Here is a 72089-nt window from a genome sequence, read left to right as displayed (position 1 = left end):
GATACATGCTAAGTGCTAAATGCTATAACATGTATCTGTCTGTATATTTGTATGACTGTGGAATATGATAATTGTCTGCTTGTTCTTGGACCGTAAGGCGGTAAGAGGTTTAGTTATTACTACCTGACTGGCCGTATTGATCATTATTTCAGTAAGGTGTCAGATAAGAATGAATATAGGGTAGACAGATACTTCAGCTGGCCATAGTGATCAGGGCCAGAATAATAACAGTCAAGGTCAGAAAAATGACCAGTCACAGATTCCACAGCCAGCTCCTGTAAACTGGCAGCAGATAATCAGTGATTTGTAGGCTACTGTGTTGAGACAGGGGGAAGAGCTTCGTCTCCTGAGATAATAGCAAGCGCCTGCAGTGGCCAGTGTATCAGAGGCACCTCCTGTGTTGGTGCCAGCAGCAGAGCAGCTACCTGAGGTTTGAAATAAATGGGAACCTCTTTATGAAAGGTTCAGGAAGCAACAACCTTTAGTATTTGAGGGCAGTGCAGTTCCTGCCAAGGCAGAGCAGTGGATGAGTATGATTACCACTATCCTTGATTTCATGAGGGTATCTGGTAATGAGAGGGTGGCCTGTGCCACTTCTATGTTTCGGGAGGATGCTCGAATTTGGTGGGAGGTTATTACCCAGACCAAGAATGTAAATGCCCTGAGTTGGGAGGAGTTTCAAACTCTGTTTAATGAAAAATATTATAATGATGCCATCAGGGCGGTGAAGGCCGAGGAGTTCATTAGGCTACTTCAGGGGAATTTATCAGTCACTGAGTATGCCTTGAAATTTGATCGTTTGGCGAAATTTGCCATGGAGCTGGTGCCCACTGATTGGACCAGGAGAGAGAGATTTTTGCAGGGTCTACAACCCAGGTTAGCCCGTGATGTACGTATCACCACTGTGGCTGGGGTTACTACCTATGCACAGGTGGTTAAGAAGGCACTCACAGCTGAGAGTGCAGAGAACAAGATCTGGAGTGACAGTGCAGCCAGGAAGGAATTCAGGAGGACAGGTCCTCCATTTGTGGGTTCTGGTTGAGGTATAGGCCCCAGTGAGTAGAAGAGGAAGGTTCTTGACACCTTCCCAGTTTCAGGTCCTGATAGGCGACCTCGTGGTATTTCAATGGGTCATCTAGGTGGTAGTGAAGCCTGGAAGTCTTATCCTAAATGCCCTAGATGGAAGAGGCATCACTTGGGAGAATGTAGGGCAAGGGCTTGCTTCTCATGTGGAGTAGTGGGTCATCTAAAAAAGGATTGCCCTAAGGCAAGAAAAGAAGAACCTAGGAACGCGGACAGCTCGGCCCTTACATTGACACAAGCAGAAGCTGAGGCTTCTCCCTCAGTTGTTACAGGTCAGCTTCTTAGAGCTGGAACCCCTTATAATGTGTTGATTGATTCTGGTGCTACACATTCTTTTGTTGCTAGTAGTATTATTGATAGACTGTGTAGACCCTGTGATTTTTATGCTGTGGGGTTTGGAACTTTATTACCCACTGGAGAGTTAGTGGCATCCAGGAGATGGGTCAGATCTTTGCCAGTGACAGTGGAGGGCAGAGAGTTATCAGTGGATTTGATAGAGTTGGTTATGACTGACTTCGATATGATATTAGGTATGGATTGGTTGGCAAAGTATGGGGCAACCATTGATTGCAGAAGGAAGATGGTCACCTTTGAGCCTGAAGGTGAGGATCCATTTGTGTTTGTTGGTACTGTGCATGGACCTCGCATTCCTATGATTTCTGTATTGAGGGCTAGGGATCTAGTGCAAGGAGGTTGTATTGGATTCTTAGCCAGTGTGGTTGATACCATTCAGGTTGTGCCAGTGAGACCATACTTGTTTGTGAATTTTTGGATGTGTTTTCAGAAGATTTACCAGGGTTGCCACCGCACAGAGAAATTGAGTTCGTTATAGAACTGGCACCAGGGACAGAGCCAGTGTCTAGAGCACCTTACAGAATGGCCCCAGCTGAGTTAAAAGAATTAAAGGTATAGTTGCAAGAACTGTTGGATTTGGGTTTTATCAGACCTAGTTTCTCACCTTGGGGTGCGTCAGTTCTGTTTGTAAAGAAGAAGGATGATTCTATGAGAATGTGTATTGATTATAGAGAACTGAATAAGCTGACAATTAAGAATAAGTACCTTTTGCCAAGGATAGATGATCTGTTTGATCAGTTGCAAGGTAAGAAGGTATTCTCAAAGATTGACCTTCGTTCTGGTTATCATCAGTTGATGGTCAAGGAAGGAGATATACCAAAGACTGCTTTTCGTACCAGGTATGGGCATTATGAGTTCTTAGTCATGTCATTTGGATTGACTAATGCCCCTGCTGCTTTTATGGATCTGATGAACAGAGTGTTCAAGGATTATCTGGACCAGTTTGTGATCGTCTTCATCGATGATATTCTGGTATACTCTTACACTGAGTCAGAGCATGAGCAACATCTGAGGTTGGTTCTATAGAGACTGAGGGAACACAGACTATTTGCTAAGTTCAAGAAATGTGAGTTCTGGTTGTCTCAAGTATCATTTCTTAGGCACATTGTCAGTAAGGAGGGGATTAAAGTAGATCCAATGAAGATTGAAGCGGTCAGAGATTGGCCAAGGCCAAAGAATGCTTCTGAGGTTAGAAGTTTCCTTGGATTGGCAGGTTATTATAGGCGGTTCGTGGAAGGGTTCTCAAAGATTGCTACTGCATTGACTGAGCTGACACGCAAAAGTCAGAAATTTGTGTGGCTAGATAAGTGTGAGAACAACTTCCAGGAACTGAAGCAAAGATTGATTACAGCTCCGATTCTGAGTCTTCCGACAGATCAGGAGAAGTTTGTGATTTACTGTGATGCTTCTCATCAGGTTTGGGCTGTGTTCTGATGCAGTCAGAGAAGGTAATTGCTTATGCTTCTCGTCAGTTGAAGGAGTATGAAAAGAGATATCCCACTCATGATTTAGAGTTGGCAGCTGTGGTCTTTGCTTTAAAGAAATGGAGGCATTATCTCTATGGAGAGAAGTGTGAGATCTATACAGACCATAAGAGCCTGAAGTACTTCTTCACTCAGAAAGATTTAAATATGAGACAAAGGCGTTGGATGGAGTTAGTAAAAGATTATGATTGCGAGATTCTGTATCATCCAGGAAAGGCCAACGTGGTAGCTGATGCTTTAAGCAGGAAGGGTCTGGGACAGATTCATGGTATGAGGCTGATAGCCAAAGAGTTAGCAGATGATATGACCAGAGCCGATATAGAGTTGTTGGTGGGCCAATTGGCAAATATTACGCTACAGTCTACGCTGTTGGAGAGAATCAAGGAGGGTCAGTTGAGTGATCCACAGCTGATCAAGATCAGAGAGGATGTTTTGGCTAGAACATCCAGAGATTATACAGTGTCTGAGTTAGGCTTGTTGAGATACAAGGGGCGGATATGTGTTCTGCTAGACACTGCTTTGAGGCGAGAGATTATGGATGAATCTCATACTACACCTTACTCTTTGCATCCAGGCACCACGAAGATGTATCAGGATGTGAGATCATTGTATTATTGGCCGGGGTTGAAGAGGGATGTAGTTGAGTATGTGGTTAAGTGCTTGACATGTCAGCAGGTCAAGGCAGAGCATCAGAGGCCGACAGGGTTATTGCAGCCTCTGGATATCCTAGAGTGGAAGTGGGAAGACATCACGACGGATTTCGTGGGGGGTTTACCCAAGACTGTTGGTCAGCATGATTCTATTTGGGTGATAGTGGATCGCTACACCAAGTCAGCTCACTTTCTGCCAGTGAGGACTACTTATACAGTTGACCAGTATGCAGATCTCTATGTGAGAGAGATCGTGCACCTCCATGGAGCACCGAGGTCGATCGTGTCAGATTGGGACCCTACTTTTACTTCCAAGTTTTGGGCAAGTTTGCAGAAGGCCATGGGGACACAATTGAAGTTCAGTACTGCTTATCATCCTCAGACAGATAGGCAATCTAAGAGGACGATCCAGATATTAGAAGACATGCTGTGGGCATGTGTGCTGGACTTTGGTGGATCTTGGAGTAAGTATCCACCTTTGATAGAGTTCTCCTACAACAACAGTTATCAGTCTACCATTGGAGTTGCACCTTATGAGATGCTGTATGGTAGGAAGTGCAAATTTCCCATTCATTGGGATGAGACAGGTGAAAGGAGATACTTGGGTCCTGAGGCAGTTCAGAGGACCAGTGAGGCCATTGAGAAGATTAGAGCTTGGATGCTCGCTTCTCAGAGTAGACAGAAAAGCTATGCAGATCCCAAGCGTAGGAATGTGGAGTTCCAAGTGGGAGACTATGTCTTCCTTAGAGTCTTGCCATGGAAAGGGGTGAGAAGGATTGGGAAGAAGGGAAAGCTGAGCCCTAGATTTGTAGGTCCATTTGAGATCCTGGAGAGGATTGGTCAGGTGGCTTACAGGTTGGCCTTGCCACCGGCGTTGTTAGCCGTGCATAATGTATTTCATGTATCAGCTCTTCGAAGTTATGTAAATGATGTATGTCATATTTTGAGTTATGAAGATCTGGAGCTTGAGCCAGATCTCTCCTTTGAGGAGCAGCCAGTTCAGATACTTGACAGAAAGGATAAAGTCCTCAGGAATAAGACGATACCTTTGGTTAAGGTATTGTGGAGGAACAGCAAGGTCGAGGAAGCGACCTTCGAGCTGGAGTCAGATATGCAGAGTCAGTATCTCGAGCTGTTCAGGTAAATTTCGAGGATGAAATTTCTGTAAGGAGGGGATAGTTGTAATGCCTCGAAATCCCTAATGCGGTTTAATGGCTGGATTAGTAGGCCGGGAGGGCCATAACTGTTTAATTATGCCATTAAATGAATATATGCATGTTTATGTGAATTATATTATAATATGATGTTATATGCATGCATGTGGGTCCACATTTGAATATTATGATATTCTGGTAATTTGGTCCGTTGAGGGTATATTTGTATATTTGGGTGCATATTGTGATTTGTGAATGAGATTCCATTATTATGGACATATATTCGAGCTATTCGGCATGAGACGGTCTTATATTATGAGTTAGCAGTTTTTTCATAACGGGGGTCTTTTATTGGAATATTGGATAATGAGAAGGTTATTTGATGATAAATTGGGAGTTATTGAGATCAGGAGGAAATTCTAGAAGTTTTGACTATAATGTCCCCGGGGGTGTTTTTGGGACCCCAAGTACTAGGTTTTATTTGAGGTTACTTAAGCTTAAAGTAGCTTGTCAGATAGAACGTACGTTAGAAAACCTCTCGTTCTTTTTCATTAGTTCATTTTTACCGTTTGAAGCGTATTCGAAGAAATCTCGAGTTCTAGGAGTCGGAATCAAGCGAGGATCGCGGCATAGCGATCCTAGGAAAGATTAGAAGCTTCTTGTCGAAGGATTTGATGAGAAACAACCCAATCAAAGGTAATCTAAGTTTAAAGTTTTGAGTTTTTAGAGTTTCTAAGCTTAGAATTGGCTTTTGTGAATCGTTGAGTTTTTGGTTCGTTTGAGCTTTGGGATTTGATGGTTTTGGACCATTGGGAATCTTGGGAACTTTGATTTGATGATTTGGAAGTGTTTAGGTATGTTTTTGGAGGGTTTGGGATGATGAAAATCGTGTTTGGGGATGACTCTGGGTTGGGGGCCGCGGCCCTGTTCTTGGGCGTCGCAACCCTAGCTTGAAGAAGCAGGTGGAGCAACTTTGCCCTTGCTGGGTGCCGCGGCCCTTGCTCCTGGAGTGGCTGGGGGCCGCGGCCCAAGGTGTTAGGCCCGCAGCCCTTGAGCAGGGTTGAGCTCGTTTGAGTGTTTTGACCCCGGGAACATGGTTTTAGGCCTCGGGATCGTTCCTACTACCCGGTTTAGTGGGGATTGACGTCCCAGAGGCTAGATTTTGGTTTGGGAACCCTTGATTATCATTTTATTGATGGTGTCCCATATTTGGTTATGACTAGGTGACTTCTAAAGGACTAAAGGTCAGATCGTTCTCAATGGTCGTTCTTTTATTCATTCTCGCTCGAATCAGAGGTAAGAAAACTGCACCCTATGTATGTGACATGCATGATTGTTATTGAGGCATGTTGATTGATAAATGTGGACATGGATTGCATATTAAGTGCTAGTGAATGTTGTTTACTTGTATATGGCACTTACTAGTCAGGGACACTGACCTAAGAGTCTGAAACGACATAAGTGTCCTGAGTGCAGGGCCGAATGAAGATTAGATCTAATTGATATCAGCATTGAATGGCTCTAAGGCATTAATTCTGGGCCGACCCTAAGGTCGATGAAACTTATAAGTGCTTGGCTAGTCTAAGACTAGTTACTGAGAGCCAGGGCCAAAGGCCTAGGTGACCGCTTGTCACATGGCTAGGGAACGATGTTCCAGGGTTATGAATCTATGGTCATGAGGAAGGTTATGTTGGTGACCAGTCACCATGCAACTATCTTGTTTTAAGCTAGTGAAAGGTTCACTAATCTGTTAAGCCCCGGTGACCCTATCGTCACAAGGCTAAAGGGAGCTATACCCAATTTAGTGACTTTTGTGACTGTCACTTATCTGCTTTGGACTGATAGTCCTGAGTGATTATTATGATCATTGTTGATATTATATCATGCTATATTGTGTTTTCTTGCTGGGCTTTGGCTCATGGGTGCTATGTGGTGCAGTTAAAGGGAAAGAAAAGCTCACCCAACCTTGAGTGGAGAGCTTAGGTGGTGATGTGTACATATGTGGCCGCTTGACGACCACGGCCAAGGAGTTCTCAGAGGAACTAGGGGGTTTACCCTATTTTTGCTGCTTAGGTTGGGAGGGTTGTAAATTTGATACAGTAGTGACCATTTTGTGTTATAAATAACTTGAAAATGTTTTGATGAGCTCATGAACAATTTATATACTTAATAAAATATACCCTTTCCTTTTTATTGGGTTTCCACCTTAGCCTGTTAATAACACTTAGAAGCACGTTTTTAACCAAAGGACTCGGGTAGCGAGTCAAATTTTTGGTTCACCGTGGCTGTTCTGGGGTTGCCAGGGCGTTACAATATCGCAGATTAACAAGTGAGTGTAAATCTTGTGCACTGACTAATCATAGGACTAACTTATGTTCGAACATATAATCATATTTATATTCCACTGTGATTATGTCACTATAAATATAATTAGCTATATGCTCGTGATTTAATAGAAGTTTATATTAAACAAATAATCATGAAAATAAAACATGTGAGCAAAGTGATTGACCAAGTCAAGAATGATTGTTATTCTTTTATTGATAATAAAATGAGATTACAAGAAAATTGAGTTTTAATTAGGGCATAAGACTCCAACAAACTCCTACTTGCACTAATTGAAATTAATGCCTTAATTCTTCTAATCTCATTTTCTTGATATGCTTATCAAATGTAGCTTCTGGTAGTATCTTTGTAAATGGATTTGCAAGATTGTATTCAAATGCAATCTTCATAACCTTCACATCTCCCTCGGCCATATATTCTCGAATTATGTGATACTTCCTTTCTATATGCTTACTCCTCTTGTTACCTCGAGGTTCTTTCGAGTTGGCTATCGCTCTTGTGTTGTCACAAAACAACACAAGTGGTTTATCAATATCTGGAACAACACCAAGATCTAAATATAACTTCTTTAGCCAGACTATTTCCTCAGTTGCTTCAGACGCAGCTATGTACTCAGTCTCCATGGTAGAATCTGAGATCGCAGACTGCTTTACGCTTCTCCATATCACAGCTCCACCTCTAAGAGTAAACACCATTCTAGAAGTAGATTTCATGTCATCGACATCAGTCTGAAAATGAATTGGTGTAGCCTACAAGGTTCAAAACACCTCCCTTGTAGACTAACATATAATTCCTAGTCCGCCTTAAATACTTCAGAATATGCTTAACTGCTATCCAATGTTCTGGTCCTGGGTTTGACTGATACCTACTCACTACTATTATGATTGGTTAAATACAAATGATAAGTGTTGAAATACAAGAAAGGTATAAACACTGAGTAGAATTCACATAATGAAGATGAAATTTTGAGTTTCAATTGTAGGCACTTATAAAATGCAAAATTTGGTCCAAAGTGATACATGAGAGTATGTAAGGGTTCTCAAAGATTTTGGTGGCATTTGGAGTATTTTTAGGACCTTTGGAAGTGTCCAAAGTCAGAGAGGGTGGCAATACATCACCACCCAAGAGATAAGACATCGCTTGCATGCAGGCGACGCATTTCCTGCTATATTACGTGAAATATCGTAAATGCTCTAAATGACGTGTTTCTCAAGTCTAATTCTATTGGTTGGACATAATGACAGTGCCTACTATATATAAGGGTCAAAAATAATGATTTGGAAGACTTGATCACTCCCTCCAATCTCTCTCTACCCTCTCTCTCTCTCTAGCTCCAAGAATCTCTAGTTTTCTCCAAGAACTCTCCAAGAAAGTGCTCGACTTAGAGAGTTGAAGGCTTGTTCAATCTCAATCCTCATTTCCTCAAAGAGAAGGCCTTAAGCATCAATGGTGGCTGGGAAATATAGAATCAGGACAGCATTCTACAATGTGTATAAGCCTTGGTTTGTGTTTGGTTTGCTCAAAGGATTTGTTCAAAGTTGTGAACTTGCCTAGGGTTTGAAGCATCATCAAAGTTGAAGAACACCATTGTTCTACTTAGGTTTGCATGTTCTTTCTCAATCTTTTTTAAGTCTTTGTCAAACCAAATTTTGTGTATAATCTATTTCTTGTGGTGGTGTTATCTCACTCTCCCCCAACATTCTAATACTCTATAATCTGAGATAGCATATCATGGAAGAATCTAACACTCTTTCGACATTGAGATTCATAACTCAAGACTTTGTTAGATTAGATAGATTTGATGGGGCTAACTTTGTGCATTGGCAAGAAAAGATTAGGTTCTTTCTCACTACTTTGAACATTTTCTATGTCTTGGATAAAGACCTAAAGGCCTTGGAAGAGCCCAAGGAAGATGATACACAAGAAGTTTTCAAAGAAAGGAAGAAGCGTGAGGAAGATGAGTTGATTTGTAGGGGTCACATCCTCAATGCCCTCTCGGATAGACTCTATGATCTCTACACCAACACCAAGATCTCCAAGGATATTTGGGAGGCCTTGGAAAAGAAGTACAAAGCAGAAGTACAAAGTGAAATTCTTTATTACTCAATATATGGAATTTTAATTTTATGATGATAAACCCCTTCTCCCTCAAATTCATGAGCTACAAATTATTGTGAATAAATTGTCCACTCTTAAAATTGTATTGCCAGAACAATTTCTTGTGGGTGCCATTATAGCCAAATTGCTCCATAGAAATGAAAAGATTTCTTTGGGAAAAATTCTCAAACACTTGAGAATTGAGGAGGAATCTCGTTCTAGAGATATAAATGAAGAGATGTCCAATGGAGAGACTTTTAAGGCCAATGTTGTGGCAAATCTTCCTAACAAGGGGAAATGAAATGGCAAGAACAAGGGCAAGGGTCAAAAACCGTTGGGCCCAAGAAGAATGAGGGACAATTTAAAAGTTCCAAGGGACCTTCCATTGTGTGTGGCAAGAATGGCCACTTTGCTAGAGATTGTAGGTTCAAGAGGAGCCATAACAATGATGCAAAAGTCAACTCAGCCTAAGAGGTGCTAGTGGTAACTGTTGACCCTTGATTTGGCCAACAACGCAGAGTCAGAATTACGACAAGAAATGAGATGATAGTCAAGAATGGAATCAAATGGTAAAGAAATGACACAAATGATTTATAGTGGTTCGGCCCCAACAATGTGGTAACAACCTACGTCCACTGAGTGTTATTATTGATGTTGAATCCCAATGCCGCGATCAAAGAACTAGGGTTCTTGAGTTTCACAAACCTTAGGAGAATTACAAAAAAATGGTGGATAATCACACTTACACTCTTTCTATGAGTATTTAGAAAAAAGGTTCAAAAAGTCGCTTCCTTGAGCCCTCTCATGCATATTTATAGGCTCAAGGGGGGTTACATGGGCCAATGGGCCTTAATTATCCTTAATATCAGCGTATCAAGGCATTAAAGAGGAAATAATCAATGTAGTTATTACAAGATTACATATCATTAAAGGAAATAAACTGAAGTATGCGACCATGCTGGTCGCATCTAATCGCGAGATCTGATAAAGCAACAAGGAGTTGGCCGATAGTCGAATAGCACCTCTTCACTTTGACGCTACCACATGCCAACCACGTGTGAGAAATTCATGCCACATCATCAGAAGCCATTTTTGGGTAAACATTTGCCCCCCAAGTTTATTTTACTGCGACCAGCATAAAGTAAACTTAGGAAACTGACCCTTCGCGTACCCCACCAAATCTGTAAGAGCCGCCCATGCTTTTTCGAAAAAGGCAACCAATCATGTCCAATCAAGTCTTTTCAGTTTCCCAAAAAATTGTCTGACGGCTATTGCGTTTCCCATGCTTCGAAAAAAGTAATTCCAGGATTACCTCTTTTACAGTGCCACGATCAATACAAATAATCCCCCAAGATCATTTTTTACCTTTTACTTTTTACTTTCTCCTCAAGAACACTGAAGAACAGAGCCAAACAAACCCAGACACTTTCATCGTTGATCCAAGGTACTTCTGCTCAGTCGTTCAAGACGCACGTGTTCGTACTCTAATTTTTATTCAAGTAAGTTTTCCGAACCTTACAGTTATTTGAGATGTCATGCAACACCTGTTTCATCTTCGTTTTGTATTCTAAGTTTTTTGAGCATTCTCGGCTGTTCTTGAAAAATTGCTTCGGGGTAGACGACTACACTATTCTGTGTTTGATAGGGTAGTGAAATAATACTTTATAAGGGTTAAGAATCAGTTTAGTAGTTAGGATATTTAACTTAGGGCGTGAAATCGAAGTAAAAATTCAATTTCTGAGCATGTAGAAAAAACTGGGTTTTTCCCGCCCTTTCAGAGTCGAAAAGTTTTTCCTGAAAAACTTTTCACTTCTGCTTTTTAATCGATTTCCCAAACTTATCGCTTGACATGTAGTGTTTTTTATCAGAATGCTGCTGGTCGTATAAAAGCTTAACTTTTATACACGAGCAATGTTATTCCAACTTTTAAACACAAGTTTAGAGGCAGTAGATTCTCATCTCCCCTTTTCAATTCGCAGATTTTCACAAGATCCATGGGGAGGTGAAAGGCCTATCGACGACGATTTGCTGGCCCAATTGCTTGAGGACAAGGAGCAACCGTTGCTGCTGATCCCAGAGATCCCTTTTTCTCGTTACATCCCAAACAATCCATCGACCCCACCTCAAAACATGGGTCGAGTAAAGTCCAAAGCCTAGAAAAAGAAACCATCCCCTCCTCCTTCAAATCAGCCTGCTCCTCGGGTTGAAATTCCTTCGACCAGTGGTTGAGAAGAAAATACCCCCGACCCAGAATTCCAAAATCAAGCCCAACTTCGAAACGTCATTCGACCAGATGTCGAATGGAACGTCGCTCCCCTAGCCAAATTTTGGTTAGGATGATAGCCAACTATCTTAGGAAGTACAAACTTCTTGGGGTAGCCTTAGTTCGACCGACCAGAGACCAACAGGCAAACCTACCTGGAGGTGCCTTCAGCGCCTGGTCAAGATATCATATTGAGGCAGGAGCGATCCTGCCTCTCCATCCTTTCTTCCAAGGAGTGGCCAACTATTTTGGGGTCGCTCCTTTCCAAATAACCCCAAATGGGTATAGAATGCTCTCCGCACTCTATATCCTTTACAGTCATAAGAAGTGGCCTGTTCCTATGCCACATGAGGTCAATTACCTATTCGACCTTAAATCCAACCCCAACCAAGAAAATACGGGGTTTTTTCATCTTTGTCACCAAGAAATGACCTACACTTTCTTGAGTGAGACCACCTTCAAATCCAATGTGGGGAAGTACCATGTAGAGTACTTTTTGACTACCGACATGGTTGCCAACAACCTGACCTTCACTCAAGGAGGTAATATCTTTGCTCTCTTGGTCATTTATTTTCCTTGTATTTTATCTACATTACCCTTAGAGATTTAGCATATTTCAGGTCCATGGCTGCGATCTGCTCCCACTCCAGAAATGGAAGTCCGAGCATCACTCTTGGCCAGCATGACTGATGTCGAGAAGAGCGTCAAACAGCCAGTCACTGAAGCTAACCTGAGACTGGTCGGGCTTCTGGCACCTCACCAGGATGTGAGGGAGTCAACGGCGGGGAGTGCCATTGGCGAGGATATTCCTGTGCAGCACACAGATGTGTCACAACCTAAAAGGAGGAGGAAAACTGGAGTGACAATCAGGGAACCCTTCAGCACCTCGCGAGAAGCTGCTCCCCCTGCCCCTACGGGAAAGGGAAAAAAGAAAGCTTCCGAACCCCCTACACCCATCGATGAGTCTTCAGATGAGAATGATAATGTCTTCTCATTCTTAGATAGTTTGCCAATTCCCTGTCACTTATTTGACGGGGACGACAACTTTAAGTATACTCCAAACTTAGATTCAGATTTCTTCCAGGCAGTAAGTGAGGGTAGCAGTAATTCAGTAAGTAATGTAGCGACCAGTAGTTATAGCACGGGTACTTTACTTATAATTTCCTTGCTTTCCTTTTTAGCTCCATCTATATATATTGTCTCACTGCTCGCAATGTGTCCTTACATGCAGATATGTCATCTGGAGACGTGTTCGATCACTACACTGCTGTTGCTACTCCCTCGAGTAGGAAGAAAGACAACAAGAGGGTTCGCGGAGAAAGCAGCAAAACTGCTTCAAAGAAGGCCCGGATTGAGGGTCCTTTAGCAGCTGCTCCTTCAAAGGAAACCACGCCACCTCCCACAAAGGAAAAAATGCCACCTCCTTCTCCACTCGACCAGCCGTCTTAAACTGCACTGGTCGACCGTCACTCTACTCCTCCAGTGCCTACCGACCACCCACACCACACTCAACCCGAAGACACTTTGGACAGCACCGTGGTCAGTTTGGCCAGGGAGAGAATATACAAACTCTCCAAGCATAAATCCAGTCAAAAGGCCATCATCGGCACCAGCTCCATGGAGGCTGACCAAATAATAAACTGAGGGCTGAACGAGATAGCCAGTGTAAGTTGGTTTCCGCTGTTGAGTCATTTTACTCTGTTAATTTCTGCCATCATCTTATTTCTTATATATGATCCTAGGGATTGCTGGCTATCACTGCTGGTTGGCACTGCACGGGTACTTTGGTCACCTAGATCAAAGATTTTGACATCAGGCACACTGAGGCAGTGAAGGTGCTCGAGGGGAAGAATGCTGACCTGCTCGAGAAAAATGTAGAACTGACCAACCAGAATGATGAACTGCGTGAGCAGAAAGCCCAGCTAACCGAAGAGCTATTGGAGTGCCGGGCTGCTCTGAACAAATCTAATGAAGACAAAGAAAGATTCGGGGAGAGTGCCAAACTCAACTACCAAGAAGCCAAACAACTTGAGCTCGATCTGATTGCGAGCAGAAAGGAGATGGAGGAGCTGGAGGGGCGTGTCAAGGAGCTCAAAGAGACTAATGCCAACAACTTGGAGAAGTATAGGGAAGCCACCCACCTTTGCTTGTATGAGTTTTGGAAGCATAATGAAAAGGCTAACTTCAGCTATCTGTCTGAGCGCTTGAGACGAACTCAAATAACCCGATGCACCATTCGCCTGGAGGAAGAAGAAAGAGCCAAAATTCTTGCTTCCCCAGAAATTTCCTTAGCAACGGGGATTGACGGCGCAGACAATGAAGCTTTTTTGTTTTAACAAACAATTACATCTAAGCAGTTACTGCTCGCAGTGTAAAGGGATTCCTTTTGATATTATAATATTTGCGTTTTATTATAACATCTGTTCGTATGACCGAACTTAGCATAGTACTTTGGTTTGATTTGACAAAATACAAAATTTTGAAAAATACTCTAAGTACCCTAGCATGCTTTCACTTATTTTGCTCATGTGTTTACATACCTTTCGATATGCTTTGCTTTATTAGATACCTTATCTGCCCCCAAGTGATTGAGGAGCTTTAGGTCCTCGGTCACTTGCCTTGACTAGGACTTGTTCGAACATTACTGCTCGTAGCAAAGAATTTAAAATGATAATACAGAAAAACAACACACGTAATTAGCAAATACTTGTAATAAATACAATAATTGGCAAGAATGACTAGCTGCACACAGTCCCTTATATTTCTCGTAATAAATGGACAAATTGTGTCTGTAAGAGTGATCATGGAAATGATTTTACACTTATAAGCGATTATTCACATAAAATGACCAACCCTTTTTCATAACTTGTAAAAAGTAAAATTAATACAAGCCAATTCTTTATGAAGAATTGTTTATTGATAGTACTTGCACATGTGTTCTCCATTCCAATAGCAAGGAATGAGATCTCCATTTAAGCAAGCAAGTTTGTAAGTGCCTGGATGGAGGACTTCTTCAATCTGGTACGGTCCTTCCTAATTAGGTCCGAGTACTCCAGCAGCCTGGTCGCGGGTGTTAAGGAAAACCATTCGAAGTACTAGATCTTTGACATTGAATTTCCTTTCGCGTACTTTAGAATTGAAATACCAGGCGACCTTTTGCTGGTAAGATGCTACTCAAAGTTGGGCTTGCTCTCGCTTTTCATTGACCAAATCAAGAGATTCCATAAAGAGCTGGCTATTGGAGCCTTGATCGTACGTTATTCTTCGATGCGACGGCAGATCTAACTCAACAGGCAGCATAGCCTCATATCCATAGGCCAAGGAAAATGGAGTATGGCCTTTTGCTGTTCGATGGGAAGTTCTGTACAACCAAAGGACTTCAGGCAATTGCTCTGGCCATGCCCCCTTCGCTTCCTCAAGTCTTGTCTTCAGAGTATCCTTTAGCGTTTTATTGACCACTTCGACTTGTCCATTTGCTTGAGGATGAGCGACTGAAGAAAAGCTCTTGATAATTCCATGTTGCTCGCAAAAATCTATGAAAAGATAACTATCAAATTGGGTGCTGTTGTCTGAGACAAATTTTTTTCGGTAATCCATAGCGACACACGATGTTTTTGACCACGAAATCCAGCACTTTCTTGGTCGTTATGCTTGCGAGTGGCTCAGCTTTGGCTCATTTAGTGAAGTAATCGACGACCACTACGACGTACTTGACGCCGCCCTTTCCTGTGGGTAGAGATCCGATTAAATCTATACCCTAGACTGCAAATGGCCACAGACTTTGCATCTGTTTTAGCTCATTAGGGTTTGCTCGTGGAATTTTGGAGAACCTTTGGCATTTATCACACCTTCGCACAAATTCCATCGAGTCTTCATTCATTGTTGGCCAGAAGTATCCTTGCCTTAAGACCTTTTTTTATAAACTCTGCCCCCAGCATGGTCCCCACAAAAGCCTTCGTGGACCTCTCTCATCAATTCTTTGACCTTTTCTTTCAAAATACACCTGAGGAGTGGCATTGAGTATCCCATTCCGTACAATATTCCATTGACCAGGATATACCTAGCAGCCAACCGCTGAAGGGTCCTAGCTTTGTTTCTGTCCGTCGGTAACACACCTTGCATCAGGTACTCTATGTAAGGTGCCATCCATGTATCTACCGCCTGGATCACCAAAGAGGTCTCCTCTATTTGGATGCTTGGTGCAGATAGTCGTTCAACTGGCACTATGTTCAGAGTGTCAGTGTTCTTGGCACTTGCCAGTTTGGCCAGAGCATCAGCGTTTGAATTCTGGTCACGATGTACTTGTTGGAGAGTGTACTTATCAAACTGTGTCAATAGATCCTTTGCTTTATTCAAGTAAGCGACCATTTTTAAGCCTCGGGCATGGTACTCTCCAATGATTTGATTGACTACTAACTTAGAGTCACTGTAGATATCAAGCGATTTTATGTGCATGTCTCTGGCTAGCCGTAATCCTACGAGTAGTGCTTCATATTCGACTTCGTTGTTAGAGGCAGTGAAGTCAAATCTGATTGCGTAGTGAAATCGATGCCCCTTGGACGTTATCAAAATCACTCCTGCTCCTACGTGATGTTCATTAGAAGAGCCGTCCGTGTACAACTTCCATGAGGGAGTTTGGTTTTGAGGCTCAGGCTCTTCAGGCGCTTCTGGCTGCTCGATATCTGGAAGCTTGGTGAGTTCTGCGATGAAGTCTGCCAGGGCTTGCCCTTTTATCGCTGCTCATGGTAAGTAAGAGATATCAAACTACCCAAGTTCAACCTCCCATTTCAATAATCTGTCTACGGCTTCTGGCTTCTGTACAACTTGCCATAGAGGTTGGTCGGTCAAAACTGTGATTGGGTGAGCTTGGAAGTAGGGTCACAGCTTCCTGGAGGCTAAGATTAAGCAATAGGCTAATTTTTCAGTAGGTGGATACTATAGCTCCGCTCCAATTAGCCTATTGCTTACATAATAAACAACCTTCTGCACACCTTCTTCTTCTCTTACTAGGACAACACTAGCAACGTATTCTGTGATCACTGAGTAGATGAATAAAGTTTCTTTATCAACTGGCTATGATAGAATCAGTGGTTGCGACATGTACGTCTTCAAAGCTTGAAAAGCCTGTTCGCATTTCTCCATCCATTCGAATCTCTTGCTGCCTCTGAGTAGATTAAAAATTGGGACGCATTTGTCCGTAGACTTGGAAATAAATCTACTGAGAGCAACAATTATTCTGGTCAAGCTTTGAACATCCTTGATCTTTGTTGGCAATTTCATATCGACCAGGGCTTTGATCTTCTCAGGATTAGCCTCTGTACGCCCTGGTTTTCCCACGGGCTGTTAGCGAGCTGAGATACGGCCTGATCATGTCTACCACATAGACATCCCCAAGACCGAAGCTGCCATAGAAAGATACTACCTCCTCAGCTTGAGATAACCTAGGGTTCACCAAGATTAGACTGAGTTTGAACTTTGAAGGCCACAGGTCGAGGTAGGCATCCAGCTCGTGGTACGGGCTAGAGGGGGAGGCTGTGACCCCTTATAAAGTCAACCACGCAAGGTAAACGTGCATATATCAGACATCACGTGTCTGATATATCCCTGACTTCTTGGACACGCAGCATGAACGTGCGTATTCAGACACCCACGACTGGGTTGGGCCGTGCGGCCCATTATCCCCTTACCTATTGATTAGACCACACTTATGTGTCAGGTTTTAGGAATTAACCATGAATTTCACAGAGTTGACATGATAGGTAAGAAGGTCACGGGATGACCTTCTTACCAACTCCCAGGTGCCTTCTCCTATAAATATGGAGACCCTGGGAGTTACAAAGGGTTGGATTCTATTATGTAAAAAATACCTTGTAAAAGAATACCCAGCATATAGCAATAATATTGACTGGTGGAGTAGAAGGATTTTAACCTTTGAACCACCTAAAAACGTATTTGTGTCACCATTCCATAAAATAGATCATTCATCTATTTCGGTTCAACATAAGCACTAATCTCTTCCTCTTATCTTCTTAATTACCTGTTGGCGAAGAACCACGTCAACAGCCTCAATTCCTCCCGAGTTTACTATAAATCCCAAGAACTTCCCTGATCCTACTCCAAAGGAGCACTTGAGGGGATTTAGCTTCATCTGATATTTGTTCAAGACGTTGAAGCATTCTTGCAAGTCCCCTATATGCCCTTCTGCCTTCTTCGACTTAACCAGCATGTCATTGACATATACTTCCATGTTTGTGCTGATAGCTCCTTAAACATGTGGTTGACCAGTCGTTGGTAAGTCGCACCAGCGTTTATCAAACCAAAGGGCATTACTTTGTAACAGTAAAGCCCTGTATTAGTTCGAAAGCTAGTGTGATCTTCATCAAGACTATGCATACTAATCTTATTATGTCCAGAGTATGCATCCATGAATGAAAGAATCTCGTGCCTTGCAGTGGCATCGACCAGTTGGTCTATTCTAGGGAGTGGGAAACAATCTTTAGGGCAGGCTTTATTAAGGTCTGTGAAATCCACGCATGTTCGCCACTTGCCATTCGGCTTGGGAACAAGCACGGAATTAGAGACCCATGATGGATAAAACGCTACCCTGATGAATCCATTCTCCTTCAGCTTCTCGACTTCTTCCTTTAGAGCCTTTGATCTATTTTTGTCGAGCAGCCTCCCTTTCTGCTATACTGGTGGAAAACTCTTGTCTATGTTCAAGACATGGCTAATGACTGCGGGGTCTATTCCAACCATGTCTTTGTGTGACCAGGCAAAGACTACCTGGTTTTTCCTCAAAAAATCCACCAATGCTTGCTTCGTTGTTGTCTCTAAGTTTTTACTGACTTTCACAACCTTGGTCAGATTTTCTTCATCAAGTTGGACCTCCTCAAGGTCCTCGATGGATCCTATCTCTTTATAAAAATCCCCAAAGCGAGGATCTAAATCTTTGTCCTCACTTTGGGCAACGCCCTATTTGGTGACATCATCACCTGATTGGGCTTGTACATCAGCTGCCATTTACAACTCTTTTCCGGCAACTTCCCTCGATACACCATTCTTCGCCTTAGATATCGAGGTGTTGTAGCACTCCCTCACTTCCCACTAATTTCCCAACACGCATCCTATCCCTGCATCGGTTGGGAATTTCATGGCCAGGTGCCATATTGAGGTAATGGCTCGTAGGTCGACCAAAATTGGCCTCCCAATTACAACATTATATGCCGAAGGACAATCAACTACTATGAAATTAGTAAGTAATTTCCTATTTGCAGGTGCAGTTCCTGCCATAACTGGGAGCCTAATCGACCTAGTTGGGGCGACCCCTTCGCCAGAAAATCCATAAATGGTTTGGTTGCATGGCTCCAGGTCTTTGATGGACAATTTCATTCTTTCCAGTGAAGACTTGTATAAGATGTTGACTGAGCTTCCTGTGTCAACCAACAACCTCTTAACCATCATGTTTGCGATTTGAACGTCAACGACCAGCGTATCAGAGTGTGGGAATCGTACGTGCTGGGCATCGTCCTCAGAGAAGGTTATTAATTCCTCCTCTGTTCAAGCCTTTTTTGAAGCTCAACCCTCCACACTCATCATCTCGATGTCCTGGTCGTGGTGTAAGGTCCGAGTGTATCACTCCCTCGCTTTCCCACTATCCCTTGCAAGGTGTGGGCCGTCACAGATGGTGAGTAATGTACCTACCACAGGAGCTGGCTGTAAAGGTGGCGAGCGTTGGTGTGTAGGTGCCTGCTCATTGCCACCTTGAGCCTTTCACTGAGACCCTCCTGTGGCTCACACATATCTCCTTAGATGTCCCTGCCTAATCAGGAACTCAATCTCATCCTTCAACTGGTTGCACTCATTGGTGTCATGTCTGTAGTCGTTGTGAAAACAACAAAATTTTGTTGTATCTCTCTTGGAGATATCCTTCCTTATAGGTGCGGGTCACTTATAAGGAACATTAGAGTTGTTCGCCTAGTAGACCTCTGCTCGACTTTTGATAAGGGTCGTATAGTTGGTGAATCTCAGCCCATATCTATTGCCTTTGGGGCGTTTATTCTCAGATGTTGACGGCTCATTGCTCGCTCTTTTTCCACCATTTCAGCCATTTCCGTTCCCGTTGCCCTTGCCGCTGCCATTGGGTTTATCCGACCCGTTGGAGGCCTTGGCAGGTTCTTCCTTCGGTCCCTTATCTTTTGTAGGCGATTTCCCCTCATTGGCAATCGCGTCCTCGAGCTTGATATATCGATAAACTCGATCCAAAAACTCTTGGGTATTCTTTACCCCATTTTTCCTCAGGCTGTTCCAGATGGGAGAATGGCGTCTGACCCCGGCAGTTAGGGCCATCATCTTTCCCTCATCGCCCACTGCTTTGGCTCCAGCTACTACTCGCATAAAGCGCTGGACATACTCCTTCAAGGGTTCTCCCTCCTTTTGGCGTATCTCGACCAGCAGGTTGGCCTCAGTGGGGGTGTACGCAACCCGCATAAAATTGTCCGTAAAATTCCTTCACGAACATCTCCCAGGATACTATCATAGCAGGAGGGAATTTAAAGAACCACTCCTGGGCAGTGTCAGATAGTGTGGTAGGGAAGATCCTGCAGCGGGCATCGTCCGATACCTTCTGAATATCCATTTGTATCTCAAATTTGTTGACATGAGATACTGGGTCTCCGTACCCATCAAAGTTTGGCAGTACTGGAATTTTGAATTTACTTGGGGTTTCTGCCACATCAATCCTTTGCACAAACGGAGTGCCTCTTCTCCGATCGTACTCTATGTGGGATGTTCGTTTCCCAACTAGCTGCTGTGCTGCCTGGTTCAAAGCATCAATTTGTGCCTGAACCACGTCTGGGATAGCTGGGGCGACTGGTGCCGGAGGAGCGTATTCATCGTGCCTCTCACGACGGTCGTTGAGCATGTCCCTCAAATCATCATCCCTGCGCCTCTGCTCGCTAACTCATAGCTAATCAATGATGTTATTTTGTTGAGGTTGCCCCCCAGCGTTATGGCTCGTCGGCCTATTTTCTCTAGGTGGGGGGTTTCTGTCTCCACCTCTTTCTTCATTCCTCTGATCTACATTCCCCCTGCCAGAATTGGCCTCATTATAGTCATGGCCATCTCTAAACTGTGGCTGACTATGGCACGAACGGCTGTTCATGCCATTTCCTCGGACTGGCATCTCTCGAGTATTAGGGGGAGGCTTGCACTGGTCATTGGGTCCCCGTGCATTATTATGCCATGGGGGGCCCCTGACCGCAGAGCCTAACTTGTTGTTTCTTCTGTTGGCAGAAGGACGTTGCCCCCTGCTTGGTGGATTTGGTTCTTCGTCCCCTGGGCGTCTAGGTTTGCGGGGCGGTTGCCCGGCCCTATTCTGCCTCTGGCGATGGGGATTGCCACGACTAGCTTGAGAGGGTGGCTGCAGTTCAGGATCTCGAATTGGGACATCATCCTGAGTCACAGGTGGCTGCTTCGGCCTTTGAGGGCTTGCTGGGTTGAGAGGCCGGCATAGCCTGTCCTTAAGCCAATTGAATGGCTGTTTCAAGAGCGGCCATGGCATCCCTCTGCCGACGGTCCATGTCCGCCTGTCGCTTATTCAGCTCCTGGCGCTGATGCTCAATCTCCCTCTGCTACATCGCCATGGTCTCCACTGCGTTCTCCTAATTGGCCCTCAGATTGGCCAACTCATCCTGCAACACCCCCAGTGTTGCCCTCAGCGTTTCTGAATCTAACTCCTCCTCTTCAAACTCTAAATGTGGTTCATTCTCCGCTACATTTGGAGGAGGAGGTTGAGATGATGCAGTGCTAGCGACCTATCCAGCTCTTCTGATGTCTTTGCCATTTGATTTTCTTAAAGCTTCTTGATAAAACTCTCAATGAAAGCACCAGAATGTTGACCCTTGATTTGGCCAACGACACAGAGTCAGAATTACGACAAGAATTGAGATGATAGTCAAGAATGGAATCAAATGGTAAAGAAATGACACAAATGATTTATAGTGGTTCGGATCCAACAATGTGGTAACAACCTATGTCCACTGAGTGTTATTATTGATGTTGAATCCCAATGCCGTGATCAAAGAACTAGGGTTCTTGAATTTCACAAACCTTAGGAGAATTACAACAAAATGGTGGATAATCACACTTACACTCTTTTGATGAGTATTCAGAAAAAAGGTTCAAAAAGTCCCTTCCTTGAGCCCTCTCATGCATATTTATAGGCTCAAGGGGGGTTACATGGTCCAATGGGCCTTAATTATCCTTAATACCAGCGTATCAAGGCAGGAGCTGGTCGATAGTCGAACAACATCTCTTCACTTTGACGCTGCCACGTGCCAACCACGTGTGAGAAATTCATGCCACATCATCAGAAGCCATTTTTGGGTAAACAGTAACACTAAGTGAAGTTAATGCCATTCATGGAAAGGTAAGTGGATGGTGGTAAGATACTTATGCCACCATTCATGTAGCCTATGATAGATCTATATTCAACACCTTTGAATATTCAAAGGAAGGGCATGAAATCCAAATGGGCAATGAGAAAAGGTCCAAGGTTGAAGGAAAGGGAACTATAGACTTGTTCTTCATACCCGGCAGGAAGGTTCTACTCACCAATGTTTTGTATGTACCGAAAATGAGTAGAAACCTTGTGAGTGACAATTTACTTGGCAAACCGAGAATCAAGGTTGTGATAGATTTTGACAAGCTTATTTTATCTAAAGACAATGTTTTTGTGGGAAAGAGATATGCTTGTGATGGCATGTTCAAACTTTGTACTTCTATTGACAATGTGAACAATAGAGTTTCTTATTCTTGTTGTTATATGCTTGACTCAAATTCTATTACTTTGTGACATGTTAGACTTGCACATATAGGATTTAGCACAATTAAAAGGGCTGTGAAATGTGGATTAATTGATTGTGATAATGTTGAGCATGAAAAATGTGAATTATGTGTTAAATCTAAAATGGCAAAGAAACATTTTCCTAGTGTTGAAAGAAACGCTAAGTTGTTAGATTTGATACATAGTGATTTGTGTGAACTTAATGGAATATTGACTAGAGGAGGAAGTATATATTTTATTACTTTCATTGATGATTGCTCTAGGTTCACATATGTATATTTTCTGAAAAATAAAGATGAAGCATTTGATGTATTTGAAGTGTATAAAGCAGAAGTTGAAAATCAACTTGAAAGGAAAATTAAAATACTTAGAAGTGATAGGGGTGGTGAATATTTTTCAAATGAATTTAACTTGTTTTGTGAAGAACATGGAATAATTCATGAATGTACAACCCCTTATACTCCACAACAAAATGGTATAGTGGAAAGAAAGAATAAAACATTTATTGAGATGATTAATGCTATGCTATTACACTCTAAATTGAATTTTAGTTTGTGGGGTGAAGCCTTGCTATCCGCTTGTCATATTTTGAATTGTATTCCCATGAAGAAAAATAATATATCTCCATATGAGTTATGGAAAGGAAATAAACCAAACATTGGTTATCTTAAAGTGTGGGGGTGTCTTGCTTATTGGAAGAGCACCGATCCAAAAAGGACCAAGTTGGGTCCAAGAGCTATAAGATGTGCATTTGTGGGTTATGTCCAAAATAGCAAAGCTTATAGATTATTAGACTTGGAGTCTAATGTAATAATTGAATCTAAAGAGGTTGAGTTCTTTGAGAACATGTCATGCGATGACAACAAGTTAGAACCAACTAAAACTAGAGAGCCTCAAGAGGAGACTCCTAGAATAGTTTGTGAGCAACCTCAATTTCCTAGAAGGAGCCAAAGGCTCAAATATTTGGGATCAAGTTAGAAGTGTTCTCAAATATAGACACTATACCTTGTTGAAGGTGATAATGAGGAAGTTACTTGGAAACATCCAATAGTACTTCAAATAGAAGATGACCCCAAAACATTCAAAGAAGCAATGTCCTCAAGAGACTCCGTTTTTTGGAAGGAGGCAATTAATGATGAATTGATTCAATTATGTCAAACCACACTTGGAAATTCGTTGACCTTACAAAGGGGTCCAAACCAATTGGGCACAAATGGTTATTTAGAAAGAAATACCATACCAATGGCACCATACAAACCTTCAAGGCTAGGTTAGTAGCCAAAGGATTCAAACAAAGAAATGGAATAGATTACTTTGACACATATGCACCGGTAGCAAGAACTACTTCTATAAGGTTGTTGTTTGCATTATCATCCATATACAACCTTTATGTTCACCAAATGGATGTCAAAATGACATTCCTAAATGGGTCCTCAAGGAGGAGGTCTATATGGAACAACCAGAAGGTTTAATTCTTCAAGGAAATGAACATAAAGTGTGTAGACTTGTCCAAGAATTATATGGTTTGAAACAAGCTCAAAAACAATGGCATGAGAAGTTTGATAAAATCATTGTTTCTAATGGATTTAGACACAACAATGAAGACAAGTGCTCATACTCTAAGACTTGTGGTGACTATGTCATACTTGTGTGTTTATATGTAGATGATTTGTTGATTTTTAGTAATGACATGAAAGCAATAATGGAAATTAAGAGGTTTCTATCTTCTAACTTTAAAATGAAAGACACTGGAGAGGTGGATACCATTCTAAGTATCAAAGTTTGAATGAATAGTGGGGGTTTTATGTTGATTCAAACTCACTATGTTGAGAAAGTGCTTGACAAATTCAGTCATCTCAAAATCAAAGAGGCACATACACCATTTGATTCAAACATGAAGTTTGAAAAGAATGAAGAGCGGTAGCTCAATTGGAATAACAAGTGCAATAGGTAGCCTAATGACGCCGTTCATTGCATAAGAACGGATATTGCATATGCAGTTAGTAAACTTAGTAGGTTTACTAATAGTCCGAGTATCAAGCATCGGAAAGCTATTGAGAGAATACTTGGTTATCTTAAGGGTACCAAAGAGTATAGTCTTCACTATACAAGCTTTCCGAAGATACTTGAAGGATATTCCGATGCTAATTGGAGATAATCTCTCCACCACCGATTGGGTGTTTACTCTTGGAGGAGGTGCAATCTCATGGGGCTCCAAGAAGCAAACATGTATATCACACACAACCATAGAAGCAGAGTTTATAGCTTTAGCAGCAATCGACAAAGAGGCCGAGTGGCTTAGGAGTCTCATGATGGATATTCCTTTAACCACATATATGATATCAACAATTTCAATATATTGTGATAGCCAATCCACACTTGCTAGAGAATATAATAGTGTGTATAATGGAAAGTATAGACACATTATTCTAAGACATGAATATGTGAGACAATTGATTCAAGGTGGAATCATATCGATCTCATATGTTAGGACAAGTGAGAACTTAGCGGATCCATTTACAAAAGGGATGGGATTGAAACTCCTTGAACAATAGATTTACCAATGATGGAAACCCACCTCTCAACTTGTAAAAATCAAGGGAAATAGTTTAATGGGTAAGAACTTGTCATTGATAAGTGAATAGTTTCAACACTAAAATTTATGATGAGTTCCATCTGAGATGCCTAGTGTTGGTTGCTACCGAGTTAGGGTTAAGCCTAATGCTTTTAATGAAGTTCGGTTGAGTGTAACGAGCATCTATAAAGGTAGCAAAGATGTTGTAATAACTTCACCTATGTGAACATAGAGGTGGTGCCGCCTCTTATGGGAGTTGGAGTTTCTCCCCAGAAAGTCCATGAAGAGATGAAAAAATGGCCATGAAAATGCTAAGCAGGAAAGTGGGAAAATAAAAGATGTAGTGGAGGTGTGTGAGGTATCACCAGTGTTATCATATGGAATACTTGGTTCAAGCTTTAAGCTACTAATGATTTTGATAAGATTTTGTGGTATTTTCACTGAGATAAAGTTCAAACCGAAATGCACTTTATTTTATACACCAAAACTATTTAAGCTAGAGAATGTGGCTTGTATTTAACCAAGTGGGGGATTGTTATGATTTGTTAAATACAAATGATAAGTGTTGAAATACAAGAAATGTATAAACACTGAATAGAAGTCACATAATGAAGATGTGAATTTGAGTTTCAATTGTAGGCACTTATAAAAATGCAAATTTTGGTCCAAAGTGATACATGAGAGTATCTAAGGGTTCCCAAAACTTTTGGTGGCATTTGGAGTATTTTTGGGACCTTTAGTATTGTCCAAAGTCAGAGAGGGTGGCGATACGTCACCACCCAAGAGGCGAGACATTGCCTGCATGCAGGCAACACATCACCTGCTGTATTACGTGAAATATCGTAAATGCTCTAAATGACATATTTTTTAAGTCTACATCTATTGGTTGGACATAATGATGGTTCCTAATGTATATAAGGGTAAAAAAAATAGTGATTTGGGAGACTTGATCACTCCCTCCAATCTCTCTCTACCCCCTCTCTCTCTCTAGCTCCAAGAATCTCTAGTTTTCTCCAAGAACTCTCCAAGAAAGTGCTTGACTTAGATAGTTGAAGGCTTGTTCAATCTCAATCCTCATTTCCTCAAAGAGAAGGACTCAAGCATCAATGGTGGCTGGAGAATAGAGTATTAGGACATCGTTGTACAACATGATAAGCCTTGGTTTGCGTTTAGCTTGCTCAAAGGATTTGTTCAAAGTGGTGAACTTGCCTAGGGTTTGAAGCATCATCAAAGTTGAAGAACACCATTGTTCTACTTGGTTTTGCATGTTTTTTTTCAATCTTTTTTAAGTCTCTAATCCAAAATTTGTGTAGATTCTATTTCTTGTGGTGGTGTTATCTCACTCTCCCTTAACAACTACTCCTACTGCATAGAAGATATCTGGTCTAGTACACAACATAATATACATTAGGCTTCCAACTGTAGATGTGTAAGGAACTTTTCTCATTGAATCTTCCTCTTCACGAGTCTGGGGAGACTGCTTCTTTGAAAGATGAATTACATGGCGGGACGGTAGACGTCCATTCTTTGTATTTTTCATTGACAAATGTTCAAACACTTTATCAATGTAAGCTGCTTGAGATAGAGCTAAGAGTTTGTTCTTTCTATCCCTAATGATCTGGATACCTAGAACATAACTCACTTCGCCCAAATCCTTCATCTGGAATTGAGTGCTCAGCCAATTCTTCACATCTGACAATTTCTTAACATTGTTTCCAATGAGTAAGATATCATCTACATAAAGAACCAGGAACACAACTATTTGATTTGCCTTCAGTTGGTAAACACAAGGCTCATCGATATTTTGTTCAAAGCCATAGGTTTTGATTATTTCATCAAACCTAAGGTTCCAGTTATGAGAAGCTTTCTTAAGTCCATAAATGGACCTATTCAACTTGCAAACTTTTCCTTCTTGTCCAACAACTTTAAATCCTTCTGGCTAATCCATATAAATGACTTCGTCAAGCATCCCATTAAGCAAAGTTGTCTTGACTTCTGTTTTCCAAATCTCATAGTCGAGAGCAGTTGCTATGGATAGAAGGATGCGAATTGACTTGAGCATGGCTACCAGACTAAAAGTTTCCTCATAGTCCATGCCTTTTCTTTGGGTATAACCCTTTGCCACTAATCGAGCTTTATAAGATTTGATCTTTCCATCAACACCTCGTTTCTTCGTGTAGATCCACTTGCACCCAATGGCCCTAAAGTCACTAGGTGCTTACATCCCAGACACAATTTGAGTACATGGACTCCATTTCCTGTTTCATGGCTTCAAGCCATAGTTCCTTTTTAGGGCTAGCCATTGCCTGTTTGAAAGAAAATGGATCGTCATCACTAGTGTCACCAACAACCATATTGGTTTCACCTTCCAAACCATAGCAAACTGGGTTCCTAGAAACCCTTCCACTACGACGAGGCTCCGTGACTATTTGCTCAGGAACAGTGGTGCTTTCTTCATTTAAATCGACTTGCGTCGGTTGGACATGAAGAGTGGGAATTTCATCATCAAATTTTGTTGATGATGATGGAACATTGGTTTGAGTCAATTCTTCAACCATCTCCTCTAAAACTACTTTGCTGCGCGGTTTAAAGTTTTGGACATAGTCATTTTTCAGAAAAGTGGCATTCATAGAAGTAAACACTTTCTTTTATGAATGACTATAGAAAAGTCCACCCCAAGTGCCTTTAGGATAGCCAACAAACATGCAAACTTCGGTTCGCGGTTCTAGCTTTCCTTTCTTTTTCCTCAGGACGTGGGTGGGTGTAACGCCCTACTTTCCTAGAGTCGTTACCATGTGATTTTGAAATGTGCCATTAGATCACTAATCGAGGTTTTAGACTGAAAAGTGTGTTTAAACCAAAATAAAGACTCATTTAATGAAGATTAAGCATAAAAGGTTTGGAAATTCATTAAACTTATAAAAACATTACATCGAGATCGCAAAACATTGTTTCAAAATGTATTTACAACTCAAAATTTAAGGCACAGTCGACCTAAGCGACACAATCAAACATTTGTACAATGTTCCCCAAAACTATCCTAGTCGTGGTGGCCGGGTAGGCCAAACATGTACGCGCCACTCCATGCCCTCCAACTCATGCTTGGTCGACCTTTCCCTTGCCCTTACCTACACCATAGAGCACTTGTGAGCCAAGGCCCAGCAAGAAAGCTCCACATACAAAGCATAGCACAAATGATTCCAGTAAATGGATAACTTTATACAGATAACACCAACTATTCACATAGCAGCCTATGCTGACCCAGGTGCATTACCAGGCACTGGGTCCACGGTCTTCACCAAATGGGTGAGTACAACAACCTAGATGCCATGCCATGGTGGCCTGCATTCAACATGCGTGTTGCCATTCAGCCTGCATTTAGCATGCTTATTGCCGTTCCCGGCCTGCGCCAATCCCAGCTTTTACCGAACCCGACCTTTCACTTTTTCGGCCTTCGCCAATCATTCATAATCACACAAACATGGCATAACAATTACAAATACTCATACATAGCATTAAACACAGATAATCGGGCCATGCCCTGCTTTACGAGCATAAACAATTTCTTACCTGTGTCCCGAGCTGATCGAATAGTGCGATCTCGAGCACGATCCCCTAAACCTTAGCCTTAGTTGTAAAACTTAGTCACAACGTAATAATAATAAATATCCATCAAGCCCTAAATCAATCCGAGACCTCGAATTCTACTAAACTGGGTAGTAGAATCCTTCCCGAGCCCTTAAATTTGAGTTCCTGAGCTTAAAACCATGTTATGGCCATTTCCCCTTATTTGAGTCGCGACCCAGCCCCCTAGGGCTACGGTGCGCTACAAGTCAGAGAGCCCCAAGGCTCTCTTCTGGGAGACACAGTCCGTGGCAGTCCTCAACCTGCGTCGCGGCACCTGGACGATTTCTGAGGCTTCCCAAGCCTTCTAGGTTCATGCGGGCCGCGACGCCTGAAGAACAGGGTCGTGACTCGAGCCCTAAAACCCAGAATTTTCTGCGTTTTCTCGAGCCAAACTCACTAAAATCTACCCTAAACAATACCCAAACCCAGAATTTAGTCTAGAATTCCTATTAGTACAACATAATTATTATAATTAGCTCAAGAACCACTCCAAACCCTTACCAAAAAAATAAAAAACCAACCTAAGGTTTAACCTCTAGAAATCCCCTTAACTTACAGCAGAAACTTAACAGAATCAACATAAAAATCCTACCTCAATCAGGGAATTTGACCCTTAGCTAAGCCCCAAGCACTTTAAGTTTCTTCAAATCCTCATCAATTTCCCTAAGAATTCACCGAAATGTCCAAGCCTAGTGAGGGAGAGTGAGCATTGAGAGAGAGAGAGAAAAGGCTAAGAGAGTGTTTGTGTTTTTCCTTCCTTCCTAAGCATTATGATAATATCTATAGCCTACCCAAGTCTATCCTTAGCTTCCAAAATGACTAAAATATCCTTAGGTTAACCCTTAGCCACTTAATGCCTCCAAGGGAAATCCCGTCATTTGCCACATTCCCGCTAATTCCTCAAATAGTCCTATAAATCCCCAATTAATCCCCACATACCCAAATAATCACTAAATAGCTACCTGTTACCTGGTAATCCCGAACACGTAGCATGTTCCCAACACTAGAGCACCCCATGGTGAAAAGATGGGTCTAATGAATCCTTGATCCAGTTGTTCCTGCAATTGAATCTTCAGTTCCTTCAACTCTGCTCACACAATTCTATAAGGTGTCCTCGATACTGGTTCTTCCCTTGGTGCCAACTCTATGAAAAACTCGATCTCTCGATGTGGTGGAAATCCTGCCAGATCGGCTGGAAATACATCAGGGAACTCACACACCAACCTAGTCTCACCCGATCCAACTGAAACAATCCTAGATGTATCCACTATGTTTGCTAGGAATCCTATGAAACCTTCTTGCAATAGTTCTCTAGCCTTCAATGCAGAGATCATAGGTACTCGTGGTCCACTCACTGTCCCCAAACATGAAGGGTTCCTCTCCTTCTGGCTCAAAAGTTACCATTCTTTGCTTGCAGTTTATTGTCGCCCCATACTTTGCCAACCAGTCCATCCCCATAATCATTTCAAAGTCATCCATCACCAATTCAATCATATCCACACAAAAATCCCTACTATCTATCTCCACTGGTAATGATCTAACACACGTCCTAGAGACTACCAGTTCACTAGTTGGCAACAAAGTCCTAAATTCCCTAGCATACAGATCACAAGGTCTACACAAATGGTCTATCACCCTAGCAGACACAAAAGAATGAATAGCTCTTGAATCAATTAATGCAGTAAATGAAGAACCGACACTAGAAATCTGACCTGTCACGACCGAGGGACTAGCCTCAGCCTCGGTCTGGGTCAAAGTGAACACTTTGGCTATAGTGAGGCTGTCACTCCTCTTTGGTTCTTCTTTTCTGGCTTGTGGGCAGTCCTTCCTCAAGTGACTGACGCTCCTACAGATGAAGCATGCTCTGACTCTACACTCCCCTAGATGTCACCGCCTACATCGTGGACACTCTGGGAAGCTTCTCTAGTTCTCTCCCCCGCCCTGACGGCCACCAAAAGCACCCCGTGCCATCCTATTTGTACCAAGAGAAACAAAAGAATTTGGGGCCTTTCTCTTCTACTCACTAGGGCTACTACCTCGGCTAGAACTAATGAAGGGAGGCACCGTCCTCCCAGCATCATGCCTTGCGGCGCCTTCCTTGCATATCTGATCTTCGACCCCCTCAGCAGTAAGGGCTTTCTCCACTACCTGAGCATAAGTGGTAGTCCTCGAATCTAGTGTTATCTTAACATCACGGGCTATCATCACATTCAATTCCCATACAAAGTGATCCCTCCGTGCCATATCAGTAGGCACCAAGTTCGGTGCGAACTTTGCCAACCGGTCAAACTTCAAAGCATACTCTGTGACAGTCATTTTGTTCAGAGTCAGATTAATGAATTCATCCACTTTTGCAGCTCAAACTACAACACTGTAATACTTGTCATTAAAGACATCTCTAAATTCATCCCAAGTAATAACAGTCACATCCCTCCTCTAGGACACAACTTCCCATTAGATGCAAGCGTTTTCCCTCAACATGTAACTGGCATAAGCCACCCTCTCATTCCCTTCCACCCTCATGAAATCCAGGATAAAAGAAGTCAAGTTCATCCACTGCTCTGTCTGCAGTGGGTCTAGACCGCCCTTGAAGGTGGGAGGGTGTTGCTTCTTGAACCTTTCATACAAAGGCTCCCACCTATTCTCCATCGTAAGTTGGGCTAGCACTGGTGCCACAGCCTATGGGACCTGTATTTCAACATCTTTAGGAGAAGCATGCTGCCTTAGTTCTCAGAGTTCATCTTTAGTTCTCTGAAGCTTGGCTTGCATTTTGGCAACAAATGTTGCCAATTTTGTGGGGCAGGTGGAGGGTCCTGACCCTGATTGTCATCTTCGCCCATATTGCCACGGAATCTAATTGATCGCTAGGGCATAACTTCAACATGCCTACAATCAATGTTGCTGCACATCAGGTGTAGATGCTCAAGATTCCGTGCTTGTGACAGGTCCAAAGCACCCATTAAAGTCCCCTAAATGCCTAAATACAGGCCTCGTAAGGGGCGTCTTGAAGGGCCTCGCGCCCAGTGGCCACGCCTCACTGGAGGCGTCTCGCGAAGGCTGCGTGCCATAACTCAGCATGCCTAGATGCTCTGCCTCGTGAGGGCCTCGCACCCAGCCGCCACGCCTTGCTGGAGGTGTCTCGTGAAGGCTGCGTGCCCAGATGGTCCGCCTCATGAGGGGCGTCTCGTGAGGGCCTTGCGCCCCTCTAGCCACGTCTCGATGGAGGCATCTCGCGAAGGCTGCGTGCCCAGATGCTCTGCCTCACGAGGGGCATCTCGTGAGGGCTTCACACCCCTCTTGCCATGCCTCGATGGAGGCATCTCGCAAAGGCTGCGTGCCCAGATGCTTCACCTCGCGAGGGGCATCTCGCGAGGGCTTCACGAGCTTCTAGCCACGACTCGATGGAGGCATCTCACGAAGGCTGCGTGCCACCACTCGACGCACCCAAGTGCTCTGCCTCGTGAGAGGCATCTTGTGAGGGCCTCGTGCACAGCAGCACGCCTTGTTGGAGGCATCTCGCGAAAGCTGCGTGCCACCACTCGGCGTGCCCAGGTGTTCCGCCTTGCGAAAGGCATCTCGCGAGGGCCTCGCGCCAAGCAGCCACGCCTCACTAGAGGCATTTCGTGAAGCTTTGCATCATGCCTCCTCTCGGTGCTCTCGGCCCTACCAGGCCTCATCCGCACCACTAGGGGTCACCTCCCAAAATTGGCCTCACTAGAGGGGTCTTATCTCACCCCTTAAGATTTGCGCCACCTACTGGGCACCACTCTTACCGTAAGTTCAACAAGAGGTAAGATCATGGATCTCTCTAACACACCAATATGGGCGAATTTGAGGGGCCTCATAGCGATTCACACCAAGTCAAAAGAAGTACAGACACTAAGCCCATGCCAGAGAAGTAGTGGTCGTACAAGTGAAGTACTTGTTATGGTCCACACCAGACAATCTCTGACACTCGTACTCAATAAGTAGTGGAGGCATCCCCACGGACTCTGACCATGTACTGGAGTCGACACCACTACCCCTGAGACCACTCTCCTGACAGTGTACTCATGTACCATCTGGTCCCCTGGACCACAATGTATCAGGGGCCATTAGAGCCCACTATAAAAGGAACCCCACTTCCACTTGGGAAGGGAGTTGGAAAAAACACTGTAGCACAACGTTATAAGAAATACAAGTTCATTTCACCATTTTCTTTCTGCAACTATTCTTTGTGTTTCTGACTAGATCTTTGAAAATTTTCATTGATAAGCTCTATATTTCAATTTTTCTAACTTAACTTCGTTGACGAGTTCTGACCGTCAATAGTTTGGCGTCGTCTGTGGGAAGAATAGGTTGCAAGCCACTGTTCTTCCGTCGATTCCGATAAGAAAAAGATGCCGCGATCTTCGAAATGGTTGAGAGAGCCGCGGGAGGTGGAGGTCCGTCTTGACGGAGATCAGCTAAAAGCCTCCATGAGGGATCCACCTCCACCTGCAAACATGGAGGCCCCAGAGGAGCCTAAGGTCCACGGAGATAAAAGGGAGGCCTCATCCCCGGCGGTCCCACCTGAGGAGGATCGTCCAAGGCCAGCGGCTGCCCCAGCAAGGGGTGCCAGTGAGTTCCTGCCTCCAAGGCCGCCGCAGGTGCCAAACTCTGGTTGGCAGGATCCAGGCCCATCGACGTGCCGGCTAACAAGCACCCTCGGGTCCATTTTGTGAGCTCGAGTTCTAAGTCTCAATTCTACGAAGATGAGATACGAGAACTTCACCGCAAGAATGAGAGGCTAGAAACCACCCTGGAAAACATGCAAGAGGTGCTAAATGGCCTGTTGTAAGGGAGATCAAACGTGACACTCCCTAAGAGGAAAGAGAGAGGCCAGGAGGGGCTAGAAACCACCGTCCCAGTAGACGATGGAAGGACCCGACTCTCCACTAGTAACACCCCCCGGACGAAGCAGCACGAACGTTCCGGACCACCAAAGCAGCCCTAGGGACCAGAGCCGAAGACCAATGCTGCCCCTCGTAACGATGTCGAGGTCACCTCAAGGAGAACACCCTTAGATTTACGAGAAGAACTCAACAAAAAGAGGGTGGGTAAAAGGGCCACACCCCTTATGGCACCCCGAGAAGGCAAAGGAAAGGGGGATCCTAACCCGTCCACACTGAGAGATTCCTTGAACAAGAGGAGGCAAGACTTGGACACAGAGATGAGGAGCCTACGAAGAAAAATCATCACTGCCTCTGGAGGTCAAGCCTGTGAGGATGAGTTCGACCATGAGTCGCCCTTCATCAAGGAGATCCAAGCCATCCGGCTCCCGGCCAACTTCAAGGAGCCCCATATGACCCCCTATGAAGGAAGCACAGATCCAAAATACCATCTGGATGCATTTAACGACCTGATGAAGCTGAGGGGAATTAGTAGCGGGGCCAGATGTCATTGCTTCGCTGTCACATTGAAAGGACCTGCGTACAAATGGTTTAAAAGACTTAGACCAGGGTCCATTAGATCTTGGCAACAGTTTTCTGATGAATTCCTCCAGCAACACCACGCCGTGCGGGACTATACGATGCCAGGCACCAGCCTCGCCAACGTGTAGCAAGGAGAAAATGAGAGTCCGAAGAGCTACATTCACAGGTTTAATACGGAGGCTGCTAAAGTGGGGAGCTTGACCCATAGAGAGCTGAAACTGGCCATCATAGTCTGAGTGCGCCTGGGAAGCAATTTATTGGATAATATGCTCAAGAGGGAGGTCACAGACTTGGATGATTTCTACGAGCGAGCGCAAAATTATATTCGTGTGGAGGATGGTCACAAAAGCTTCAAAGCCGGAAAAGGCTAGTCGCCACCAAAACCCTTAATCCGAGAAAGCCAAAATGGTGCAAAGAAGAAGAGGGCCTATGAGGGAACGAGAGATGATCGACCCCAGAAGCATCAGTGCTCTGATGAGCGCAGACAGGGCCCCTACACCTTTTATACTGACCTCACCCATGCGAGAGAGCATATTTTTATTACGAACGAAAACCAGTCCCTTTCAGAAGGCCCCCGCCAATGAAAAAAGATCGGTCTAAAAGAGACCCCAGCAAGTATTTCCAGTATCACAAAGATATCGGCCACACCACCGCAGAATGCAACCATTTGAAGGTGGAAATCGAGGAGCTCATCCACAGGGGACATTTGGGCAGATACGTGCGCAAGGAGAACAAAAGGCCAGAAAAAGGAGCATCCCCGCCGCGGGCGCGATAGGTGGCCCCAGAAGTACAAGGAGAGGTCAAGACCATCTTTGGAGGACCAGGATTCAAGGGCGAATCAAGGAAGGGACGAGATAAATGTCCTAGGGAGGCCAGAAAAAGTCCACCACCGTGCGTCTTAAGTCTAGAGAAACGCCCCCCGATGAGTTCTAAGGGTGAAAATGACTCAATAACCTTCACTGAGGAAGACGCCCGGGGTGTACACTTCCCCCATAATGACCCTCTAGTGTTGACTGTCCAGCTTGCTAACATGAGGGTGCATGGGTTATTGGTGGATAACGAAAGCTTTGTGGACATCTTATATCGCCCAGCTCTGGAGAAGATGGGATTAAACATCTGACACCTAAAGCCTCGCAATACTTCTTTGTATGGATTTACGGGAGATTCGATACAACCCCTAGGGGCAATCGAGTTAGCCCTCACTATGGGAGAACAGCCCAGACAAACCACCATAATGGCAAACTTTATTATGGTAGATTGCGCCTCAGCCTTCAATGCGGTATTAGGGAGACCTTCCCTAAGAGAATTGAAGGCGATAACTTCTGTATACCACTTAGCTATGAAATTCCCAACTCCCGGGGGAATAGCATGCATGAAAGGGGAGCAGAAGGAAGCGAGAGAATGCTATAACACATCCCTCCGGACAGCCACAAAGCCATCAGTGCCTATGGCAATGGTTGTGCATGAAGGTGCGAACCCACACAAATTAGACCCTTGAGTCACAGAAGAGCCCAGAGCTGAATCGGTAGAGGAGTTGGAGGAAGTAACGGTCATGAATGAGCCGTTGAGAAAGTTGAAGGTAGGAAAAAACCTTGTAGGTGATGTGAAGAAGAAGCTAGTAGAGTTCTTGAAAGCCAACCTCGACGTATTCGCTTGGAGTCATGAGGATATGGTAGGGATAAACCCAGCGGTCATATGCCACCATCTGAACATCGACCCAAAAGCAAGGCCGATGAGGCAGAAAAGGAGAGCGCTGGACCCAGAGAGATACGCGACCCTAAAAGAGGAAGTTGACAAGTTGAAGGAAAACAGGTTCATTCAAGAGGCATTTTACTCGTTATGGGTATCAAACCCAGTGCTAGTCCCGAAGCCCAACGGAAAATGGAGGACTTGTGTGGATTTTACCAGCCTCAATAAGGCCTGACCTAAGGACAGCTTCCCGCTTCCTAGGATAGACCAGTTGGTAGACACCACAGCGGGGCACGAGCTACTTAGCTTCATGGACGCATATTCTGGGAATAACCAAATACCCATGAACCCTGCTGATGAAGAGCACACTTCGTTCATAACAGACAAGGGGCTGTATTGCTATAAAGTATTGCCCTTTGGTTTAAAAAATGCAGGTGCCACTTATCAAAGGCTGGTGAACAAAATGTTCGCAAATCAAATAGGAAGGAACATGAAAGTATACGTGGACGATATGTTGGTGAAGACAAAGAAGGCGGGGGAGCTCACCAACGACCTCATGGAAATGTTCAACACCCTTCGAAAGTATAGAATGAAGCTGAATCCACTCAAATGCACCTTCAGAGTTTCGTCAGGAAAGTTCCTAGGTTTCATGGTGAATTCCCAAGGTATCGAGGCTAATCCTAAAAAAATTAAGGCCTTGCTGGAAATGAGCCCACCACGAAGCAAAAAAGAGGTGAAGTGCTTAACGGGGAGAGTAGCAACCCTCAATAGGTTCATCTCTAGGTCTACGGACAAATGCCTCCCTTTCTTCAACATCCTAAAAGGGAACAAAAAGTTCGCTTGGGATGATGAATGCCAGGATGCCTTCACCAAACTAAAGGAACACCTTGGAAAGCCACCCCTTTTGGCCAAGCCAGAAAAAGGGGAGACGTTGTATTTGTATCCAGCTCTATTAGAGCATGCCATAAGCGCCGCCTTGGTCAAGGGGGAAAAGAAGCACCAGCAACCTGTGTACTATGTTAGTAAATGGTTGATAGACGTAGAAACCCGGTACCCAGAAATAGAGAAGTTAGCATATGCCCTAATAGTGGCTTCTCCAAAGTTGAGGCCCTATTTTCATGCTCATGTGATTGAGGTGCTCACAAACACCCCCCTACGTCAAGTCTTGCATAGGCTGGAGACTTCAGGAAGGTTGTTAAAATGGTCGATTGAATTGAGTCAGTTTGACATCACTTACACCTCAAGGATCTCAATCAACGGGCAGGTACTTGCAGATTTTATAGTCGAGTTTGCATACTGACCTCAAGAGGAGGGGTAAATAGAGGAGAATGAACCGGCGCATGAAGAGGAAAGGCACCCTGAAGAATGGAGCCTCCATGTAGATGGGGCGTCTAACGAAGGGGGAGCCGGCGCTGGCATAGTGATGACGGGACCTGAAGGGCACAAGATGTATTGTGCCTTGAGATTTGGATTCGAAGCTTCCAATAATGAGGCAGAATATGAGGCGCTGTTGGCCGGCCTGAGGCTAGCTAAGGAGTTAAAGGTAGTCCGCTTGCATGTCTTTAGTGACTCACAGCTGGTAGTGTTTCAAGTGAAGGGCGAATACCAAGCTAGGGGTCCAAAAATGGCTGCATACCTCACCAAGGTGAAGGAGTATTTGAATCAGTTCGAAAAATACATGATAGAACAGATCCCCAGGGAGCAGAACATAAACGCCAATGCGCTAGCAAAACTCACCTCCACACGAGACGTAGACATGCTTGAGTCCATACCAGTCGAATATCTCCCCAAGCCAAGCATAGTAGAAGAAAGGATCAACATGGACAATAGCTCTGAGGAATCATGGTTTACACCCATTGTGAGGTACTTAAATGATGGGACCTTGCCTTTGGATAAAAAAGAGGCCCTCAAACTGACTTACAGAGCCACTCAGTACACCCTAGTAGATGGAACCTTGTATAAGAGAGGCTTCTCCACCCCGCTTTTGCGGTGCGTAGATAAGGGAGAGGCATTAAATTTTTTACAAGAGATACACGAAGGGGAATGTGGAAACCATGCTAGGGGGCAGTCTACGGCAAAAAGGCCATTCGCCAGGGGTATTATTGGCCTACCATGGAGAAGGACACGAATGACTTCGCAAGAAGGTGTGACAAGTGCCAGAGACATGCGAATTACCCCCGACAGTCGCAAAATGAGCTAGTAAGCATGACCAGTTCGTGGCCCTTTGCTGTGTGGGGGATTGACTTGATTGGGGCACTGCCAACAGGAAGAGGAGGAGCTAATACGCGGTCATAGCAGTCGACTATTTCACTAAGTGGGTGGAAGCGGAGCCTTTAGTCAACATAACGGCTAAGCAAATCACCACCTTTGTCAACAAGTATATTGTCTGCAGATTTGGAGTACCTCACAAAATTATCTCCGATAATGGAACACAATTTGAAGGAGGAATGTTCGAGGAATACTGCAAGGCAAAATGAATCAAGAGGAGTTTCTCCGCAGTAGTACATCCACTAGCCAATGGACAAATAGAGGCCATCAACAAGATCTTGAAAAGGAACTTGAAAACTAAGTTGGAAAAGTTGAAAGGGGCCTGGGTCGAGGAACTCCCAAATGTACTCTGGGCCTACAGGACCACCCCTCGTTCCACCACTGGGGAGACACCTTTTGCCTTGGCCTACGGCTACGAGGCTGTCCTTCTGATAGAAATGAAGATTAGCTCCATCCGCACGCAGGCATATGATGATCATGCTAACATCATAGCATTGGTCGGGAACTTGGACTTGCTAGAAGCCAAGAGAGAAAGGGCAGAACTAAGGATAGCCACATATCAATAACGGGTAGCGAGGTACTACAATTCAAGGGTGCGAGAGAGAAGGTTCAGGGTAGGAGACTTGGTACTGAGGAAGGTACTCCCCAACACGCGAGACCCGGGGGTGGGGGTACTAGGGGCGAACTGGGAAGGACCCTACCAGGTCGCTCAGTGCAATCCACCAAACACCTACAAACTGGCTCGCATAGATAACACCATTCTACCTCGGGCATGGAATGTGGAACACCTCAAGAAATACTACCAGTGAGACTTCTGTACCTGTGCAAAGAAGACCTATGTTTAGTTTGTTCCCTGTTATGTTCACTTAGTAAGTAAGAATTAAAGAGGCTACCTGGGTAACCTCCTAATTAGATGTAACCCTTTCATATGTATGTCATTGTAAGCCGTATGCTATGAATGAAACAATTCACCACTTTACATGTCATTCTTCTTCTCTATAACACCCACCAAAGTGCCTGTTGAAATAAATTTCACCAAGCACTTGGGGGGGGGGGGGGGGGGGGGGCGGGGTAGGACAGGAGGCAAAACATACAGCAAAGAAGAGGACCCTAAAAAGGAAGGGATCCTAAAAAGGACCCCTTATATCAAAGGGAACCTAAAAAGGACCCCCTATTAGGAGGATCCTAAAAGGACCCCTCATATCAAAGGGATCCTAAAAAGGACCCCTTATATCAGAGGGAACCTAAAAAGGACCCCCTATCAGGAGGATCCTAAAAGGACCCCTTGTCTCGGGACCCCTTATCAGGAGGATCCTAAAAGGACCCCCTTAACAGGAGGATCCTAAAAAGGACTCCTTGTATCAGAGGGAAACCTAAAAAGGACCCCCTATCAGGAGGATCCTAAAAGGACCACTTGTCTCGGGACCCCTTATCAGGAGGATCCTAAAAGGACCCCCTTAATAGGAGGATCCTAAAAAGGACCCCTCGTATCAGAGGGAACCTAAAAAGAACCCCTATCAGGAGGATCCTAAAAGGACCCCTTATATCGGGACCTTAAACGAGGTCCTTATATATATATAAATGTGATGAACCCTTGCAAACATGGAGAAGACTTTGCAAGACATCTCTTGAGTTCACAAGGATTAGCTACCCTTGTGAACATCAAGGAGGCCAAAAGGTCTTACAAATAAAAAACTTCCAAATAAAGGGAGATACTCCCACAAAAGGAAAGGCCTCAGAAAGAACACCCACCAATAAGTCTAGAGCGGCCACCAAGCCGTCTAGCCAAAAAGGGTCTTATAAGAGACCCTTGCAAAAATAGTACTATGAATAATGACGAGAAGGACGCTTCTCGCAAGAAATAATAAGCGCGCGCAAAAGTATATAAAAGGATAACTAGAACCCAAGGGGTCAATATATCCTTATAGGAACAATCAAGAGGCACCAAAGAAGGACCTATTGAACCCCTTCACATGGGATCCAAAGGACCTCCAGCCTGATAAATAAAAAAGAGAACCTATCGAACCCCATCATACGGGCTCAAAAGGACCTTGAACGCAGAGGAATAAAAGATGAATGATCACATATGTATATATAAAAAAGAGTTTTGATAACAAAACAAGACTTGGAAAAATTACAAGAAAATTAGGGCTCGAACGAGCATACACCCACAGTAGACTAACTGGCAAAAATCATAAAATTATAATCTTAAGGCCTCTTGCCACGGGCGTTCCACTCAGCCGCCCAGGCAACGACGTGCTCGCCAAAGGAGGAGAAATCAAAGTTAGGATTCTGCCTCCATACCCCATAAAGGGCACGATCTATGGACCTATACTCAATAACTGCCTTGTCCGCCTCTAAGGAAGTGACCCTCCCCTACAACGCAGCTGTAGTAGCCTTGGCACCCTCATGTTCGGTCTCTAAGCTGGTAACCCTTTCCTGCAACATCGTGGCCTTGGAAATCGCCCTATTTTTCTTTTTTGATGAGGAAGAAGCTTTCGCCAAGGCCTTCTCTAGTTTAAGCCTGGTTTCAGCAAGTTCCCTCTTGAGCTCCTGGTCATGGACCGTAAGACGGTCCCTCTCAGCGTTCGACGTGGAAAGGTTTTGAGTCGAGTCAGCAAATCGCTGAGCCACTGTATAGGTCTGCACAAGAAAAATAACAACAACAATGATAAGCAACACAAAAGAAAAGGAGAAAAAAGGGACAAGGCTGAAATAAGATGCATGAACTCACCCAAGCAGCGGAGCACGCAAGAGTCTCCCCAAGATTTGACATAGCAAAACTCCCAAGATCACTCCAATCAGCTTCAGGAAGGTTCGTGGTGATTTGGACATACCGCCGCCCGTAAGAGGCCGCCATGCAGCCCACCCAGGGCGCCCCTTCTGAGCCAAGGGTACTTGGTTGAGAAAGGACAGCCGACCCGCTCGCTGAAGCAGGAGGGGGCGCAGGAAGATCAGAAAAATGAGCCCCTGATAGACCAGGAGGGGTTGCAGGAAGATCGAAAAAGAGAGCCCCCGATGGACCAGGGTCGAGGGGAGCCTGAGGAAAAGCACCGAAGTCCTCAGAATAAGGGCAGATGAAATGCCCCCGCATGGCCTGTTGATCCTGGGAGTGGGAAGCCATGTCAGGGTCTGTAGGGGCTAAAGGTGGGCATCCCCCGGGGGACGAAGACAGCTGGTGGGGTTGCCCGTGTCCAAGGGAGACCCCCTCTGGCACACGCTCAGCCTCACCCTCGTCCGAGCGATGTTAAGCCAAAGCAGCCTTCTTCTTCTTTGACCCAGGAATATTCCACAACAACCCGTGATCTGAAACCGGGGACAGCTTGTGAAAAATGAGTTTGTCCACAGTGAAGAGGTATGTAGCCATTTTCTCGGCAGGGTTAGCATTGATGAATGCATTCACTACGTCCGCCTCCGACCCAACAACTCCAGGCATGGAGAAATGCTCTGTACGATTCACACAATTGCCGACACAAACCTAAGTTCCCAAACAGTAAGTTTCAAAAAAAAAAGAGAAAGAAAAAAGGGGGCTTAAAGTACTTACTAGGAGTAGAACGAAAGTGCTCACGAACAGAGAGGGGGCCCTGCACAAAGAAAAAGTCCTGCTTCCAGGACCCCGGGTTGGACTCAATGCCTTCTATCAAGGGAACTGAAGTATTGGCTTTTTGTAGGAAATAAAAGCCCTTGGACTTAGGAGAGGGCATGAGATTGTACATGAAATGCACCTCTTGGGCCGTAGGAGCACGCTAGACACGATCCATAAACGAGATGAAGAGGCAACTCAAGGTCAGCCAACTGTTGGGTGCCAGCTGGAGTGGAGCAAGGTCAAAATAATTGAGAACCGCGACGAAAAACGGGTGTAATGGGATTGTACCACCGGCTTTCAAGATATGCTTTCTCATAGCCACGTAACCTGGATTTGGGCAGTCAGCCCGACACTTGTCCGAAGGAACGTATAATGCGTATTCTGGGGGAACACGGTAGTTCCCTATTATTTCCAACAGTTTATTCTCAGACACATGGGACACTAGAGAGGATGCCAACAGGGGGGCAGTGCCCTAATCATTAGCAGTCACCTATCGTTGCCCTCTCTTCGGCATATCTGCAAAACCAAAAGAAAAAGGTGAGGTGGAAACAGGGCATTTTACCCTCCATTTTTTCTTCCTAGCAAGAGTATTCCACCAAGGCACCAGCTGCGAAAGCGCTAAACTAGGGTAGATCGAGAATAAGGGTTGAGGAGAAGACGGGACGACCCCATGACAATCATTAGGGGAGAACGGGTTAGGAGGCTCAGGCGGGAGATGTCCCTCCATAAACTCCAACTCCATCTAGAAATCTAAAAGGGTCGCCCTAAGGTTTGCTACATAGTCGTTAAGGTCAAGGGGGAAAGGTACTCCATCTCCCCTCAACACCGAGTCTATTTCACTCTCTACCACCCAAATTTTACGCCTAAGTTCAGCCATATGCTCAAGCTGACGAATACGAGCCTGACTTAAGGTGTCGTAGTCATGGTTAGGATTGTCCTCAGGGGACTCTGAGTCTGAAGATAAGTCAACATACTCGACCCCTAGAGGAGCGTCGAATGGACCTTCGCATGCCATGAGACCTCGTCCCAAAAGCAAAAAGGGTTCACGTATAAATGAGAAGATTGCTACAAAACACAAAGGAATGGGCTCAAAACCTCTAGGTACAAACACTCTAAATGACCCACTACGGGGTATGAATAAGGGGGCATGCAACTGGGTTAACTCACGACAAGCTCAGGCCAAAGTACCCCATCCCGAGTAGTGCTAATTTGGACCCAATGAACATAAGGGAAAAAGAAAATATACCTCAAGCAGGTAAAATGAGGCGCTGTCGTGATCAAAAGGAGGTTGAGGGCTGAAAGCACCGTCGCAGTCGAAGAGAAGCAAATGGTCGAAAGTACGCATCTGCAAAAATAAAGGAAAAAGGTGTTTTAGTCCTCAAATGCATGCATGGATATAGACATACAAGAAATGAACTCAAATTTAATAAAAAAAAGAAGGGAAAAGATAGCAAAAGTAAGGTTGTGTGGGATTGAACTCCTCACCTATTGAAAAGAGTAAGGTTTCCAAAACCACTAGGCCAAGGAGATAGAGTGTAAGTAATAGGCTACCTGTGAAGGCTTATTTATAGGAGCCGCAGGCTCATCTCAACCATCGAACCAAAGGCCTGATCAATGGTCAAGAGGGGAGCATGGTACTTGCCTTGGGACCTGCGGAGCACAATAATAAGCTTACATTCACCCTCAAAATCTCGCAGACATCTTGAATACATCACCCCATGAAGTCTACAAGAGAGCCTAAAACCGTCTCCTAGACTGGTGGGCAAGTGTAGATGCTCAAGATTCTGTACTTATGAAAGGTCCAAAGAACCCATTAAAGTCCCCTAAACGCCTAAGTTCAGGCCTCACAAGGGGCGTCTCGCGAGGGCCTCGCGCCCAGCGGCTACGCCTCACTGGAGGCGTCTCGCGAAGGCTGCGTGCCACAACTCGGCGTGCCCAGATGCTCCGCCTCCCGAGGGCCTCGCGCCCAGCTGCCATGCCTCACTGGAGGTGTCTCGCGAAGGCTATGTGCCCAGATGCTCCCCATCGCGAGGGCCTTGCGCCCCTCTAGCCATGCCTCGATGGAGGCATCTCGCGAAGGCTGCGTGCTCAGATGCTCTGCCTCGCGAGGGGTGTCTTGCGAGGGCTTCGCGCCCCTCTAGCCACGCCTCGATGGAGGCATCTCGCGAAGGCTACGTGCCCAGATGCTTCGCCTCGCGAGGAGCGTCTCGCGAGGGCTTCACGCCCCTCTAGCCACGCCTCGATGGAGGCATCTCACGAAGGCTGTGTGCCACCAATCAGCGCGCCCAAGTGCTCCGCCTCGCGAGAGGCATCTCGTGAGGGCCTCGCGGCCAGTAGCCACGCCTCGCTGGAGGCGTCTCGCGAAAGCTGCGTGCTACCACTTGGCGTGCCCAGGTGTTCCGCCTCGCGAGAGGCATCTCACAAGGGCTTGCGAGAGGCATCTTGCGAGGGCCTCGCGCCCAGCAGCCACACCTTGCTAGAGGCGTTTTGCGAAGCCTTGTATCATGCCTCCTCTTGGTGCACTCGGCCCTACCAGGCCTCATCCGCACCACTAGGGGTCACCTCCCGAAATTGGCCTCACTAGAGGGGTCTTATCTCACCCCTTAAGATTTGCGCCACCTATTGGGCACCACTCTTACCGTAAGTTCAACAAGAGGTAAGATCATGGATCTCTCTAACACACCAATATGGGCAAATTTGAGGGGCCTCATAACGATTCACACCAAGTCAGAAGAAGTACAGACACTAAGCCCATGCCAGATAAGTAGTGGCCGTACAAGTGAAGTACTTGTTATGGTCCACACCAGACAATCTCTGACACTTGTACTCAATAAGTAGTGGAGGCATCCCCACAGACTCTGACCATGTATTGGAGCTGACACCACTACCCCTGAGACCACTCTCCTGACAGTGTACTCATGTACCATCTGGTCCCCTGGACCACAATGTATCAGGGGCCATTAGAGCCCACTATAAAAGGAACCCCACTTCCACTTGGGAAGGGGGTTGGAAAAAACACTGTAGCACAACATTATAAGAAATACAAGTTCATTTCACCATTTTCTTTCTACAACTATTCTTTGTATTTCTGACTAGATCTTTTAAATTTTTCATTGATAAGCTCTATATTTCGATTTTTCTAACTTAACTTTGTTGACGAGTTCTGACCGTCAACATCAGGCATGATAACAACATCCAAAGAAACCACCTCCCAATTAAATCGATCAACCAAAATGATCAAATCAACACGATGCACACATAGCATAAATGTATAGCAATCAAATGGGTCGTGCTCTAGCATTATATACACTCTTCATGCTCCATTCATATTACTGAGGAAAACATTGCAATTCAGACATGCAATTAAACAGGTAATTCACTTAATATTAATAATCCCTGAGTCGAGTTTGTCTTTGGTAGTGAGCATACATGTTCAGTCAATCTCCAGGAACCATAAACCTTGGCACGCTCTAATACCAAGTTATAATGCCCTACTTCCCTAGAGCTGTTACCATGTGATTTTGAAATGTGCCATTAGCTTGCTAATCAAGGTTTTAGACTGAAAAGTGTGATTAAACCAAAATAAAGACTCATTTAATGAAAATTAAGTAAAAAAGGTTTGGACATTCATTAAACTTATAAAAGCGTTACATCGGGATCCCAAAAAAATGTTTCAAAATGTATTTACAACTCAAAAGTTAAGGTACAGTTGACTTAAGCGGCAAAATCAAACGTTTGTACAATGTTCCTCAACACTATCCTAGCCGTGGCGGCCGGGCATGCCAAACATGTACGTGCTGCTCCATGCCCTCCAAATCATGCTTGGTCGACCTTTCCCTTGCCCTTACCTGCACCATAGAGCACCCGTGAGCCAAGGCCCAGCAAGAAAACTCCACATATATAACATACAACAAATCATTCCAGTAAATGCATAACTTTAAATAGATAACACCAACTATTCACATAGTGGCCTATGCCGACCCAGGTGCATTACCAGGCACGGGGTTCACGGTCTTCACCGAGCAAGTGAGTACAATACCCTAGATGGACATGCCATGGCAGGCTGCATTCAACATGCTTATTGCTGTTCCCGGCCTGCGCTGATCCCGACCTTCACTGATTCCAGCCTTTGACAATTTCGGCCTTTGCCAAACCCGGCCTTCGCCGATTAGTCATAATCACACAAACATGGCATAAAAATTAGAAATACTCATTAAGCACAGATAATCGGGCCATGTCCTGCTCTACAGGCACAAATAATTTTCTTACTTGTGTCCAAAGCTGACTGAATAGTGCGATCCCGAGCACGATCCCCTAAACCCAAGCCTTAGCGATAAAACCTAGTCACAACACAATAATAATAAATATCCATCAAGCCCTAAACCAATTAAAAACTTTGGAATAATATTATAGCCTCTAGAACCTCGGATTCTACTAAACTGGGTAGTAAAATCCTTCACGAGCCCTTAAATTTGAGTTCTCATGCTTAAAACCCTGTTCTGGCCATTTCCCCTTATATGAGCCATAGCCCAGCCCCTAGGGCTATGACGTGCTACAAGTTAGAGAGCCCCAAAGCTCTCTTCTAGGGGACACGGGCCACGATACGCCTCAACCTGCATTGCGATGCTTGGACGATTTCAGAGGCTTCCCAAGCCCTTTGGGTTCATGTGAGGCGCAGTGCCTGAAGAACAAGGCCACGACTCGAGCCCGAAAACCCAGAATTTCCTACATTTTCTCGAGCCAAACTAACTAAAATCTACCCTAAACAATACCCAAACCCAGAATTTAGTCTAGAATTCCTATCATTACAACATAATTATTATAATTAGCTCAAAAACCACTCCAAACTCTTACCAAACATCCAAAATCATCCTAAGATTTAACCTCTAGAAATCCCCTTAACTTACTGAAGAAACTCAATAGAATCAACATAAAAATACTACCTCAATCAGGAATTTGACCCTTAGCTAAGCCCTAAGCACTTCAAGCTTTAAGTTTCTTCAAATCCTCAACCAATCTCCCCAACAATTCACCAAAATTTCCAAGCCTAGTGAGGGAGAATGAGCATCGAGAGAGAGAGAAAAGGTTGAGAGAGTGTTGTGTTTTTCCTTCCTTCCTAAGTATTCTGTTGATATCTAGAGCCTACCCAAGTCCATCCTTAGCTTCCAAAATGACTAAAATATCCTTATGTTATCCCTTAGCCACTTAATGCCTCTAAGGGCAATCCCGTCATTTGCCACATTCCTGCTAATTCCTCGAGTAATCCTATAAATCCCTAACTAATCCCCACATACCCAAATAATTGCTAAATATCTATTCGTTACCTAGTAACCCGAAACATGTACCATGTTCCCAAAATAACCCTAGGCTCACCCCGAGCCGGGTATTCGATCTCGTTGTGACTATTTTGCTATTCCTCTCCCTAGGAGCATCTTAGACCACACATCACATATATATCTCCACAATACTTTGGTTTCAAGCACAACACACACATACTCACATTTATGCCCTAAAATGGAAAAGTTACAAATATGCCCTTAAGAACATGAACATGCCCACATGCATATTTAATTCACCTAAACATGCATATTTGGTCATATAATCATTTAATTCAAGTAATCACGTACTGATACACACATATCACAATTAATCACATAATAATACACTTAAGTCAATTATTGCCCTCCCGACACGCTAACTAAGGCACTAAGCCTTATTAGCAAATTTGGGACGTTACAGCATGACACCCCTAGATTCTATAATGACGTAAACTAGGTTCACGACCATTCCGACGTTCTAAAGATGTTTTGGGGATTGATTTTGATGGTACGAAATTTAGAATGTCATTCTCATTTTCAATTGCATGTCCCCAGATTGAAGTTGGCAGAGTTGAGTAACTAAGTATGCATCTAACCATTTCCAATAAAGTTTTGTTCTAGCGTTTTGCTACACTATTTTGATGCAGAGTACCCGAGGCAGTCTGTTGCAATAAAATCCCAAGTTCATTTAAATGATATTGGAACTGCATATCCAAATATTCTCCACCCTTATTAGATCGCAAGATCTTTAACGTTTTACCTAATTGGTTCTGAGCCATAGCTAGGATTTTCTTAAACTTTGAAAATGTTTCTGATTTATAATGCATTAGGTAAATACATGAGTATCTAGAGTAACCATCAATGAAAGTGACGAAATACTCAAAACCAACCCTGGCTTGTACATTCAAAGTGACGAAATACTTGGTCAATCACTTTGCTCACATGTTTTATTTTCATGATTATTTGTTTAATATAAACTTCTATTAAATCCCGAGCATATAACTAATCTTATTTATAGTGACGTAATCACAGTGGAATATAAATATGATTATACGTTCAAAATATGTTAGTCCTAAGATTAGTCAGTGCACAAGATTTACACTGACTTGCCAATCTACGATATGATCTACTTACACATTATAGTGTTATGTTCTTTCCAGAACATTAGTAAAGTTGATAGGATCGGATGTATTTGTTACATCGGACTGAACCGAAATTGACAGTTAATAAGATAAGTAAACATACCGTTATTATCTATTATAGTCATATCATATAGTTGACCATAGGTCATCTCAATTCTGAGTGGTTAGTATTCTAACTGATTGTATTATTTAAGTTCTGTGACTTGTTCATTACCAGCTTACCCTACGGACTAGCCCATACTTACATCTTGGGAACTTAGTAGTATAATTGAGTGGGAGTGTTAATCATAGATATGAACATCTATAGCTTCCGATGAAGAAGTGAAACGATGGTTTCCTTTTAGTTTGGTTCAAGGTGTTAAATGATAGAGATCTCATTTTAGTAATGAAATTAGTTTACTGAAATATCATTTACAAGGAATTAAGTGTTTTAAGGATAAAATACAATGATGGGTAAAATGGTATTTTAGTCCTATCTCATTGTAAACCGTCTATAGAGGATTAAGTGACAATTGTGGTTGTAACAATGGATAATTAATAGCGTATCTATATTTGTTATAGAGCGTTCTATGAATTCAAGAGTGCAATTCCGAGTGTATAGTGGAGTCATGAGGAATTAATAAGTTAGTAAATTTATTTGTTAGATTTATGATAACTTATTGGAGCTTGATTTCATAGGCCGATGGTCCCCATTATACCTTGGATAAAATCATCTAGATAGTCTCAATTAATTGATTTAATTATCAATTAGAATTATCAAAGTTGACCAGGTCAATTTTGGATAGTTTCACAAAGTTATGTATTTTTTAGAAGAAAAGATAAATTAGGGCATATTTATTAATTAAGATAAATTGGTATCTAAATTAATAAATAAGTTTAAATCAAGGTTCAAATTATAAATAATTAATTTGATAAAGGATTTAAATAATTAAATATGTTGACCCTCGTTTTGGTCAACTGACACGGAGTCAAACGATTGATGTGGATGGATGTGTTGGAATAGATTTAATGACAAAAACAGTAAAGAACACAGTAAATTATAGTGGTTCGGCCCCATGAAAATGGTAATGACCTACGTCCACTTAAGCTATTATTGATATGAGTTCTCAAAGGAGTGATCAAAGAACTAGGGTTCTCTGAGTTTCATCGGCCTGAGAGATATGAACAATACAATCGTAATATAATAGCTCTAATTCTCTTGTAAGTGTAAAACTTAAATCAACCAAAAGTCCCCTTCCTTGAGCTATCTTTCTCTATTTATAGGCTCAAGGAGGATTACATGAGTTTGTTACAGATATTATATCCTAAATAATCAGATACTCAGGAATTATGGGAGATAATCTCGGATCTCGTTATAACTGCATAAGTTCTTCTCAAGTTATATGAAGTATACGACCAAGTTGGTCGTATATAAAGTCCCAACGTTACGCCAGGAGTACTCCCCTGGTCGATAGTCGAACAGAACCTTGCCAGGTGTTAAAAATGTCTGCCACGTCATCCACGTCTATTCTTTGGATAACATTTGCCCCCCAAGTTTATTTATTGCGACCAGCAATAAGTAAACTTAGGAAAACAACCTTTCATATGCCCCACGAAATCTGTCAGAGCCCTCGTGCATTTTTGAAAACCGTGACCTAATCACGTCTAATCAAGCCTTTTCAGTTTTCAAGAAACCACCCCGACGGCTGTTACACTCCCCCATGCTTCAAAAAAGGGAAATTTATGATTGCTACTTTTTGTCATACTTCGGTTCCTATAAGTAACCCCTTCGCTCACCATATAATCTTTTACTTACCATTTTCTGCCAAGAACTTTTCAAGAACTCCGTACCAGTATTCAGCGTTTCGAAGGTCCCAGACGCCTTGCCGAGGATCCTATAGACCCAAAGCTTCTATTTTTCCATATCTTCAACCTTCATCGAGGTAATTTTCTTTGTCTTTTAAACCCTTTGAGATGCCATGCATACTGTTTTTGAGTTCTAAGACTTTTTGTGTTCTTGAGTGTAGATTTGTGAGGATTTTGTATATACTGTTGATGCTTGATAGGGCAGTGTTCTTTTCATCTATATAAGTTAGGAATTAGTTTGATAGTCAGGATCACAGGTTTAGGGCGTAAAATCGATGTAGAAATTCGATTTTAAACTAGTTGAAAAACTGGGTTTTTCCCGCCCCTTAGGAGTTGAAAAAGCTTCTTTTTAGAAAACCTTTTATTTTCCTTTTTGATCCGTCTTTCAAACTGCTAGCATAAAACTTAGTGTTTGGTTAGAATGCCGCTGGTCGATAGACGCGAGCAACGTTATTCCAACTCTCAACATAAGTTCCCAGGCTGTGCGTCTTATCTCCTCCTTTGTCTGTTTGCAGTTCATATGCAAGACCCATGGGGAGGAGAAAGACCTATCGACGATGATCTCTTAGTTCAGCTGCTTGAAGACGAAGAACAACCTTCGACTCTTATACCAGACATTCCTTTTTCTCGCCTTAGCCTAAACACTTCCCCGGTTTCGACCCAAAATATGGCTTACACCAAAACTAAAGCTCGAAAAAGAAAAACCCCCAACACTTCTCATCAGCCTACTGCTGATGCTCCCTCGACTAGTGGTCGAGACGAATATATTCCTGACCCAAATGTGCAAAGGCATGCCCGTCCTCGACACGCTATTAAGCCAGATGTCGAGTGGCATGTTGTCGCTGAGAGTAGGGTGACAATCAGGATGATCGCCAACTACTTAAACAAATACAATCTGACAGGGGTGACCCTAGTCAAACCTAACCCCGACCACAGGGCTAACCTGCCCGGGGGTGCTTACAGCGCCTGGTCGCGGTTTCATGTTGAGGCAGGTGCCACTTTGCCTCTTCATGCATTCTTTCAGGGGATAGCCAACTATTTCGGAGTTGCCCCTTTCCAAATGACTCCAAATGGATATAGAATGCTCGCTGCACTCTATATCCTATATAGCCAGAAAAATGGCCTGCACCATCGCCACACGAGGTCAACTACCTGTTTGATCTCAAATCCAACCCCAACCAACGTGGGGAGGTACTACAGGAAGAACAACCTTCGAATCTTATACCATACAACCCCAACCATCTCTATTATCAGGAAACCGGACGAACTTTCTTGACTGACACTACCCATATCTCCAACGTGGGGAGGTACTACCAGGAGTACTTCCTTATGCCTGACCTGGTCGCAGACAACTTGGCTTTCACACGAGGAGGTAAAATTTTCACGTCGCTGGCTTCTTCACTTAGTGTTTTTCCACCACACTGTCTTGAATTTTCAATGTGTTCCAGGCCCATGGTTGCTACCAAACCCAACTCTAGGGATGGAGTCAAGGGCAGAACTCTTAGGCAGCATGTCAGATGCTGAGAAGAGTGTCAAAAATTTAGTTACAGAGGATAACCTTAGGTCGGCTGGCCTCTGGGACCCTCAACCAACGATGAGTGATCCTTCGACGGAAGATGCTAATGCTGGAACGGAACCCGAGCAATAACCCCAAGCGTATCCAATGCGGAGGAGACCAACTGGGGTTACAATCAAGGAACCTGTTGATGCTCACCAAGTGGAGAAGCCCTCGGCTCCCAAGGGGAAAGGAAAGCAAAAGGCCGCCAAGCCTACCGAACTCTCTGACGACTCGTCGGATGATAACGGTACAGTAATTATGCTTTTGAACCATTTTCCAATTCCCTGTCATCTGTTCGATGGGGGTGGAAACTTTAAGAATGCTCCCCTCTTAAATTCAGATTTCTTCCAGGCAGTAGGTAGTTCGATAAATAATATATCGACCAATAGTTGTAGCGCGGGTACTTTACTTGTAATCTTTTCACTTTCATTTTTTGACCCTACGTGACTACCTCGTCTTACTATTCGTGTTGATTCCTTTTGTGCAGACATGGACTCCGAGGACGTGTTCAAGCATTATAAAGCTGCTGCCGCCTCTTCTGGCCCAAAGAAGGACAGCAAGAGGGCTCGAGGAGAGAGCAGCAAGACTCCCTCAAAAAAGGCCCGAACTGACGATCCTCCTGCCTCCGTCCCTTCAAAGGACAATTCACCCCCTCCAACACCCTTCGAGCAACCGGCCTCTACTTTCGCCAACCAACAGCCTCCTCCTAAGGCTCATGGCAGCCATACCATGTGCACCCCGCCCGAAGGCTCCCTGCCCAGCCTCGTGGTCAGTTCTGCTAGGGAGAGAATATACAAGCTCTCCAAGCATAGACGCAGCCAGGAAGCTATTATTGACACCGCTTCTATGGAGGCTGACCAAGTTCTCAATAGAGGGCTGAATGAGATAGTTAGCGTAAGGCAACTCCTGCTGCTGTAACATTTATTTTTGATTCCCCATCTTTTACTTCATCTGTTTCTATCTGTTTTCAGGGACTGCTGACCATAACTGCTGGCTGGCGCCGAGCTGGGGCGCTGGTGTCTCAGGAAAGAAACTTTGACTCCAGGCTCGCCGAGGTTAAGCAAACACTTGAGGCTAAAAACAAAGAGCTTGCTAAATAGAATGGCGAGCTGCTCGGGGAGAACATGGAGCTGTCCAAGCAGAAAGTTGAGCTGCTCGAGGACAAAGCTACTCTGACCAAGGAGCTTCTGGAAGCTCGAGATGCCCTGAAGAAAGCCAATGAATCTAGGGAGAAGTTCAGGGAAAGTGCCAAGCTCAACTATCAAAAGGCTGTACAGCTCGAGCTTGACCTGGTCGCTAGCAGGCAGGAGGTAGAAGAACTCAGAAAACGAGTGCAAGAGCTTGAGGAGGCTGGGGCCAAGGATTTGGAGAAGTATAAGGAAGCCACTCATCTCTGCTTCTACGAATTCTGGAAGCACAACCGGGAGGCTAACTTCAACTATCTGTCCGAGCGCCTGAGGAGGAATCTCATGACGCAGTGCACCATTCGTCTGGAAAAAGAAGAGAGAGCAAGAGTGTCTGCTTCCCCTGAGATTTCCCTGGCAGCAGGGATAGACGGTGCAGATGCTGAAGCTGGCCCTTTTTTCGACCAAGGCACTCCTCAAGACCCCCCAGCTCCTTAATCTTTTTTCTTTTATCTCAATTACATGACCCATAGGTCGTATTGTAAAGACAATTTATTTTTTATTTGATTTTGCTGCACGGGCAGCTATTTTACTTTTACTTGAATAATTACATCTGAGCAGTACTGTTCGCAGTGTAAAAGAATTCCCTTTGATATTATAATAGTTATGATTTATTATAATATCTGTTCGCATGACCGAACTTAGCATAGTACTTTCGCTTGATTTAACAAAATATAAAATTTGAAAAATACTCTAAGTACCGTAGCATGCTTTCACTTATTTTGTTTATGTGTTTACATACCTCTTGGTATGCTTTGCTATCGATGTACCTTATATGCCCCCCAAGTGACTGAGGAGCTTTAGGTCCTTGGTCACTTGCCTTGACCACGACTTGTGCGAACATTTCTGCTCGGTATAAAATGCAAAACTTGTAATACAGCAAAACAACACACGTAATGAACAAATACTTGTAAAAAATTACAAAGTTTGGCAAGAATGACTGGCTGTGCACAGTCCCTTATAATTCTCGTATTAAATGAACTAAACATGTCTTTACAAGTGATCTTTAAAAGATCTTACACTTATAAGCGATTAGCCATATAACATGACTAACCCTTTTTCAAAACTTGTAAAAAGTAAAAATTAATACAAGCCAGTCCTTTAAGAAGGACTGTTCATTGATAATACTTGCGCAGGTGTTCTTCGTTCCAGCACAGAATGAGATCTTCATTTAAGCGTGCAAGTTTGTATGTGCTTGGATGAAGGACTTCTTCAATTTGGTAAGGTCCTTCCTAGTTTGGTCCGAGTACTCTAGCAGCCGGGTCGCAGGTGTTTAAGAAAACTCATCGAAGTACTAGGTCTCCGACGTTGAATTTTATTTCTTTTACTTTTGAGTTAAAATACCGGGCAACTTTTTCCTGGTACGCAGCTACTCAGAGTTGGGCTTTTTCTCGTTTCTCCTCAACTGAGTCTAGGGACTCCATCAACAATTGGCTATTCTGGTCTTGGTCATATGTGATTCTTCGATGTGAGGGTAGATCTAACTTGACTAGTAACATAGCCTCATACCCGTATGCTAAGGAAAACGGGGTATGGCCTGTTGCTGTTCGATGAGAAGTTCTATACGACCAGAGTACTTCAGGCAGCTGTTCTGGCCATGCTCCTTTAGCTTCTTTGAGACTTTTCTTTAGGGTATCTTTTAGTGTTTTATTCACTACTTCGACTTGCCCATTTTCTTGTGGATGCGCGACTGAAGAAAAGTTCTTGACGATTCCATGCCTTTCGCAGAAGTCTGTGAATAGGTCGCTGTCAAACTGGGTGCCGTTGTCTGAGACAATCTTTCGAGGCAATCCATATCGGAAAACAATGTTCTTGATGACAAAGTCAAGAACTTTCTTTGTCGTTATGGTAGTGAGTGGCTCAGCTTCGGCCCATTTGGTGAAGTAGTCGACTGCCACAACTGCGTATTTTACTCCACCTTTTCCCGTTGGCAAGAACCCAATTAAATCGATACTCCATATTGCGAAGGGCCATGGACTTTGCATCTGCTTTAACTCGTTAGGAGCTGCGCGTGGGATTTTGGAAAACCTCTGACACTTATCACATTTTCGCACAAACTCCATTGAGTCTTCGTTCATAGTCGGCCAGAAATAACCCTGCCTCAGAATCTTCTTTGATAAGCTCTGCCCCCCAGCGTGATCCCCACAAAAGCCTTCATGTACCTCCTTCATTAGCTCTTTAGCCTTTTCTGGTGTAATGCATCTGAGCAATGGCATGGCGTATCCTCTTCGGTATAGAACACCATCGACCAATATGTACCTACCAGCCTGTCTCTGAAGAGTTCTGGCTTTGTTTCTATCTGATGGTAGTACACCACTCGCGAGATACTCCAAGTACGGTGCCATCCATGTATCTTCTAACCGTACCTCCAAATTGGCATCATCTGCTCGTATGCTCGGCTCGCGTAGTCGTTCAACTGGCACTATAATTAAAGTGTCAGCATCCTTCGCACTCACGAGTTTGGCTAAGGCATCTGCATTTGAATTCTGATCTCGGGGTATTTGCTGGAGGCTATACTTCTCAAATTACGCCAACATATCTTTGGTTTTGTTCAGATAGGCCACCATTTTCAGGCCTCGTGCTTGATACTCCCGTAAGACCTGATTCACTACCAGCTGTGAATCACTGTAAATATCCAGTACGTTTATGCTCATGTCTTTGGCCAACCTTAATCCAGCGAGTAGGGCTTTATACTCGCCTTCATTGTTTGAAGCGGTGAAATCAAACCTAATCACGCAGTGAAATTGATGCCCTTCTGGCGTTATCAATATTACTCCTGCTCCTGCGTGAGATTCGTTGGACGATCTGTTCGTGAATAACTTCCACGAAGGAGCTTCAACTTGAGGCTCAGGCGCACTAGGTATTTCGCTCTGCTCGCTGTCTGGGAGTTCGGTAAATTCGGCTATGAGATCAGCCAAGACTTGTCCTTTTACTGCTGCTCACGGTGAATATGTTATATTGAACTGCCCAAGTTTGACTGGCCATTTTAACAAACGTCTAGCAGCCTCTAGCTTTTGTAGAACTTGCTGAAGGGGCTGGTCAGTTAAGACTGTGATGGGATGGGCTTGGAAGTAAGGACGTAACTTCCTTGAGGCCAAAATTAGGCAATAGGCTAATCTTTCGATGGGAGGATATCTTAATTCGGCCCCGATTAACCTCTTGCTCACATAATAAACTGCCTTTTGTACGCCTTCTTCTTCTCTTACTAGCACCGCACTAGCAGCATATTCAGTGATCGCCAGGTAAATGAACAAAGTTTCCCCATCTATAGGCTTTGATAGGATAGGAGGCTGTGCCATGTGGGCTTTTAAGGCTTGGAAAGCCTGTTTGCAGTCTCCAGTCCACTCGAACTTCTTGTTGCCTCTAAGTAGATTAAAGAAAGGGACACATTTATCCGTTGACTTTGAAATAAATCTACTGAGTGCGGCAATCCTTCCAGTTAAACTTTTCACATCTTTGATTTTCACCGGCGATTTCATGTTGATAAGGGCTTTGATCTTTTCGGGGTTGGCTTCGATTCCTCTAGAATTGACAATGAACCCCAAAAATTTCCCTGATCATACTCTGAAGGAACACTTGAGAGGATTTAGCTTCATTTGATACTTGTTCAAAACATTGAAACAATCCTGTAAATCCTTCACATGTCCTTCTGCTTTTTTCGACTTCACCAGTATGTCGTCCACGTATACCTCCATGTTTACTCCGATCAACTCTTTAAACATGTGGTTAACTAGTCGCTGGTAAGTCGCACCAGCGTTTTTCAGTCCGAAGGGCATTACTTTATAACAGTATAACCCTGTATCGGTCCGAAAGCTAGTGTGATCCTCGTCAGGGGGATGCATACTGATCTGATTGTATCCTGAGTATGCATCCATGAAAGAGAGGATCTCATGTCCTGCAGTTGCATCGACCAGTTGGTCGATCCTTGGGAGTGGGAAACAATCCTTTGGGCAGGCTTTATTAAGGTTTGTGAAATCTACACAGGTCCGCCATTTTCCGTTAGGCTTGGGAACCAGTACTGGATTAGAGACCCGTGATGGATAAAATGCCACCCTGATGAACCCATTCTCCTTCATTCTTTCAACTTCTTCTTTTAAGGCTTTTGATCTGTCTTTATCGAGCAGCCTTCTTTTCTGCTGCACGGGTGGAAAGCTTTTGTCGACGTTCAGGACATGGCTGATGACTGCAGGATCTATCCCAGCCATGTCTTTATGTGACCAGGCAAAAACTTCCTGGTTCTTTCTCAAAAATTCCACTAGTGCGCGCTTTGTCGTTGCTTCTAAATTTTTACTGACCTTTACAACTTTGGTCGGAATTTCTTCGTCAAGTTGGACCTCCTCAAGGTCCTCGACGGGTCCAACATCTTCCTCAAAATACCCAAAGCGAGGATCTAAGTCTCTATCATCACTTTGGGCAACACCCTATTTGGTGACTTCATCACCGGATTGGGCTTGTGTATCAATGGCCATCTGCAACCTCTCCGAGGGAGTGCTCCTTGACGTTCCCTTCTTTGCCTTTGTGATCGAGGCATTGTAGCACTCTCTTGCTTCCCTTTGATTTCCCAACACGCGTCCTACCCCTGCGTCAGTCGAGAATTTCATGGATAGGTGCCATATTGAGGTGACGGCCCGAAGGTCAACCAATATAGGCCTTCCGATTATAGCATTGTACACTGAAGGACAATCGACTACTATGAAAGTAGCGAGTAATGTCCTGGTAGCAGGCGCTGTACCTGCTATTACTGGAAGTCTGATTGACCCTGTTGGGGCGAGTCCCTCACCAGAGAAGCCGTAAATCGTTTAGTTTCAGGGCTCTAAGTCCTTGACGGACAACTTCATGCGTTCCAGCGAAGATTTGTACAGGATGTTTACTGAACTTCCTGTATCGACTAACACTCTCTTCACCATCATGTTGGCAATTTGAACATCCACGACCAGAGAATCGGAATGCAGGAATCAGACATGCTGGGCGTCACTGTCAGAGAGGGTTATTTCTCCGTCCTCTGACCGAGCCTTCTTTGATGCCTGGTCCTCCACAGTCATCATTTCGATGTCCTGGTCGTGGCGTAGGGTCTGAGCATATCGTTCCCTTGCCTTTCTGCTGTTTCCCGCGTGCGGGCCTCCACAGATGGTGTAGATTCCAAGAACTTTACTTAGCTAGTTAGATAGTAGTATAATAGTAATAGTAGTAGTATTTTTATGACTGTGGACTTTGGTTCAGACCGGGATTTAATTGGACACTCATAGTAACACTTGTAGATTTTCTAAGTTTAACCTATAGTTTAAGAATATTAATTTTAACCTAAGGTTTAATTAATATGACTGATATTGATGGTGATATTTATTATATTATAAGCTTTAGATAGACCCAATAAGAAAGTAACACTTGTCATGTGTATGTTTACTGATAATTAAGTATTTTTGAGGAATAAGTTTATTAAGAGTAATATTTGAATATCCTAGGGTTTGTTAGCAGCTTTGAAAACGTTAGAGGACTTAGTCAAGGCTGTTTACTCAATTCAAATTAAGCTGAAATTGTGCAATTTCGTGTTTAAATATTCAGCGTATGCCGATATATCGCAGCTATAGGGGGCGATACATCGCAGTACGGGGATATGAAAAACATGTAACATCGCACGATCACCTCGACGAGCCTCGAGCATGCTGGCCCAGGCGATATATTGCCTACAAGGGGCGATATATCGGTTCCCTTAGTATATTTTTGAATGTTTTTGAAAACGTTCTCATTTTAATCTTTAACCTCTTGATAAGTCCAGCATCTTTCTGACCGAGTCTTCAGCCTCTGCTGAACAATAATTCAAATATTTTTCACTTAAAAAGCCATTATTTTATTCAAGTTAAATGAAGATCTTTTAATTCTTGAACTCTATAAATAGGACCTAGTACCCAACCATTTATTCATTCATTAAGCTAAGTTCTGAGGCTGCAAGCTGCTAGGTTATTTTTGAGAGTGTAAACACTTGGGTTGGGATTATAAGCTTACCAAACACTTGGGAAGTAAGGTTTGTAGCACATTTCGGTTCAAGGTTTAGATCGGTCATAGAAGCATTCAAGGTATTCCAAACTCTAGTTCATTTTGGTATTGTTTTCCTTAAGTTCTTATAGTTTTCTACTCAACATCCTAACTTTATTCTTTATTTTTGGATAGGAAATCTAAGATCTTGAACATAAGGTTTTTGGTAAGTATATTCTTGATGGTATAGTTCGTCCATTCTTTTCATTCCTTTTTCTTCAAATATACTCACCCTTTCATTGATGGATTTTAGGAGTGTTCCAAAGTCCCAAACCTGTTCTCATATCCCGGTACTTTTGGTAAGGAAAATAGGATAGGATATTATGTGTTATGCCATATGTTATCTTATGATTTATGTGTTATGTTAACTTATGATTTGTGTGTTATGTATGTTTGTAGACTTGGGCATATGACCTGTATAACTAACAAGCCCCAATAAATTTATGGGAATATGACTTGCTTAGCTAGCAAGCCCCACAAATCTAATGGGCATATGACTTGGTTTGTTTATGGGACCCCAAGTAATAATGGCCATTATAGTATATGTGACATATGTTAAGATATGTTTTAGTATATGTTGATATGAATTTTATGTATATGATTTATGTGTTAGATTTTCCTTGCTGGGCATTAGGCTCACTCCTTTATGTTTATATGTGTAGGAAAATAGCTTTGGTGGCGGGAAAGGTTCTTGGAAGCTTGGGGATCTGTATTGAGGCGGAATGGAATCGAAGGACCGAGAGTTCGATTCGAGGATGAAGTCTCTTTAATTATGGTTTTCTGTGTATTTTTCCGCAATTGGTTGTAATAAGTTTTAATAAAGTTTTCACTATGTCAAAGTTATGTTTGTTTCTAACAATGGGATCCCAATGTCATACTTATGAATTTTATATAGTTTTAAGCCTTTACCTTACAGTTCTGAAATAAAGATATGTTATTTCAAATGTATGTTTTTGTAAGTTTTGTATAGAAGTTAGTAATGGTCCAAGGTCTAGAGTAGTTGGGTCATTACAGATGGTGAGTAAAGTGCCAGCTACGGGATCAGGCTGCGAAGGTGGCGAACATTGGCGTGCAGGCGCTTGCTTGTTGCCACCTGGAGCCTCTCGTTGGGAAGTTCCCGAGGCCCGTACTTATCTCCTCAAGTGTCCTTGTCTGATAAGGAACTCGATTTCATCTTTCAGCTGGTAGCATTCGTTCGTATTGTGTCCGTAGTCGTTATGATAATGACCGAACTTGGTAGTATCTCTTTTCGAAATATCCTTTCAAATGGGAGCGGGTCTTTTGTAAGGCACACTGGAACTCGTGGCCTGATACACCTCTCCTCGAGACTTGATAAGGGCAATGTAGTTAGTGAACCGCAGTTCATAATGATTGCCCTTAGCGCATTTATTCTCAGAGGTGGAAGGTTCATTATGGGACCTCTTCCCCCCATTCTTGTCGTTGCCATTGCCGTTCCCATTGCCATTGCCGTTATCGTTGGGTTTTGACCCATTGGCGGCTTTGGCGGGTTCTGCAGTCCCCTTATCTTTGCCTAGGGGCTTTCCCTTGCTGGCGATGGCATCCTCGATCTTGATGTACCGATCAGCTCGATCCAAGAATTCTTGAGTAGTCTTAACTCCATGCTTTCTGAGGCTACTCCAAAAAGGCATACGATGCCTAACTTCTGCAGTTAGGGCCATCATCTTGCCCTCATCTCCCACTGTTTTAGCTCCAGCAGCCGCTCGCATAAAGCACTAGACGTAATCCTTCAGTGGCTCTCCTTCTTGCTGGCGTATCTCCACTAGCTGGTTTGCCTCAGTTGGGTGCACACGACCCGCATAGAATTGTCCGTAAAATTCCTTTATGAACATCTCCCAAGAAAAAATACTTGCAGGAGGGAATTTGAAAAAGCACTCCTGTGCAGCATCAGAAAGTGTTGTAGGAAAGATCCTGCACCGAGCGTCTTCAGACACTTTCTGAATGTCCATCTGTATCTCAAACTTATTGACATGAGATACCGGGTCACCATACTCGTCAAAGTTTGAAAGTGTGGGCATCTTAAATTTGCTGGGAGTTTCTGCCACAACTATCCTTTGAACGAAAGGAGTGCCTCTTCTCCTGTCGTCCTCGATATGAGACGTTCTTCCCCCGACCAGCTGTTGTACTGCTTGGTTTAGGGCATCTATTTGGGCTTGCACAGAGTCAGGAATCATCGGGGCCTTTGCTACTGGGGTAATGTACTCGTCGTGCTGTTCTTGGCGGTCATTGAGTACATCCCTTAAGTCTTCGTCTCTTCGTCGTTGCTCACTTGCTCTGAGCCGGTTAAAGACATTATTTTGTCTGGGTTGCCCCCCAGCGTTACGTCTCTCTTGTTGGTCTTCCCTAGGTGGTGGGCCTCTGCCTCCACCTCTCTCTTCATTTCTCTGACCGGTATTTCCTCTGCCTGAGTTGGCCTCGTTGTAACCATGGCCATCTTTGAACCTTGATTGGCTATGGTGGGACCGATTATCCCCTCGATTGCCTCCTCGGGCTGGAACTTCCCGAGCGTTAGAGGGCGACCTGCATTGGTCGGTAGGTCCCCATGCGTTATCATGCCATGGGGGGCCCCGTACCGCAGAGCTTATCTCTGAGTTCCTTCTGTTGCCAGAAGGACGCTGCCCCCTGCTTGGTGGGTTCAGCTCTTCACCCCTATGGCGTCTAGGACTACGGGGCTGCTGCCAGGCCCTATTCTGCCTTGGCTGCGGGGGATCACCACGACCAGCTTGGGATGGAGGCCGCATCTCAGGATCCCTTGGTGGGATATCATCCTGAGGCATTGGCGGCTGCTCGGGTCTTTGAGGGCTCATCGGCTGGATTGGAGGGCTAGGATTGGGACTCCTTTGGGGTGGCCCATTTGAGGGTTGATCAGGCTGTGAGGTAGGTGCAGCTTGATTCCTATCCAATTATAGGGCTGCTTCGAGGGCTGCCATGGCCTCCCTCTGACGATGGTCCATCTCCGCCTGTCTTTCACTTAGCTCCTGGCGCTGTCGCTCTATCTCTTGCTGCTGTCGCGCCATAATCTCTGTAGCACTTTCCTGACTGGCCCTCAGATTGGCCAGTTCATCTTGCAATACCCCCAGGGTATTTCTCAGCGTCTCGGAATCTAGTTCCTCCTCATCAAATTCCAAATGTGGATCATTTTCAGCCATGTTTGGGGGAGGAGGAGGTTGAGATGGTGCAGTGCCAGCTGCTTGCCCAGTCTTCTTTGTTGTTTTTGCCATTAACGCTTCAAAAAACTCGTCTCAAGTTCTTAATGAAAGCATCAGAATGTTGACCCTCCTTTTGGTCAACTGACACGGAGTCAAACGCTTGATGTGGATGGATGTGTTGGAATAGATTTAATGACAAAAACAGTAAAGAACACAGTAAATTATAGTGGTTCGGCCCCATGAAAATGGTAATGACCTACGTCCACTTGAGCTATTATTGATATGAGTTCTCAAAGGAGTGATCAAAGAACTAGGGTTCTCTGAGTTTCATTGGCCTGAGAGATATGAACAATACAATCGTAATATAATAGCTCTAATTCTCTTGTAAGTGTAAAAATTAAATCAACCAAAAGTCCCCTTCCTTGAGCTATCTTTCTCTATTTATAGGCTCAGGGAGGATTACATGAGTTTGTTACAGATATTATTTCCTAAATAATCGGATACTCAGGAATTATGAGAGATAATCTCGGATCTCGTTATAACTGCATAAGATCTTCTCAAGTTATATGAAGTATACGACCAAGTTAGTCGTATATAAAGTCCCAACGTTACGTCAGGACTACTCCCCTGGTCGATAGTCGAACAGAACCTTGCCAGGTGTCAGCCATGTGTTAAAAATGTCTGCCACGTCATCCACGCCTATTCTTTGGATAACAAAATCAATAAAAAATAATACATGTCTTGCTCAAAGTAGTGATAAAAGAACTAAGGTTATTGAGTTTCACAAACCTTGGAAGAAATACAATAAAACGATGGATAATTGCACTATAGCTCTCTCTTTTTCTCTATCTTAGCAAAAAGATTCAGTAATCAAAAGTCCCTTCCTTGAGCTATTTCATGTATATTTATAGGCTCAAGGAGGGTTACATATGCCAACGTTCCCTATCTTTCCTTAATAATCGCGTATCAAGATAATAATGAAGAAATATTCAATGCAATTATTATAAGATTACAGTTTAAGAAGGAAATAAATCAGGTTATACGACCAGCCTGGTCGTATCTAAAAATTAACCCCTGGTGAAGCGATGTGCTTCTGGTCGATAGTCGAGCAGTACTTCTGCCACGTGTCAACTACGTGTGATAAATCCTTGCCACGTCATCTGCATCCATTTTTAGGGTAAACATTTGCCCCCAAGTTTATTTATTGTGACCAGCAATAAGTAAACTTAGGAAATTGACTCTTCGAATACCCCACGAGATCTGTCAGTCGCCCATGCTTTCTTGAAAAAGGGTGATCAATCATGTCCAATCAAGTCTTTTCAGCTTCCCAATAACTTGTTTGACAACTATCACACTTCCCCATGCCTTGGAAAGTTACCCTTTATGATTACCTTGGTAACTGCTCCTCGGCTAATATAAATGACCCTTCAGAACCAGTTTTTACTTTTTACACTTTAACTTTATCTTCAAGAAACTGAAGAACCAGGAGCTATACTTCCAGAAACCTAGAAATTCTGACGGATCACGAAGCTCTTGCCCAGCTGAATCAACTTAGTGCCTCAGAACTTCACTCCATCTTTCATACAAGTACGTTTCTTCAAACCTTTCCATTGTTAATAGGCCATGCAATACTTGTTTGTATCTATTCCTGATTTCTGAATTCTTGGAGAATTTTACTGTTCTTGGCTGAAACTGTTTTGGGAAGATTGGGAATATCTTGTAGAGGTTAAGAGCTAGTTTGGTAGTCGAGATTGTAGGTTTAGGGCGTAAAATCGAAGTAAAAATTCAACTTTTAGGCTAGTTGAAAAACTTGGTTTTTCCTGCCCCTTCAGAGTCGAAAAAGCTTTTTCTCAAAAAAAATTTTACTTCCACTTTTCAATCTGTTTTTCAAACTGCTCATATAGAACTCAGTGTTTTTCCTAGAATGCTGCTGATCGTATAAAAGCTTAACTTTTATACGCGAGCAACGTTATTCTAAGTTTCAATACATATTTTTAGGCTTTATGTTCTCACCTCCCCATTTCTCTGTTCGCAGCTCTTCATGCAAGATCCTTGGGGAGGTGAGAAGCCTATCGATGATGACTTGCTTGCCCAATTACTTGAAGACGAGGAGCATCCGTCGCAGCTGGTGTCATAGATTCCTTTTTCTCGAACCCCACCCAATAGACCTCAAACAAACCTTCCAGCCATGGGTAGAGTAAAAGCCACAGCCCAGAAAAAGAAATCTTCCGAACCTTCAAACCAGTCCACTCCTCAGGCTGGAATTCCCTCGACTAGTGGTCGGGAAAGGAATATCCCCAACCCAAACATTCAGACTCATGCTTAGCCCCAAAACGCCGTTCAACCAGATGTTGAATGGTACATCGCACTTGTCAGCCGGGTAACGATCAGGATGATCGCTAATTACATTAAAAAATATGGACTCCCTGGGGTGACATTAGTTCAACCCACTCAAGACCAACGGGAGAACTTGACTGGAGGCGCCTTCAGTGCCTGGTTAAGGTATCACATTGAGGCAGGAGCGACCCTGCCTCTTCATCCTTTTTTCCAGGGGATGGCCAATTACTTCGGGGTCGCCCCTTTTCAAATAACTCCCAACGGATATAGAATGCTTGCTGCACTCTATATCCTTTATAGTCACAAAAAATAGCCTGTCCCCACTCCACATGAGGTCAACTATCTATTCGACCTAAAATCCAACCCCAACCAAGAAAACACGGGGTTTTTCCCATTTTGTCACCAGGAGACAGGTCGCACTTTCCTGTCTAACACCACTCATATCTCGAACATGGGGAAGTACCATCAGGGGTATTTCTTGACGACTGACATGGTCGCGAACAACTTGGCCTTCACTCAAGGAGGTAAAGTCTTTATACTACTGGTCGTCAATCTTTCTTCAATTTTTTGCTGCATTTTCCTTAGAAATTTAGTGCATTTTAGGCCCATGGGTGCGACCAAACCCTACTCAAGACATGGAGATGCGATCATCCCTCCTGTCCAGCGTGACTGACATAGAGAAAAGCGTCAAACAGCTGGTCACGGAGGCCAATCTGAGACTAGTCGGCCTTTTGGCCCCTCATCAGAATGTGAGGGAGTCAACGGCGGGGAGTGCCATTGGCGGAGAGGTTCCCGAGAAGCACCCAGACGTGGAACAACCCCCTCCGAGGAGGGCCACTAGAGTAACAATTAGGGAACCCTGCAGCACCCCATGGGCTGCTGCTCCCCCCGCCCCAATAGGAAAAGGAAAAAAGAAGGCCACCGAACCTCTCGAGCCCCTCAATGAATCTTCGGATGAGAACGGTCTTGATCTCTCGCTCTTAGGTAGCTTGCCAATTCCCTGTCACTTATCTGACGGGGATGAAAATTTTAAGTACGCTCCAAATTTAGATTTAGACTTCTTCATGCCAGAGGGTGAGTGTAAGACTAGTAGAGTATATAATGTAGCGACCAGTAAATGATAGCTCGGGTATTTCACTTACAATTTTCTTTGTTTCTTTTCCTGCCATAACATAATCATTTATACTATCTCACTATTCGTGTATTTGCTTCTCTTGCAGACATGGACTCCGAGTATGTGTTCAACATATACAGTGCCCCTGAGGCTCTCGAAGCTCCCTCGAGCAAAAAGAAAATGAGCAAGAGGCATCCTGGGGAAAGTAGTAAAACGCCTCAGGCCAAGAAAGCCCTATTGCAGGCCCTCCGGTAGATAGAACCTCAGCCAATGCAACACCACCTCCTTCTCCTCTCGAGCAGCAGACTCCCCCTGCTCCTGCCGGGTCGACACCGTCTCCACCAGCCCCAATCGACCAGACTCAGCCTTAAGATCAAGTCAAAGACAGGGGGCGACATATCAAGTCACACCTTAAGATCGGTCAAAGACAGGGTTGCCAAAATTTTGAAGCACGAACGCTGCCGAGAGGCGATGGCTTCGACTGAGACAATGGATGTCGACCAGATCCAAACCTGCGCATTGAATGAGTTTGCCAGTGTAAGTTATCTTTTTCTATGGAGACAACCCCTTTTATATTCTATAGTCAGTCTAACCTTTGCTCTGATCGCAGGCAATTCTAACCCTTACTGCCGGTCGGCTCCGCTCGGGCGCCGTCACCGAGCAGTCCAGGACTTTGGTGCAACGACACATTGAAGAACTCAAAGCCGCCGATGTGAAATACGCTGAGCAGCTTGAGGCAGTGCTTGAGGAGAAGAATAAACTGGCTGCGGAGCTAAGGGAGAAGTATACTGCTCTAGATAAGGCCATTGATCAAAAAGACAACTTCAAGGAGTCTAACCGTATCAACTATCGTGAGGCTAAAAAGTTCGAGCATGAGTTGGTTGTGAGTAGACAAGAGACTACAACCTTGGAGGGCCGTATCAAGAAGCTTGAACAAGCCAACGCCAGTAATTTGGAAAGGTACAAGAACGCCACGAGTAAGTGTTTTTATGACTTCTGGAAACACAACCAAGAGGCTGTTTCAGTTACCTTCCCGAGCGCGCAAGGCATGCCGAGATAGCCCGCTGCATTGCTCGACTGGCAGAAGAGGAGAGAGCAAGGGTACCTGCCTCGCCCGAAATTTCCTTGGCAACTGGCTTAGACGGGGTGGACAATGAAGCTACATATGTTGTCGACCAGGACACCCCTCAAGATCCTCCAGCCTCGTAGTCTGCAACTTTTTTTTCTTTTAATTTTTCAAGTACACGGCCTATAGGTCGTGATGTTAAGAAACTTATTTTCCAATTGATTATTTATTGCTGCATGGGCAGCTTTTACTTTTAATTGAATAATTACATCCGAGCAGCGACTCCTTGTGGTGTAAAAGGATACATTTTGATATTATAGTATATTTGCATCTTATTATAACATCTGTTCACATGACCAAACTTAGCATAGTACTTTTGTTTGATTTAACAAAATACAAAATTTTGAAAAATACTCTAAGTACCCTAGCATGCTTACACTTATTTTGCTCATGTGTTTACATACCTTTCGATATGCTTTGCTTACTAGATACCTTATATGCCCCCCAAGTGATCGAGGGGATTTAGGTCCTTGGTCACTTATTGTAATAGTTATCTATTGTAACACTTATTTAATCAATCATTATATTTTAAAATATAACATATCCCCCACTTGATTAAATAAGAACTCTCTCTTATAGGAGTCATTGCATTAGTGCATAAAGCAAAGTGTTTTTCAACTTGAACTTTACCATAGTGTAATTATCACAAAATTTGTCGAAAATTTGGTTGCACTAGGCATTGAACCATCTTTTCATGATAACAAATCGATGATAACACACACACCTTTGCGATGTTCACTTGAGACCTCTATGTCTCGCTTTGCACCGTTAATGCCCATGTGCACTTTCCATTCATGGACGTTCTTGAGAATACTCCCAATTCTCATGAGAGGCGGCACCACCCCTAGGTCCATATAGGTAGAATTCTTACAGTATTTTGTTACCAAAAATACTTGTCTTTACAAGATTGAATTCTATAAAAAAACCCTTTCGGTTTTAACCATCCACTTGGTAACACACAAGTACTCAATATCTCAGATGGGACTTGTTTTGAGTACAACTAATATTCACTTGATTGACTTGTTATTACCTATTGAACCTAACACTAGTTGAATAACTAGTGTTAAGATAGGTTACCATCAATAGTGAATCTCTTTAGGGAGTTTAAGTCCAATCCCTTGAGATGATGCGGCCACTAAATCCCTCGTTAGTGGCTTAGTGAAAGGATTCGCCAGATTTTCACTTGTTCTCACATAGGATATTGAGATGACTCTTCTTTGAATCAATTCTCTTACATATCCATGTCTTAGACTAATGTGTCTAGACTTCCCATTATACACCCCGCTGTATGCTCTAGCCAATGTCGCTTGGCTATCACAATGTATCGATATAGTAGATACATTCTCTTTGATTAGGGGAATCTCTATCAACAGATCCCTTAACCATTTGACCTCTTTGCCGGTAGCAGCTAGAGCAATGAACTTTGCTTCCATAGTGGAATGAGATATACAGGTTTGTTTCTTGGAACCCCAAGAAATTGCACCTCCACCAAGTGTAAATACCCAACCAGTTGTGGACAAGTTGTCTCCATGATTGGATATCCAACATGCATATGTATATCCTTCTAATATCGAAGGAAATTTGGAGTAGTGAAGGCTTAGTCCTTTTGTTTTCTTGAGATAACCTAGGACTCTTCCAATTGCCTTCCAGTGATCCACACTTAGATTACTTGTAAACCAACTAAGTTTACTTACCGCAAATGCTATATCAGGTCTAGTACACTTGGGAGCGTACATTAGACTCCCTATAGCACTAGCATACTCCAATTGAGCCACTGCTCTTCCTTCATTTTTCTCTAGTTTTACACTATGATCGAATGAAGTATTGGCATCTTTAACCTTGAGATGATTAAATTTGTTCAATACTTTCTCAACATAGTGGGCTTGCCCTAACGCAAAACCCCCCACTATGTTTCTTTAATTTGATACTGAGTATGGTATCAACTTCTCCAAGATCTTTCATCTTGAAGGTTGATGATAGAACCCTCTTCGTTTCTTCTATCCCTTTCATGCTATTACTTTGAATAAGCATGTCATCCACATATTAGCAAACAATGATCACATATCCCTTACAAGTTTTGGAATACAAACACTTGTCTCCATTGTTATGTCTAAACCCATTAGACGCGATGGCCTGATCAAATTCCTCACGCCATTGCTTAGGAGCTTGTTTCAATCCGTATAAGGATTTTACAAGTCTACAAACTTTATGTTCATATTTTGGTAGGACAAACCCTTCGGGTTGTTCCATATAGACCTCCTCATTGAGGTCACCATTAAGGAATGCCGTTTTGACATCCATTTGATGAACATACAAGTTGTGTATAGAAGCTAAAGCGAACAAAATTCTTATAGAAATTGTTCTTGCAACAGGCACATAGGTATCGAAATAATCGATACCCTCTGTTTGCCTAAACCCTTTAGCTACTAATCTAGCTTTAAAGGTTTGGATAGTGCCGTCATTATTGTATTTTCTCCTAAACACCCACTTACACCCAATTGGCTTAGACCCCGGTGGGAGGTCTACCAATTCCCAAGTGTTATTGGAAAGAATGGAATCCATCTCATCATTGATGGCTTCTTTCCAAAATGCACTATCTCTCGATTGCATAGCTTCTCTATAAGTCTTAGGATCATCCTCAACGAGAAGTACAATTGGAATTTTCCTAATGACTTCCTCTATATTTCCTTCTACCATGTAGAATGAAATTCGTTGAGAATCTATCTCATCCACTACTAGACTTTTATGATTTTTAAGCCTTTGACTTCTTCTAGGTTCAAAGGGTTGCTTTACATCCTTTTGAGAATTCTCCTCTTGAGAATCAACTTTGGATGTAGAAACATGAGAATTGTTCTCACATAACAAATTCTCCTTTAGAGATGTTGAAGCTTGAGAATTGTTGTCACATAACATATTCTCAAAAAATTCAACTTCTCTAGATTCAATCACAACATTAGACTCTAAGTCTAATAGCCTATAAGCTTTACTATTGTTGGCATAACCAACAAAAGCACATTTTATGGCTCTTGAACCTAACTTTGTTCTATTAGGTTCGTTTTTCTTGCAATATGCAAGACACCCCCACACTTTGAAGTACCCTTTGCTGGGTATTCTTCCTTTCCATAACTCATATAGAGATATCTCATTTTTCTTCATCGGTATTCGATTAAGAATGTGACAAGCGGTTAAAAGTGCTTCATCCGATAAGTTGAAGTTCAACTTAGAAAACATCAACATAGAATTTATCATCTCTAGATAAGTCCTATTTTTCCTTTCGGCAACACCATTGTGTTGTGGTGTATAAGGTGCAGTGCACTCATGAATTATACCATTTTATTCACAAAATGTATTGAATTCATTAGAGAAGTACTCTCCTCCTCTATCACTTCTGAGCACCTTCATCTTTTTATTTAGTTGATTTTCAACTTCTAATTTATACAATTTAAAAGCATCAAAAGTTTCATCTTTATGCTTTAAAAGAAACACATAGGTATATCTACTAAAATCATCTACAAAAGTAAGAAAATACCTTTTACCACCTCTAGTTAAAACACCATTTAATTCACAAAGATCACTATGGATTAAATCTAGTAAATTAGATGATCTTTCTACACTAGGAAATTGTTTCTTAATCATTTTTGCCTTAACACATGTTTCACATTTACCATAATTTTTAATATTGCATACAATCATACCACATTTTACTACTCTTTTCATGGTAGAAAAACCTATATGCGATAGTCTAAGATGCCACAAAAATAAAGAATCATACTCAATAATATAGGCAGAATTAGCATTTTTATTGATAACATTGAAAGTTACATCATTGGTGCACAATTTAACCATTCCCTCAAAAGAGTACCTTTTTCCCAAGAATACATTTGATTTGGTAAGTATAAGTTTACCGGACTCAAAAACAGCTTTAATGCTGGGCTTGCCAAGAAAATCACCACTTACCAAGTTTCTACTCATTTCGAGAACATAAAGTACATTCACTAATGTAACTTTCTTGCCAGAGGTGAAGTAGACTTCAATAGTACCTTTGCCAAGTACCTTGGATTTGCCCTCATTGCCCATTTGTATCTCATGGTTGCCCTTTGACTCTTCAAAGGTCTTGAACAATGATTTTTCATAGGTGACATGGACGGTGGCACATGTATCATACCACCACCCTTTCACCTTGCCTTGGAACGCATTCACCTCACTAAGGGCAGCAGCTATGTTTTCCTCTTGAGTTGCGTTCACCTTAGGTCCTTATTGGTCTTTTCTATGCCTACACTCTCTTGCATAGTGACCATTTTACCACACACAAAGCAAGGGCCTTTCTCGCCCTTAAACTTCTTTAGGTTGGTTTTTGGACCCAAAGGTTTCTCATTACCCTTTTTCCCTTTGTTTTTGGGATGTTTTGGTTGTGACACCGCATTTGCTTTGGAAGTCTCTCCATTAGACCCCTCCCCAAGTTTATCTCTACATATCGATTCCTCTTCGATTCAAATATGTTTTTGGATTTCCTCCAAAGAATAATCCTCATTTTTATGAAGGATTCTTTTCCTATAGCTCTTCCAAGTTGGTGGTCATTTATCCACTATAGCACCAACTTGAAAGGCCTCGGGAAGCTCAATCTTTAACACTTTCAATTTGTTAACAATTATTTGCAATTCATGAATTTGAGGAAGAATAGGTTTATCACCAAAAAAATTGAAATTGAAGTATTGAGATATCAAAAACGTTTTGGTACCTTCCTCTTTCGCCTTAAACTTTTTCTCAAGTGCATCCCATATCTCCTTGGCCGATTTGGTCTCGGTGTAGAGGTCATAGAGCCCATGGGATAGGGCGTTGAGGATATGACCCCTACAAAGGAGATTGTCCTCCTCCCTCTTCCTTCTTTTCTCCACCTCATTGGGAGTGTCTTTGTCGGATGGCTCAGCTAGAGGTGCCCAGGATGACTCAAGGATGTAGGCTTTCTTGAGTGTTGTCAAAAGGAATTTCACCTTGTCTTGCCACCTAGTGAAATTGGATCCATCAAACCTATCCAACCTCACTAGCTCTTGGTTCATGATCTTGATGGTCTCACCTTCCATTGAAACAAACAAGGGATAAGCTTTTGAACGGCTCAAAAAGTAATAATAAATTTTAGAAACACATAGGTATATAACAGTAGGAGGGAGCTTGAAGAACCACTCCTGAGCGATGTCAGATAGTGTCGCAGGGAAGATATGGCAGTGGGCATCTTCCGACACTTTTTGTATGTCCATATGTATCTCAAACTTATTAACGTGAGATACTGGGTTTCCGTACTCGTCGAATTTCGACAATGTAGGCATCTTGAACTTACTAGAGGTTTTAGCCGAGGCAATCCTCTGTATAAAGGGGGTGCCCCTCCTCCTATCGTACTCGATATGGGACGTTCGTCCACTAACCAGCTGCTGTACTGCCTGGTTCAGGGCATCAATCTGAGCCTGAACAGCTTCTGGGACTACTGGGGCCACCGGTGCCAGGGGAGCGTACTCGTCGTGCCTCTCATGGCAGTCGTTGAGTACGTCCCTCAGGTCATCGTCTCTTCGTCTCTGCTCGCTAGCTCCTAGCCGACTAAAGACGTTTGGCTACCTGGGTTGTCCCCCAGCATTGTGGCTAGCTGTTCTATTTTCTCTAGGTGGGGTGCTTTTGCCTCCACCCCATTCTTCATTTCTCCGGCCAGCATTTCCTCTGCTGGAATCAGCTTCATTATAGTCATGTCCATCTCTGAATTGTGGCTGATTACAGCGTGACCGGTTGTTCACACTATTTCCTCCT

The 72089-nt window shown here is 43.5% G+C and overlaps 1 protein-coding gene across 1 annotated transcript; it reads left to right on the top strand.

Annotated features, from left to right (window-relative positions):
- Positions 1 to 52459: 52459 nt before the first annotated feature.
- LOC133832234 (uncharacterized) lies at positions 52460 to 66432 on the top strand. Its single transcript, XM_062262603.1, has 4 exons — positions 52460 to 52707; positions 65277 to 65289; positions 65781 to 66130; positions 66426 to 66432. The coding sequence occupies exons 1-4, from the start codon at positions 52460 to 52462 to the stop codon at positions 66430 to 66432; spliced, it is 618 nt and encodes a 205-aa protein (XP_062118587.1).
- The last annotated feature ends 5657 nt before the right edge of the window (positions 66433 to 72089 follow it).

The sequence above is a fragment of the Humulus lupulus genome, chromosome 4 (genome assembly GCF_963169125.1).
Source record: "Humulus lupulus chromosome 4, drHumLupu1.1, whole genome shotgun sequence".
In the NCBI taxonomy this organism is placed as follows: domain Eukaryota; kingdom Viridiplantae; phylum Streptophyta; class Magnoliopsida; order Rosales; family Cannabaceae; genus Humulus; species Humulus lupulus.
This window is presented reverse-complemented; position numbering and strand designations above follow the sequence as displayed.

Coding starts and splice junctions, on each gene's coding strand:
- LOC133832234 (XM_062262603.1), top strand. CDS start 52,460: ATGGAGCTGTCCAAGCAGAAAGTTGAGCTGCTCGAGGACAAAGCTACT.